General features: G+C 40.0%; 4 protein-coding genes and 1 pseudogene across 10 annotated transcripts; 1 reads left to right on the forward strand and 4 right to left on the reverse strand.

Moving 5' to 3' along the window:
* The first annotated feature begins 9,611 nt into the window (after window positions 1-9,611).
* On the forward strand, window positions 9,612-16,370 carry LOC137194435 (uncharacterized). 2 transcript variants are annotated; one of them, XM_067606323.1, is made up of 3 exons: window positions 9,612-11,423; window positions 12,474-13,114; window positions 15,925-16,370. In XM_067606323.1, the coding sequence occupies exons 1-2, from the start codon at window positions 10,407-10,409 to the stop codon at window positions 13,011-13,013; spliced, it is 1,557 nt and encodes a 518-aa protein (XP_067462424.1). In that variant the 5' UTR covers window positions 9,612-10,406; the 3' UTR covers window positions 13,014-13,114; window positions 15,925-16,370. The 2 variants fall into 2 exon arrangements, with proteins under 2 accessions (XP_067462424.1, XP_067462425.1); XM_067606324.1 differs by having other exon boundaries at window positions 15,928-16,370.
* Window positions 16,371-24,781: 8,411 nt separating this feature from the next.
* Window positions 24,782-29,980, reverse strand: loxl5b (lysyl oxidase-like 5b). 2 transcript variants are annotated; one of them, XM_067606326.1, is made up of 8 exons: window positions 29,773-29,978; window positions 28,819-29,655; window positions 28,310-28,418; window positions 27,734-27,871; window positions 27,377-27,533; window positions 26,227-26,322; window positions 25,970-26,085; window positions 24,782-25,790 (listed from the first exon to the last, which is right to left on the reverse strand). In XM_067606326.1, exons 2-8 carry the CDS (start codon window positions 29,501-29,503, stop codon window positions 25,784-25,786), a joined length of 1,308 nt encoding a protein of 435 aa, XP_067462427.1. In that variant the 5' UTR covers window positions 29,504-29,655; window positions 29,773-29,978; the 3' UTR covers window positions 24,782-25,783. The 2 variants fall into 2 exon arrangements, with proteins under 2 accessions (XP_067462427.1, XP_067462426.1); XM_067606325.1 differs by having other exon boundaries at window positions 28,819-29,980.
* Window positions 29,981-36,074: 6,094 nt separating this feature from the next.
* LOC137194438 (nicotinamide riboside kinase 2-like) lies at window positions 36,075-38,810 on the reverse strand. 3 transcript variants are annotated; one of them, XM_067606332.1, is made up of 8 exons: window positions 38,655-38,810; window positions 38,459-38,549; window positions 37,549-37,597; window positions 37,175-37,340; window positions 36,986-37,057; window positions 36,779-36,885; window positions 36,520-36,605; window positions 36,075-36,401 (listed from the first exon to the last, which is right to left on the reverse strand). In XM_067606332.1, the coding sequence occupies exons 1-7, from the start codon at window positions 38,678-38,680 to the stop codon at window positions 36,520-36,522; spliced, it is 597 nt and encodes a 198-aa protein (XP_067462433.1). In that variant the 5' UTR covers window positions 38,681-38,810; the 3' UTR covers window positions 36,075-36,401. The 3 variants fall into 3 exon arrangements, with proteins under 3 accessions (XP_067462433.1, XP_067462432.1, XP_067462434.1); XM_067606331.1 differs by having other exon boundaries at window positions 36,075-36,404; XM_067606333.1 differs by lacking the exon at window positions 37,549-37,597 and having other exon boundaries at window positions 36,075-36,404; window positions 38,655-38,706.
* LOC137194437 (caytaxin-like) lies at window positions 38,668-52,071 on the reverse strand. 3 transcript variants are annotated; one of them, XM_067606327.1, is made up of 14 exons: window positions 51,742-52,071; window positions 51,180-51,405; window positions 48,940-49,046; window positions 47,495-47,553; window positions 47,184-47,411; window positions 46,320-46,478; window positions 45,588-45,690; window positions 45,105-45,236; window positions 44,868-44,954; window positions 44,201-44,299; window positions 43,785-43,820; window positions 43,644-43,691; window positions 43,209-43,255; window positions 38,668-42,007 (listed from the first exon to the last, which is right to left on the reverse strand). In XM_067606327.1, the coding sequence occupies exons 3-13, from the start codon at window positions 49,014-49,016 to the stop codon at window positions 43,216-43,218; spliced, it is 1,068 nt and encodes a 355-aa protein (XP_067462428.1). In that variant the 5' UTR covers window positions 49,017-49,046; window positions 51,180-51,405; window positions 51,742-52,071; the 3' UTR covers window positions 38,668-42,007; window positions 43,209-43,215. The 3 variants fall into 3 exon arrangements, with proteins under 3 accessions (XP_067462428.1, XP_067462429.1, XP_067462430.1); XM_067606328.1 differs by lacking the exon at window positions 51,742-52,071 and having other exon boundaries at window positions 51,184-51,604; XM_067606329.1 differs by lacking the exons at window positions 38,668-42,007; window positions 43,209-43,255; window positions 43,644-43,691; window positions 43,785-43,820; window positions 51,742-52,071 and having other exon boundaries at window positions 44,197-44,299; window positions 51,180-51,604.
* Window positions 52,072-53,458: 1,387 nt separating this feature from the next.
* Window positions 53,459-57,803, reverse strand: LOC137193513 (excitatory amino acid transporter 1-like; annotated as a pseudogene).
* Window positions 57,804-60,948: the final 3,145 nt, after the last annotated feature.

Consider the following 60,948-nt stretch of genomic DNA (forward strand, 5'->3'; position numbering starts at 1 on the left):
TTGTTTGGTCTGTCCCGGTGAAACCAAATGTTAAAACTGCAGGAAGCTGCAAAGAAATAGAAACAAGAATTGAACTGAATATTTTCTGCTTAATATATACACAGCAAAGACGTTTGGAGTAATTACACGTCGTCTGCATCTGAGAATTACTTAATCAAGTCTGAATAATGAAGGTGTAATGTGTTAAATGAACTGAGCCTCTAATTCCCCAAATCTTACGTGATCTGTTTTAAATATCTGCATAACTTACCCTGTAATTTAAATATGTGGATACCTTTCAACATTGGTCTCCATATTCTTTTGGCTTGTAACTCCTGAAAATGAAGAAATGTCCACTTGTGACCTCTCGTCAAAGAGATTTTTAGGTGCCTGAAGAGGTGAAATTATCCAGCAATTCACAATACAAGCAAAGAGTAATTCATTAATTCATCATAGCATAAAGGTTTTTTCTGCTTTAATTGCCTCTTGACCCCTCAGATTTATTTCGTGCCCCCATTGAGGATTATCAATCCCCGTGTTGGGAACCACTGGGAAGCACAGGCAACACTAGGGATGCTGATTGATTTGATACATTCTTTATTATTTTGGTATATTTCGTCATGAAATAAAGGGACAGGTTGACACATGCACTGTACTGCACTGAAAAGCCCACTGATTTGATACATTCTCAACATTCTTTTTTTTTTACTGTTCTGCATTAAAAATTAATGATTTATTGCTTTATTATCTATTATTAACTGTTCATAAGTGTCTAAAATCGCTCAAGGAGAAGAGCACAAACTACGTGAGCTTACTGTAACATGCAGCAACCATGTACTGTACTACCTTTCTTTAACATTTTGAAAGGTCTTTGTTAAGGCTTTTTTTGTGAAACAGCTGGATCCTTGAGAGCCTCTGTGTAAGACGCTGACCTTCACGGTGCTTCCTCAAAAGGAGCCCTTCTCTAAATATCAAAGGGGAAATTGCTCTATTCAGTCTTTTTTTTTTGAGAGATGAATAGAAGTACAGATGTTACAGTGAATACATTCAAAATTGGCTAATAATTGCTATATTTAAACAGAAATTGTCTATTGTGTATAGCTGAAATATATTGTGCACTTATGAAAGTGTAAGTATGAATCATCGACATATAAACACTTGACATGCTTGACAGGTGTGATATTATGTTTATAATTTTGATGTAATCTTGAAACTGAACATATATTTAAGCAATTATTGCTTCATAACTCATATTAGAAGTAGATAAATGCTTTTTCTGCCTTTATTGGACAAAGGATAGTGAGGAGGAAGACAGGAAACAAGGAGAGAAAGAGAGAGAGATGGGTAAGACGTGCAACAAAGGTCAACAAAGGTCCCTGGCTGATATCGAACCAGCAACGTTGCAGTTGTGTGGCATGAGAAATATGAGAAATGCCTCTTAATTCAATTCAATATTTTGTTTTTCAGTCATCTGTTTGTCAAAGATGTCAAAACTATAGTGTTGTACATTTACTCAAACATTGTACTTAAGTACAATTTTTAGCTAGTTGCACTTTACTTGAGTATTTCCATTTTATGCTACTTTATACTTCTGTGTCACTACCTTTTGGAGACACATCTTCTACGCATCTTTATTTTTCTGATAAAGTTTTCACATACAAAACATTCAATCAGCTTTAAAAAATACTGTATGATGCATTGTTAAAATATCCAGTAAGTATAGTAGCTAAAATGAGCTCCACTAACTTACACATCAATGCAACAATCCTACTAATAATAAACATAATGTATAATAATATGACACTCACAGGGCTTTACACTTTGCTGATAATACTTATATATTTTTACTGAGTAAAAGTCAGATTTGAATGCAGTATTTTTACTAGAAATGAAGTATTTTTAATTGGCTCCATCGGTGCTTTTACTCAAGTAAAATATCTGAATACTTCCTCCTCCATGGCATAAAGTCAATGAACTTTGGCAGTGGTCACTTCAATTTTTCAGCCCTGGACTTATCACCAAAGGGCTTGGCGTCGTGCTGTTTAATGAACAATGTGATGTGGGCTTATCTGGGTCAGTGCATGTTACTGCTGCAGGTCAGATCTGAGTGAAAAGAAGCCTGACTGTCTGTTCCTGTTTTAGCCGCAGTGTCCCGCGCTGTGACGCCAGGCCAGGCCAGACTTTCATGTCCCAGACTGTGTTGTGTGTTCATGGTGCCACACTGCTTAGTTCTCAGATAAAACAAAATGTAAGAGCCATTTCGGTTCATCCTTGAAAACTTGTTTTTATTTTTAGCAATGCAGCCTAGCAGCATGGCCCGAGGGAAGGCAATGTCAGACTGATGGTCTGCCCAACACTTTGATCCAGTCTGAAAAATCTCAACAATTATCAGATGTATTGCCATCAAGACTTTCATGATCCCCAGAGGATGAATCCTAATGACTTTAATGATCTTCCAACTTTTAATTTAGAGCCACCATTAGGTTGACATTTGTTGTTTTGAATGAAACATCTCAACAACTATTAAATGGATTTGAATGTTCTCCTCAATGTTTTAAGGAAAGTGGAAATTATTTATGTTAAATATATCTGACATTAACATAGTTTCTACCTGCTGCAAAGCCCCACATGTAACTGAATGAAAATGACAATACAGTAGATGATTAAAATGTGTTTATTGCTGAAAGACTCTGAATATATAAATGAATATATAACTGCATCCATGATACAGATTAATAGGTAAAATAACAGATCATGAAGAAAAATCTTTCTCATGAATGAAGAAAGTTGTTAATTGTTCTTTTGTTAATCAGACTGATAATTAAAAGTTAAACAGTTAAAAGATTCCAACTTATATAAAGCATTCATGTTCCTTAAAGTCAAGCAAATATGGATGTCTCACTTCGGCTGAAGTCTGTTATTCAAGGTGATTAGAGTTGCCTTAAAGCTGCAGTTATACCAGAATTTACCTCGTTAAACTTACTCCTGTGTTGTGGCCAAAAGCAGGCGGGACAGGAAGTAGCATAGACTGTATATGAAGATGGATGAGGTGTGACACCTTTTAGTTTAGTGTCACCTTTTAGTTTGCATTGGAGCTGGTTTGAAGCTCAGAGTTGCTGTCTATGGTCGGCACCATCTTTATCGTTTGGAGCCAGGACCTTCCAAATAAGGACTGCGGGGTGTTGCCTTTCACGCTCTGGAAACACGCCCCGCTACCTCGGACCGAAGCGAACGCTAGCTTACTGGGAACACTGAGTGCTGCACACTATGGCTAATGTTGGCAATGTTTTTTAGCAACAGTTAAATAGTGTTAGCATGGCAGGTATCATAATAAAGTAACATTAAACTTAAAGAGTTATTGTGTGACAGCATAATGTAAGGTGTTTTGTTAAGTGTAACTTCTGAACCACAAAGACAATAGACCTGCATGTCTGGAGAAAAATAACTGTTGATTCTTTAAACAGAAGCTAAGATAGTCCGACTCAGAGTCCCGGAGCTGCAGAGAGCAGCAGACGAATGAAGAGTCAATCGACGTCCACACGGCAGACATCAAAGCTACTATTAATTGTATTAACGGAGTAATAATTTCCAAAATGATCACCAGCAAACTTATTGGAAGCCCTGGACTTGGATAAAAAAAATTATTGACTTTGTATTTCTAGAGACAATTTGAAGCTTTTTGAATGGGAGTCTATTGGAGCCAGGGATGTTTTCGAGTGGCGGTCAGTGGCATTGCACTTTAAGGTACTTCCACATTGGCTTCAGCCTCAAACTGTGGTAGTTGGTGATTGGTGTAGGGTTGTAAACATCAACTGCTGACGCTAGCATGGATAACTGCAGCGGTCCACAAAGTTGTAAATTATACAGCTTCTTATCAAACATTTCACTGTCATTAATCTCCGTCACTGTCCGTGCACTCTCTGCAGTCAAACGACATCCTTTCTTTTCTGCTGCTTGTACTATTTTGTAATAAAACAAGGATGTAAACAATCAATATTTCTTGAATGAGGGATCAATCCCCCCCTCCCCCATTTCTCTCACACCCTCAAACCGGCTGGACATCAGAGAGCCTCGTGAATTTGTGAGTCAAAATTCAATCAGCAGGCGAGTAAATTTCAGCGGGCGAATTTTGGTGTCATTGCAGCTTAAAGGGGTCTTAACTACAAACATGCCCTTGCATTCACTGTGACGTGTCCTTTTGTGCTGTCAGTGCAGAGATGATAAAACTCCCCTCTCATGGCCGCCATCTATCTCTCCTTCCCCTTGTCACCATTCAAGAGCCAAACTAGGTAAATATAAGTCTTTTTTCTCTCTGCACTTTGTCCCCGTGTCCCCGCAGCAAGCGCAATCACACACCAGCAGGGCAAAATGAATCATTTCGTTCCCATTTTCTTATTGTCAGCCATGGCAACAACTGTCTGCGAGCCATCTCAGCTGTGCTTCTCAAGGCAGCACTCGCTCTCCCCCGTCATTATCCTGTCCATTAGTGCTTTTTGCCATTGTCATTTGGATGTCAGACCTTTTTTAACAGCTGACTCCAGTGTGGTGTCCTTGATGCTCAGCACATAAAGACAAATTAGCAACAGCAGCCTGAGGTCTTTTACACTCTGTACAGATTCATATTCTGTACAATATATATAAACAGTACAATAAATAGTCTCAAGGACCTCAAGCTGTAAATTTCAATAATAAAGATGAAACTGTATTAGTTCTCTCTTTTGGCAAGATTTTTTTCCAACCTTGGACAATGGAAGGGAAAAAAAGCTTGATAGTGTATTTTTTATGTCCTTTACAGCAATACATTGTGTCTCTGAAGTTGTGCACATTCCCAACGTCACACCATTTTCCTCTCCCGCAAAACTCAAAGAATAACTTATCTTATGAATTGCATGAGGCAGCACATTTTAGCCATGATGCAATTGGGTTTCCTGGCTTGGAAATAGGAATTCTTTTATAATCCTCTTTGGAACAACGTAACCATTGTGTTCCTAAGAGCAGGACGTGCACCGACACACCGAACACTGATATAAGATATGACCTCACTGTGTGTTAGATCCAACGAAGACTTCTGCAAAATAGGTTCGACACTGTCACTAGTTACTATCCCGCAGTGGAGAAATCACTTCTGACTGCAGTTTTTGTGAGCACTTTTTCTTTTCTCAGGGAGCCAAGTCTTGCTTCAAAGGTTTTTGGACATTTAAACACCTCAAAGAAGCAATATGAGGGGGGTTTCTGTGATTTTTCCCCATTTTTGATATTTTAAATACACCACTGGTCAGATATTACTTTATTTCTGGCCATAAACAAAATATCATCTCATTTCTAGGTAAGAGGGAAATTTTCCCTGCTATTTTATGATGATAGCTCCTCGGGAACTGTAATAATCTACTCACAATAGGAGATCATTTGGGAGTGAAATTAGATTGACCTCATCTAGAGATGCAGGAACGATTCATCCTCATTAAAAGCACTCAGTCAGCACTGAATGCACAAAATAGCACCCTGGGCTTCTTATTCTTTTCACATATTTGACAAATAACATGAAGACAGGTAAAAGCCATCATCTGTCATTGATTTCTTTCATTAAATTTATAGCAGGTCCTAAGGAGAGGGTGTAGATAAAGAGGAGAAGATGAGTGTAACGAAGATGCCCTTAATATTTAATACATTCAGTGTACATTAAAGCATTGATGTGAGCAGCTGCATGAATGATTCAAGTATGTGATTTTCTCAAGACTCTGAAACAGTCAAATAGAGCACAGTGCTGAGTCTGTTTTTGGAGGTGGGAGTCACTGTTCTCTGCTGCTCTTTTTAGCTTAATCATGCACAGTTATAATTATAATGTACGTGATGGTGATTTTAAAATACTCATGAGAACACCATGTTGCACACCCCTGCAAATAACAAAGAATATTCATATATGATCACCGCATTTTTGGCTCTGAAGTTAGTTAAACACAATGGTCACAGAAATACACCCTGTTATCTGTATTGTACAGAATTTAATATACAGTATCAGTGTGCTGGTTCAGTTACACCAGTCTGATACGGGGCTCACATTTTCATATCAGATAATGGCACAAACATCACTATCAACACGTCACAACTCCTGTTTATGACTGAGCAAAGTTGACAGTGTTAAATCTAAAAACTGTCCCTCATACTCCCTGAGAAATGTATTTTTGGAGATACTGTACCAGGTTTTCATTAAATGACAATCAGGGCTTAGTTTGAACATTTTTTGACCAAAATGTTGCACCAAGTATAAGCCAACATCAACATCATACCCAGGCCTAGTAATCATATGTAATATGTGTACATTTTTAGGATGCCAATACCCTAGAAGGTAAAAATACTACAGAGCAGTAATTCCCAACCAACCTTTGCAAGGCGTATGACCATAAAGCTTTATCTATGTAAATGCATGTAATATATGTGTAATTTTAATACTTTTGCATGAATCCATTAATTCACCACCAAAAAAAAGACTTTAAAAAAAAGCCATTTTATTTTCTGCTTTCTAATCCATCTTGTGACCCCCTGGGAGATCCTGATCCCCAGGTTGGAAACCAGTGCTATAAAGGTATGCAGAAAGTTTAAAAAAAGAAGTCAAAACAAAGGTGCACATATAGAAATATTAGACAGAATTATTTATTTTAACTCTTTAAGTTTAGTATACATAATAAAATAAGATCGAAGAGGCAATAACTACAGATCAAGACTAAATGCTCAGCCATGAAATTATAATATGGTAAGCTAGTCCAGAGATTAGGTGCCAAAATTGCAAAAGCTTTGTCTTCACGTGCTTAGACCTTAATGGACTTTAATGACCAAATGACTGCAGACGTTGAGAGAGTCAGTATGTCTATAAAAGTTCAGTAATGCACTCTGGGGCTTTTCCACAAAGTGCCTTTTAGGTGATTAAAATTATTTTAAATCAATATAATGAACTGGGACTCTGTTTAATGAGGCAGAACCTGGCCTATACGGTGATATCACCGAGATAACATTAATCATATCATATATAGTGTCTCTTCCACACTAGTGCATCACAAATAATCTGCATATTGTGTGATATGGGACAGTTGAGTCTGCATCAGTAGGTATCTGGGCCTGTGCATCTGCAGGAGGGTAAATAGGCCATCTGACACATCCCCGACACCATATTGTGTTCTTGCTATAGACTAATTTAGAAATATCCATATGTGCTAATTAGGTCGTTTTGACGCCAGTAAGGACATAAGTGCGAACAGAGTGGCAGAATGGTGAAGTGTGGCTCCAGTTCTCTACTTCACTGTTGCCCTGCAGTCGTGCAGCCAAGCAGGAGGTGGGCAGACCAACACAAAACAGTGTGATGTAAGAGCTGCACAAGCAGGGAACTTTCTGAGGCAACACACGCACATACTTCACCCATATATATGTATGGGTGCAGACAGTATGACAACTGCAACCTTTGATATTCCTTTTGTAGCTCGTAGACAAGGATCTGACCGAGGGACCCCTACCGAGAAACAGTGAGATTAAGTTGACAGGTTGAGGTGTTGCTGTGTCTGGTCTTATCGACTTTCTAGTCTTTCTGTCTGGATTGTGTGTATGCATATGTATGAGACAGATAAAGTTGGAATGCAGTGCTTGTATTTAGGATGGGAAATGTACCAAAACCCCCCACTCAGGTGGAAATATCGCTACTTTGCTAACATTCAGGTCTCAAGTCAAGGTATGTAAAAAAGGTCTGAGAGAAAAATTCACAGAGTTGGTTTTCAAAAGTGAACAATGATGCAATTAGAGTGGCTGAAAGGACACAGTTGAGTTAAAAGAAAAAGTAAAGCCAGATTGCTCCTCTCTCTCGGTCGACTAACTCTTCGCTGTGGGTGGCTCCACCTTTGGCAATTTTACAAAGGGCCAGTTTCTGATTCTGTGCTTATTGAGCGACTACAGAGTTGTGTAATAGGAGTCAAAATGCACTGAGATGGTATTCAAAAATCACAATTTTACATTATACATTGTACATTGTTAACAAATCTCATGTGCAGAGCCAAAACCAACAATGAATTGTTCCTACTATTGTGCGTGTATCCAAAGCCTGATATATCTTATCCCTCTGTGCCGTAGATTATTGTCCAAGAACTATTAAAAACACATCAATGAGTCACACCGTTGGATGTAGGTTGGCCCTGAAGAGTATGGGCAAGTTAGTCTGTTTAGAAACAGCTCCAAAGACTAATAACCTCTTGACTTTGTTCAACATTGTACATTGTAGTAGTTGAAATTGTTCCTGAAGCCACTACCCTGCTTCTACATTATACATTTCTCAAAGAACTTTAGTACAACAACTGATTTATGAAGATATTGGATTTATTTAGCTATTACTCCATGGATGGCAATGTTAGGTCTATCTACCAATTTGACTGAGAGGTCTCAACAACTATCAGATGGATTCAGACTTTCATGGTCCACAGATGATGAATCCTTATGACTTGACTGATTGGTTGATCTCCTGATTTTTCCTTCTAGCACCACCGGCAGGTTGACATTTGTGGTTTGGAGTGAAATGTCTCAACAACAACTGAATGAATTACCATGAAATTTGACATTCATGATCCCGTCAAGATCAATTGTGATTGTAGATTTGGTGATCCTTTAAATGTCCATTTAGCATCATTGTTGGGTCAAAATTTAAAATTGCCCAATTCTTTTGTTTCAATCAATTTTCACAAAAATGTACTATATAAAGTTATATAAAATTATCTATGCAGTATAGGGTGTTATCCATACGTCCACTCCTAGTACATCAAAGTAGCTACTCAATTATACAGTAGGTGCAACCCTTTGAATGTGAGTGTGCATACAGATGTGGTTATCGCTTCCTTCCTGTGAATCTATATATAAGGTAAAGTCACTCCAGTTGTGTTTCATCTACAACGACGTTTCTCAGCAGCTGGGACCGGACTGCTCATCCTCCTGCTGGGACGAATGAAACCCCTTCATCCTCCTCTGCTGTTGTTCCCAGTAGTTCTTTTTTACAACCCATTGTTTTCAAAGCTCCAGTTATTTTCTTTGAAAATAAACGCCTAGCTGTCCTCCGTCGCTGTGGACAAAGAGCCACAACACAGGCATGTTGTGCTATTTTGGAGAGAGAGATCGTGATTGCTCATCCCGCTTTTCTATTTTTATATGAAGGACTTTTTTTTATGTGTGTTGTGGAGATTACGGAAGAGAGTTTGATTTATAATGAATACGACGATAAATTTAACTTGGGTTGAGCACATGATGAGACTCTTCTGACAGGGATGTGGCATTTTAAAGCTATTGTATGGATTTGAGTGGAAGAAGGGTGCATACATTCCTATGCAGAGCCACTACAGTGCAGAGTGAAGTTTTGTTCAACTGTTGAGGTGAAATCACTTTAACTGAGACAATCACAGAGTGGGAATGACAGTTGTGGCAAAGGACCAAAAGGGAAAGGAACTGGAAGGGAAAGGAGGTAGGAAAAAAGAAGATACAGAAAGAATCTATGGTGAAAAGGCAGTGGCTGTCTCTCCTTGAGTCAGAGTGCTGTCTACTCCTTCGTCTGTGTATGTTAGAAACCCCACCTCCCCCAGAGCTTCTCTCCTCCCCTCCCCTCCCCTCTTCTCTCAGTCTCTGGCCGAGGAATCCCAGGCAGCATTTAATTGCAGAGTGCAAAGGCTTTAGTTGGGCTAATGAGCTCAGCACCGGAGCTGGGACTCTTTCACGCACTCTCTGAGAGACAGAAACCCATATGGAGTCCTTTACCGGAGGAGCCTCACGGGGCGGCTGGATTTCAGGTGGAGAGGAAAGAAGGATTTCACAAATTCAGGTACAGTCGACTATGTGAGAGAATATACCAGAGGCGAGAGACGGAGTAAGAGGTGGAGAGAGAGAGAGAGAGAGGAGAGCGGGAGAGGGGAGGGGAGGAAACGGGAAATACACAGCCAGAGAGAGAGAAAGAGAGAGAGAGAGAGAGAGAGAGAGACTGGAAGCCTGCAGCAGCAAATGAGACAGAACAACGAGGCGGGAGAGGTAGAAAGAGAGACAGAGAGGGAGGGAGGAGGAGAGGGGCCCCGTGTAGGAGAGAGGGCTACAGGGTGAGGAAGCAGAAGGAGTAAGAAAAAGTTAGGAGAAGTACATGTTGGAGAAAGGGGGTCCTGGGAAAGAAAAGAACGGGCACAGAGATTAACAACTACAGGAGAGAAGAAGAAGAAGGGAAACAACGGACAGGAAGGAAGGGGAGGGAGAAGTCTTGGGCAGAGGAGAAAAAAAAAAGAGCTGAAGAAAAGTTTTCTTGTGGGAAGACGCAGATGAGGAAAACAGAGCGAGTGAATGACTGGGCTGGAGAGAGCTGGGAGGGGAGGAAACCAGTTGTTTTCTAAGGCGTTTTCCCCACAAGCCTCTGGACTTCTTTGGACATGTACACAGAAGGCGCACAAACAACGGGACACCACCGATTCCTTCAGCACAACAATACCCCTACCCCCTGCCCCTGCCAGCACTGCGTCCACCATGAGCCACCGTACGGCCATCACGGTGGGCTGGGATACCAACCGGCATCAGCCAGACAGACAGACCACCCATTGCTGGACTGCAGGAGAGACATCCAGGCTCCTCGGGTTAAAGACGTAGGAGGGAGAGCTTTCGTAGTGGACAGAGTTGAGAGAAGCGGTCATCGCAGCCCACAGAGGAGGCCTGTGTTCGCAGGGCCCGGCCCTTACAGCCAGTCAGATGACTCGAGCCAAGTTTGCCCCTGGGAGTTGAACCCTGCCCAGTGGAGCTACCCGCCGGAGTCTGGGGTGAGACACTACCCGTCTGTCAGAGAACAGTGTGGCTGTGTGGTGCGCAACAACACCCGGGCACACCCCTTTAACACTGTAATACCACATCCACTCCCTCATCTTCAGGTCAAAGGTCAAGGGTATGTGCACCGGAGGTCTGTCAGGTACGTATCAGTGGACAAGGAACAGGAAGGCTACGAATGCGCCTCTGAGAACTGTCATTTGGAGCTGCACGCCCCCCAGCCTGGTCATTTGCACATGCCAAATGGCCACTTTGGACCGAAGTCTGTGTTCTTTGAGGGAGGGGAGGAAAGAGATATCCATCAGGACCGGAGCAGACTGAAGGGTGGATCAGAGGAGAGCTGTAATGGACGCGGTGGCTCTCATAAAGGTTTTTTTCCCACCGAAGTCCCACAAAAACACTTGAACCAAAGCAGACGGAAGGGGCCCTGTGTCCCTCCCTCTGGCATCATCAGTCCAGAAACCTCAAAATCGAGCAACACAACAACCAACCACGACCACCAGCGCCAGTGTTCGGAAGTGGTGAAGCAAAAGAGGAGGCAGGATTTGGTGAGGGATCAAATACGACAAGTGGTGACAGACCTGGAAGACGTGTTGGGGGGTTTGAAGCAAGTACACGTGGAGATGAAAGAGGTAGGAGAGTCTCATATTATAGATGTTTACTCTGTGTGTACATCAGGTATCTTAGCATGAAGGTCTGCGTCAGGTGCGGATGCCCTAGCCTTTCATCGATGCTCCCCTGGATATCGTGACATTTAAAACTATTAACGCAGGCTCAGATACCGACAAAATGAATCACAGGGCAGATCAGTTTGACACAGGTCGCTATCTGCCTGTCTGTCAATGCATGTTCATGAGTGTGTGCGCACGCTGACTGCATTGTTTGTGACTCACTCATCATCTCTTACCGAAGCGGTGATTGAGAACAATTTGCACTGACCTTTTGCAGAACGCTGGAGAAATTGGCAGTGTTCCGGCCAACACATTAAAAAGCCTGGCGCGAGACTGTTACTAACTAAATTATGCCTTGCTTTTACTGTATCCATTTTGCATGCAGCTGTAAAACAGCAGTGATTCACAGCTGAATGCATCTCTTGAAGGCTCAGCATTGTATTGAAGCAACATTATGAATAAAAAAAATCTACATGATTGTGCACTGAGACAGTTGGAGTCTATATATATCTTGATACACCAGCTTTGATTTGAATGATTAGTTCAATGACTGATTACTGTGTCAGAGTTTTAGCACAGTCAGTGATTATAAATACAGTTTAGCAGTGATGGAAGATCCTACCAACACCACAATGTAAAAATACTAAAAAAGTAAAAGATAATTAGAAAGGAAAAGTATATATATCACATTATTAGATTGTTAATTGTTGTAATTGGTTTAGGAGAAGCTAATTTTGCTATTAACTACTTCATTAACTGTATGTTAGGTAGTTTAATCCAGTGAATTCCAACCTGAAGGGTCTTTATATCTGAAAAGTAACGAGTCATGGCAGCAGTAAATGTAGTGGAGTAAACAAAGTATAATATATTTAGGAATATAAAGCAGCATGAAATAGAAATACTCAAGTAAAGTACAAGTACCTCGAATGTTTTACCTGTGTACAGTACTTGAGTAAATGTGCAGTTGTGCAGTGCAGTTTGGACAAGTATTGACTCTTTATTGTCCCTCAGGTCGTCAACCAGATTGATCGTCTCACAGCCAATATCGACCTCAGTGAGGAGGCGCTCAGCATCACTCAGGGGTCGTCCAATAACTTTCACAACTCAGCTCATCCAGGTGACCTCAGGGTGGCCCCACTGTCCAATCATAAGCCTGCATCAGCGCAGGTGTCGCAGCACTTCGACGAAGACCGCATCATCTTACGAACTAACTCTCCGTCCCCTGTGCACATGGCGTCGGTTGTCAAAACTAGCTGCTTCACCCCACCCAGCCACAGTAAGGACATCAACCACGAAAGGCCGGGCGTAAACGGACACCCGCCTCACCTGTACCCCCACAGAGACTCCAACCACATCGGCCATCTAGAGCCTCATCCACAGAGCTTAGACCCTAAGGTCATCATTGGGAACAGCACCTCCAGTTCAAGGACTCAGAAGCCTCCGCCGTACCCCCAAAACGGGCGGTGTGGGAAGGGCTCGTACCCGCCTCCCAAGCCTGTAAGGACCCCTGCGTACCCAGGCAGAGGCCGCCAGAGCACCAGCATGGTGTGAAGGAGGGGGCGGTCTGCCCCAGTGCCATGGGGGCCTGAAACATGAGACCCTGCTACAGCGAGTGGAGGTCAGAGTGGGACCAGGCAGGGGAACAACTCATGGTAAGTTCAGATACAAGAGGACTTCTCTTTCTCCTCTTTTACAGTGTTGATATTTCCATCAGCACTCACAGCTGATGACGTTGGCTGTGTTTACTGGCAGCATAGTTTTCAAAGTCAGTAAATGAATTGCAGTGTTCCTCCCCTCTTACAAAAAAGGGTTTATGTGTGTGTTTGATGTATGTGAGTGTGGTGTCTGTGTGTGGGCGGCGGGGGGAGTAATGTGTCTGCTTTTGTTGATGTCACATGGTTTCCCAGTCTTCACCACACTGCAAAATGTGTCTGCCTCGGCAACGGACATAAATCAGTGTTTTGTTAAATCCCTAAAATCTCTAGTTTGGTTACACAAGCAGTCAAAATTAGTCGGATGTGTGAGCCTATTTCACTTCCTGAAGTAAAATTCTACATTTTTGAGGAGATTTGAGGATTTTAAACACTTGATTTGCAAACAAAGTGGTGCCATCAGCTGCTGATTTATACACATTTTAAAAGCTCAGGTCTTAAAACAAGGTATGTTGTATTACAGGAGGCAAAATATAAACCATCCTCATATACATTTTTCTCACTTCAGTAACACAATCTGAAGGCAGGAAGGAAGATAAAATCTTAAGACAGACCTTTTCTTTTGCAGTGGTACTTAGTCATAACTTCGAGGGAACTGAGAGTTGGCAGGAGCTCAGTCGTTTTTGGCAAAGGAAGACCCCACAGCCGCTTGCCTCAAATCATGTGACACAAAGGAGGTATCATATTTACAGGATGATCTGACTCAGAAGTGGCATAATTTACTGTTAGGGGTTGATGAGGAATTAAGCCTTTCTTCTCATGCCACAGTCAGATGTATTATTACTGACTGTGAACTAGAAGTGCACTTAAGATGACATGTGTGAAAAAGTCCCCCTGAGCAGAAGAGGAAAATTAAACAGCAGATACACACAGTTCAGCCCTCCCCTAAAAAAAAAAATCCACCTTTGCAGATGCTGAAGAGGCAGACATGCATGTTTCTGTACTTCCCTCTTGTGCAGACTATGTGTAACTGCAATCTATTTTTCTAGCCTCTCCGAGTTGGGCAAGCACAATCTGGTTTTAATCATAAAACCCCCTGGCCACATGCCAGAACGGAGTGAGGCAAACTCTTGGTATATTTGTGACGTCCATATAAACACGAGCACCGCTACATAGCAAAGCAGCTCTCCTCACATTATACTGCAGGGAGAGACGCACTCACAAGGCTGCAGCTTCAGGTCGAGGCTGTCAGCCAGAGAGACGGATCCAAAACTGTGCGTCCTTGAGCTTTCATTTATTTAGTGAGATGAGAGTTTATTTCGTTATAAATGTGATGTAGCTTTTCAGTTCAATGCTGTCCTTTCTTTTCATTTTCAAAGTCTTTCAAAGCGATGATGCTGTTGCCATTTTAAAGGCCTGAATCATCTGAATTAGTCACCCAGAGCAGGTTCAATGTTAAAATATCGAGCACAATAGATCTTGCGCAACTCAGCCAAGCACACACACACACACACACACACACACACACACACACACACACACACACAATCTTTATACTTATATACTTGTAAGGACCCTCAATGACATGATGCATTCCCTGCAATCTGTCCTCAACTCTAAAAGTTAAAATCTTCTCTCCAACAGTCTTTTTCTTTATCGATCATAGTTTTACCTTTAACTTCTGATAATGTGGTCTCTGGTCTTCTTGATCCAAAAGAAAACAAAAGACAGGAATGAAAAGTGGAATATTTATTAGAAGAAGTTAGTCTATTAATTGATTGGTGAATTGGAATACAATTAATGTGTAATGGTTGAGGTAATAGATCAATGGTTTCAGCCATTTTTTAAGGCAAAAAGCCAACTGAGTATATTTTGGTTTTGATCTGTTGGAATTGTTGGTTTGTGTCACTACTTGAGGAAAAATGATTGATTGATTAATGGAGGAAATAATCTGCAGACGAATTGATAATTAACTGATCATTTGAGAGGTCCTGTATCAAAATCAAATTTGAAAAATTTCAGTTGATGCTTTTCATGATGCATATGCCTAAATAAATTTGTGTTAATCAAAGTACCACAAACTATATTGAAACTGAAGCAAAGAACAAGAACATATCTATAGTACTGTATAGATATGTAACATTAAAAAAACTAGAACTATTCTACTACTATATACTTTATGAAGATCTATTACACACAATATGAAGCATGGACGACAAAAATAAAATTTACTAAATGCCATATACACAAATATTTGACCTAAAAAGATACTGAGACAAAAATATCACAAATACGCGACAAAATGAGGCTCTGGACATAATTTAACTGTTGATAACTAGTTGATGGGTACGTAAAGGAAATATATTTGATACACAATGCAGTGGGAAGAACAGGGGAGTCCATAAGGGTCCCCTACCAGGTCAGACCACATTTCCTGTAGTATATTTAACTTGCATAAAGTGAAGAGATGTAAAAATGTCCTTACTCTCAAGGTCTAAAATTTCTTGAGTAAACACCTCTTGAGACATGAAAACTTGGTTTACTGTGCTCCTCCGCAAGAGAGGACACATGACTCACAAGGACACCCCTACACACACACACACACACACACACACACGCACTGCCTCACTTTCAGTACAGTAGAGATTAGCACTCTGTTTCTGGGGCTCTGCCAATGAATGATTTTACAAGAAAAATCCCTGAGAATAGCAGTATTTGATTGGGGGACAGAATTGAGTCTGAGCTCACTGAGGTGCTGAGGTCTGAATCTAAATAATTTTTTTCCTCCTTCTTTGTTATAATATTTCCAGCAGGAGCTGATGCCACTTAGACAAGCTGTCAGCCGGTGGAAACAGAGCACGGCCTGAAGGTGGGGATATTTCCAAGGGAAAACTCCCCCCAAGAGTCCACCGGCAACTGTATGTCAAGCAAGCACAGAAGCGTGGAGAGAGGACCTGAAGAGTGGCAGTCAAACCTTGACGAGAATTTATGCTTTTTTGGTGATACAGTGGCAAATAATGAGAAGGATAAACTGTGAACTGCTACTGAACGACCACCAATAGAAACATAAAGGTATCTTTCCATGACAGTCTTAATTTATTGTTACTATTTTAGTTTTTTATTGCAAAAATATATATTTTCAGGCAGCTTACACCAGTCTGGATACTACCTAACCTACTGTATGTTATATTGAGATTTACAACACTTAAACCATTGTACAGACATTTTACAAATAAAGAGTTTAGTCTGTCTTTTCCTCTGTTACATGGTTGTTCTAGTATGTAAGAAGAAAAGCCAGCAGGGAGGTAGGAAAGTTGGAAAAGCGGGGTGAAGATTAAATTGCAATACAATGGATTCTTATGCAATTTCTCACACAAATCAGTCTGACATCTCAATTATCTAGCTCAAGCGATGATCCACTGAGAGCTGAATGTCCCGCATTTGAACATGAAATAAAAGAAATGACGCCAGCATTTCATTGCCCTTGACTCTGAGAAATGATTTATGCATTCAGCGAGCCTAATAGAGGTATTCCAGATGGTTGTTGAAGTTGTAAGGATACTTCTCGAGCTGATCTGGAGATGGCAGTGTGTGATCTCTCATGGCCTTATTCTGTCAGTGCGCTGGCTTCTGGGCCAGCCAGGCCAGCGTCTGTGTCTCTGTTTGTTTAACTCTTGTCTGAGACTTTCACCACGCCGCTCCCACAAGCTCCTGCTGCTATCAGAGCACACCGCCGCCTCCCTCTGAGAGCTAGTATAATCCATCCACCTCACAACACATCCCTCCATCTGTCTCTCTTTCTGTCTGTGTCACTGATGGAAAGCTATGGTGACAGATGGAGGAAGGATGACACATGCAAACTTTTAACTTACAACTGTCCCGGCCACTTTGTCACTACCTGTCCGTGTCTGCGGACCTACAGCAGTTTGAGTAATTGAGTTATAATGGCAAGTGAGAGGTGAGGCTATAAACAGTCGATAAGCCATTGAAGGTTAGAGTGATGGGTGAGGTCATGTGCCAGAGGCTATTATTACTTGTCGAGATCACCAATCAAAATGAAAAATGAAAATGAAAAAAAAAAAAAATTGGCTCCTCAAGCATCCTGGGGATTGAGTTCACACAGTGGTGAACAAAACTGGCTTCTCATTTCTGGCCAACCACTGTTGAATTCGTTGGAAATAACAACCGTTGCTGACAGATCGCTCATTAACGCTAAAAACCTGGGTTGTCTGAAAACGTGTCCAGCTGACTTTTTAAGATAAAATCTCTGGGGCTAAAACTACATGTTCCAGTAAATGTGACACTCACATAGTTGTAGAAGACATGTAAATAAAGACATTGATCTTATGTTGCAGTGAAGAAGGTGCTTTAGTCATTCTGGGAGAAAAACATACCCAGACTAGCAACGCAGAGATTATTATGCTTTATTTTTCCACTACATGAGGAAATGATTTGAAGATGAGGCTAATGCTGCACTCAATTTACCTCGGAAGTCGGAGCTGGGAATGATGTCACACCCGAGTTGATGCGTTCCAGTACAAGAAGTCAGACAACCAGCTCTAGCCATTGTTTAAGCCATTGTTTAAGCCATTGTCTAGCCATTGTTAGCAATATCAGTTGATAGTAACGCATTACGCGGTGTTTTGCGCATACAAACACCATAGCAACATGTCCACAGATAGAAGTTGGACAGTACTGTGTGTACGACTGATTTAATGAGACACAAATAAGACAGATGTGCTAATAAATAGTATGTTACTATAGCTGTCACACTGTTGATACGTGGAGCAGCCATCTTGGATTTTGAGGTCGGGGTCGGTGAGGTTCTTCCGACTTTCCAAATCAGAAATCCAACTTCACGGGGTGAACTGGGAAATTTCGGCTTCCAGGACCGGCTCCAGCTCTCAAACAGTGGATTCATCATTCTTCAACAGGGATTTTTCAAAAATAATGTAGTTTGCTAATAAAACGCTCCAGCTTGGCTTTGGATGTAATGCTGCGTTAGGTTACTACTACTGTAAAGGTAATAAGGTTGCATGATATCAGACAGAACTGTCAACTCGTTACACTCCGTTTCCATCTTCATTCTGACATGGCCTCCACTCTAACCAGTTTCCGTAGGGGAGGGGGATTCGATTCAATGACCACTAAATGCTGGTGGTGATGTGGTGGGTGACATACTGCGAGTTGGGTGGTACTTGGTTTTTGCTCTGCCATTTTCAACATTGTGGCCACATTACAAACAATCTCATTTTACAGCTAAACTACATCTGAAGTATGTTTATGAAAACATTTGAGGTGAGAAATAGGCAATACAGTAACAGAATCTTGATTCATATTTGATCAGCACTGCTTAGTTTTACTTCTCCTCGGTTCAGAATCAGTCAACTCGAATCGGTGGAGCAGGCGGATTCAAAAGTCTGGACCCAGGCAAGGTATTAAGCTTGTTAGACAGATATGCTAACATTTGCAGTTTACAATAGAGCAGATAAACACATGGTTTAATCCATTCCTTATATTTGTCCTCTGTTGTTTTTGGTCTTGAAAAGTTTTTAAATCTTCTGAACTATATTTATATCAAGTTTCACTTTTACTGTACTACAGTCTCACAAATGCCGCTTCAGCATGTTGGGAAATCCAAAGCTTGAGACTGTGCTCGGTAACGGTTGCTAAGTTGATTGGACAACTTTTAAATTCGGCTGTTTTACTTTTGGTCAGAAACATAAATTAAAGAGATGTCGTATTTTTCCACCAGGATGATGCTCCGGTATCGTGGGGACGGCTTTGAATAGCATCTAGACGAACGTTAAAGAGATTAAATTTAAAGAATACAACAAAAGTAATATGAAAATGCGGAACAGTCAAACATTATAAGTGGCTGGGTCATTGGGGTACTTTGGACTCTTGACCTCAGTATTTCTTCTCTTCTGCTGCGGCTCAAAACTATTTACTTTTTATAAAATAGAGAAAAGCAACCAATTAACATTTGAAAAGCTGTAATCAGAGAATGTTAAGCAGCGCTGTTTGATAAATGACTCAAAGGATTCATTTGATTTTCTGTTGATTGACGAATCGAATACCCAACTGATCGTTTTAGCGCCACAGACTAATGAATTATAATGGATCTCCTGAATTCAGTGTTTTCTTGCAGGAACAAAGGCAAAAATATTTGTGTAGCTCAGTAATGAACTATGTCAGAATATTTTACTTATTCCAGACTCAACATCACTCTGCCTGCTATTCATAAGAGAGGCCTGTTTTGGCAGAGAGATAAAAATGTTTTTAAAAAAAAGACCTTTCTTTCAACTATTCTATGACTAAAATCTACCTCTTTAAACAAATATCTCATGATAAGATATGCCAGAAGGCTGGATGAATACCAAGAAACTGCAAATTAACATCCATCCTCATTCACTTTAGAGTCTGCAGGCCTGGATCGGATCATGTCTGCGGCATAAAGCTTGATGAGCTTTGTGAAAGGCCGTGTCTTGGCTTTCTGTCCAAGTCTACGCCTTTCCGCATACTCTGTCTATGAATCTTGTCAGACAGAAGGCACACCGACTGAACCGTTGGCCGTGCCGCCTTTGTAAATACTGGAGTGACTCCGGAATTTCAGACAGAGATTCAAACCAAGAACAACACTTAGTGCTGCCACCCCTCGTTAGTCTCATCCGCCCAAAAATAATACACAAGAAGGATGCTGTTAATACTGCAGGTGTGCAATTGTTTCCTGGTCTGAACAGACGGGGTACAGTACACTGAACAACCACAGTCTTTGTTTTAGAGGCTGTGGCCTGATCCTGAACAACAGCTAGGTGCTAATTGATCCAAAACAGCCTCCTGAAACACAGAGTGAGGCAGAGAGAGACAGCAGCAGCTTTCGGATAATAACGTGATTCTAACTGATTACATAAAAAATGACTACTGTAGTCTATCTTGAGGCTGGAAAAATCTGATTTTGCTTACAAATAAAGTTAATTAGGTGCATCTCTATTAATATTATGCTGTATTATGATTTTTTGAATGGATTTTTGAATGATGTTAATTAGAGCCCCACTGATAAAACAGCCAGGCATGTATGTGGGCCGATAAGTAACCAGAAATCACAAAAATAGGTTATAGCAATAAATAATTTTATATTTATTTTTATTTATTACATTTGCCCACAAGAGAACAACTGTAAAATTATTTAAGAAACAAAATTGGCTGATTTACTGCAACAGCTTTAAAACTCCTATAATAGCATTAGTGTAGTGTAGTCTAATGTTAATTTAGTAATACATTACCTTATGGATGATGTACTTCACAACAGAAAGGATATAAGTATAATGAATATAATAGTATAATAAGTATATTTGAAATTAAATAAGACAGTAACAAAATAAATACATATAAGACTGACAATTATGTATCAAGATAAGATAACAGTAAAATGCAAAGAAAATCGAAAAGTCACTGCTGTCTATGATGACAATGATTTTATATATATTATTGTCTACAAACTTCAAAAAGTTTTCTAACTTCATACATTATTTTTTTAATTGTAAAAGAATCTGTAGAGGAACTGAGAAGAAGTCTGAATCAAAGTAATTCAAGTGCACTTCACAGTTTATGATCAATTAGGGATTTTCAGTTTCCTTTCTTAAGTCAACAAAACACCAATTTTTCAAAGGCATTAAAACAAAAAAATTCATTTTATAGAAATCCTTGTGTCTCGCAGTTTTTGATGCCACAAAATGAGAAACTCACTGTCAAAACAAAGTTTTGTCATTTCCATCATGGCTGGGTTCTTCCTTTGGGCAAATCAAAATGAACAAAACAGATTGGTTTTTAGAAAAATTAATACAAGTGTTTGAAGTAGGAGATGAAAAGCTTACAGACAGACAGTACAGTGGATCAACAATCAAAGAACAGCAAATCCTTTGAGCCATCCCTCCGAATACCACCCAAGTCTCAATACCACCCAGCTTGAAAGAAAATTCATCATCAATCCCACTCAAAGACGACTGTTTTGTTTCAGCGGACGATGTAGTTTTTCGCTCCAGATTTACACTTTACGCTGTGTGCTGTGTGTAAGTGACCCCGGGTGAGGAAGTTGCCCAGTGTGTCTGCCCTACACGCCCTCGCTGGTCTTCGGCTGACCTCAGCGCTGTTCTTAATCTCAACGGGATGACAGAACTGCTGAGGAATTTCTCTGCTCTGTGCCTAAACCAACCTGTCAAGACGCTCTCTTTAGGCTGAGCACGTTCCACTGTTGCGTCCCCGTCGGCTCTCACGTGGCCCCGCTTTGTTGAAATATGACCTGCAAATACCAAACCCTGGCCTTAGTAACCCCTCCAAACACTGCCCACCTACGTGCAGATGCATCCGGAAAATGTCTCTCTTTGCCACAGTATTTTCAGTGTCGGCCGCAGGCAGACGGCAAAACACTAACCCGTCCCTCCTCACCTTACCTACCTGTACGTTGGATCGTGTCTTCTGAGGCCAAATGAAAGGTGCCAACCTGCCTTTTCCTTCCTTGCTCTGTGCTTGTGTAAGGCTAACGAGAGTCTCTGTCCAGATGTTGGTGTGAAGTTCCACAGCTGAGCAAACAGCCACTGTCTTTCTCTACAGCATGACATGTTTAAAATGACATGCCGGTCCAAAAAGGAGCTGAGACCAGCTGAGATGTGAGGAGCACATCTGATTGCCTGGTTGCAACAGGTTAAACTTCAGCATCTCTTGTGGGTTGAATTTTTAGAAACAATTGTGAAAAACAAAAGATTAAAGGATATGGCTAGTGTTTTTTTTAATATTTTTCTTCTCAATAAATCTCTTGTGCAGAGCCAAAGCAACAATGAAGTCATCCCACTTACAAGTATTATGTGTATCCAAAGTATGATATCCCTCTGTTGCTCTGGACCTCTGTTGCTGTCCAAAAACTATAAAAAACATGTCAATGAGTCACTCCGCTGCACTGGTTGACACGTTCCTTCGTCCCTGGAAAGTGCGGTTACTATGGCTTGTTTAGAAACAGCTCCAAAAGTAAAAACAGAGATAAGATTGTAACTCTCCGTAGTGAGGTTCCTTGTACGGCCGACACCACTGTGCATGCTCTATATCACAACCTCTTGACTTACGTAGGCTGAAATTCTTTGAGGAATGTATAATGTAGTACACTAGCAGAGTGTCTTTAGGCATGGGAATCATCTGTTTGCCAGTTGGATCCGTCCAATGCTTTCAGAGGAATTACTATGAAACTTTGTACAGATATTCATGTTTCCCAGAAGATGAATCATACTGACTTCCATGATCCTTTCACTTTTCCTTTAGCAGCACCAGAAGGTCTAATTTTCCACTTTTCAGGTGAAATATCTCAACATCTACTTGTTGGATTGACACAAAATTTTGTAACGATGTTCATCGTTCCCAGACGATGTATCCTATGGACTTTAGCGATCCCCTGACTTTTTCTCTGACGCCACAATGAGTTTTACATTTGTGTTTTTGAGTGAGGTGAGTAAAGTCTCGACAACTATTGGATGGATTGCTATAAATATGGCACAATCATTCCCCCCTCAGGATGAATTATTAACTTAGTGACCCTTTTACTTTTCATCTAGTGCCATCAGGTCAAAATGGTGCAAAATTTGTCTAATACTTTGGTTTATGGCAAAATACTCAGATACTTTGTGCTTTGCGCTAATCAGCAAACATGGTATACCCACTAATAATTAGCATATTAGCATTGTCATTGTGAACATGTTGGTATTCTGATGTTAGCTTTTAGCTCAAAGGACCGCTGTGCCGTAGTACAGCCTGTTGTGGAGGAACGCTGATCAGTGGTCGACTCATCAGGTAGAGGAAAGTGTCCAGAAGCCTTGATGTCTTATGCTGAGAATATTTATTGAACAGAAACAATAAACATCAAGGTGTTCTGCACTTCGATGTCGTCTCTTCCCGTTCTGCAGATGAATGTCTGACTTTTGGTCTTTAACCCCAACAGATCACCCCACAATATGAAAAATTAGTTTATTGGTTCATCAGTTTCTAAACAAGGAACTGTGCTTTACCCATGTTAGTTCAGGTCACGTTGCATGGAGCTTCAGGTCACTGTCAGCACAGTCTGGTTATGCCAATGAAAATCTGCGCAATCATCTATCTCTGGTGTCTGGGGGTCTGGGGCCATCTCCTGACCTTGGTTACTAGGACAACGCTGTTCAGTCTTTATCAGAGTGGCTCCTGCTTTCCCCAAACATCTGGACAGCTGTACACCCAAGGAGAGAAACAGTGTCTCTCTCTGTAAAAACTGGTATTGATTACTCTGTGACCTCAAGGTCCATGAGGACCCAGTGTAACCCAATTTGTAACCCCTAAAGTTAGAATTTTCCATAACACAGGATCAGAGAAACAGATTTATGTTGAAAACTAGCATGGCTGTAAACTCTTAGTCTTGTTTTATGTCTGTTGAGGACCAGATTTAGACTTGAACCTTACAGTACCAAGATCCTTTGCTGAAATAGTCCCTGTCTGTAATTATTCTCCTGAAAACTCCTAGACAGACAGGAATGGAGTCGACTAAATAGGAGTCGGAGGGATTTTCCAGACACTTTCAATAACACAGACAATCTATTCTGGCAGGGAAGCACCTTGGCAACTTCCAACGTAAACCATTTCAATTGCGCTTAATCTCCCCAGTTTGCAGCTTTTTTTGAGCTGCAGAACTCTGATTTATTGTAAATACTCAACATCTGTGCATTTAACAGTGCATACATTGTCTGTAACCTGCATGTTTTCCAGTACATCTTTCAAATCTGCTTCATGATATGTAATGCCTGTTTGAGAGAGTGATTGCTAAAACATCTTTGAATCAGGTGAAGCACTACCGACTCTAGAGTGCTCTCAGTAGTCTCTAAGCAGGTTCACTGGGTTTTTTTCTGTTGTTCTTTTGCTGTTTGAAACAGTCTAGCGCTTGCTGCAAAAACACATTTGTCTTTGGTAAAAACTTTGAGTGATTCGCTGGAGATACTCTCTGGCGGTTTGTGTCAGTCCTCCCACTCAGACAAAATATGCCAGTGCTATTAAAACGCTTGTTGTCCCAAACACTCCCCTAAGGAGGTGAATGAAGCCATGATGCAATGAATTCTGGGCCAGGAAGCAGTCTTTTACAGCAGCTGAGAGACACTCCTTTTTACATGCACCGAGGAGGGACAGAGAGCGAGAAAAGGCCTCCATTCATCCTGCTCTGGCTGTGTTTTAGTAGGTATTGCACAGCTGTATAAGATCCTGACTTCACAGAGGCCTGTCAGCAAACATGCCGCCAGCGTCTGCCTGCAGGCCTGTTTGTCTCTGAGGCCACGATCTGCACGCATCACTCAAAGTAAAACTCCTCCATTCAGCAGTACGAGGATGAAATACTGATTCAGTCCTGCAGAGTGCTGAACTACTTAGGTATGAACAAGCCGCTTTTGTCCTCCTGGGACACTGGGTTTGGAACTATTGAAGGAATCTATTTTATAATTGTCCTTAATATCGACATGCAGCTACAATCCAGGGGAAATCTTAAGAAATCAATGGATAAAGTGGAATAATTTTCATAGCCTGGTATTTTACAAGATTAAACTGATGGTTGTGGTTGACTATTATTTTAAAAGGAAAGTAAGGAATTGTTATAATGATAAACTCCTCACATCTCAATCTTTATTGCATTAAATCCAACATACAGTAATAACAGAATATAATAAAGTTTTCAACAAACATGTTTGAGCAATATTAACAGTTTCCACATTTTACATTCACTCAGTTACACACAAGCACATATTCACGTAAACATACTCCAACATACTAACCTTTAACATAAAAAGAGATAATTGCAGTTTTTGCTAATGTGACCACCAAGCGATTAAAGGTAAGTCTGCTGATATTCTGTATTTTTTTAATTGTCAACAAATCCCAAAAGCAGCAATCAACTGATCTTAGTAAGTTCTGTGTGTGTATCCAAAGCCTGATACGGCTTATTCCTCTGTGCCGTAGACCTTCACTGATGTCCAAAAATGATTATGAGTCATACTATTGCACCGGATGACCTCTTCCATCATCATCATGAACACCTTTACTCTAGGTTACTCTAGGTGCTTCCATAAATACCCACTTGTGTATCCAAATCTGCAGCTGAAATAGTCCTTAAATGATGCACTATTTACTCTTTTTGAGTAATGTTTGCTAAAACCTGCAGCTCCCTGCTGTTTTAGGAAATGAACACATTGTTGGTTTTGTTTTTTAATGAGATTTGTTGATAATAACAAAAATATAGAACATTGTATCCTTTCAATAAAACTGTAACAAGTAATGATGTGCAACATAACAACACAAGGCAGAAAAATCAAGACAATATGCGGCGAGATAATCCTTTTCGTAATGAATTGTGGCACATTTGTAGAAATACTCAAGTAAATCTGATGATATCACTGGTTTCATACACAGAATGGGTGTAAACTGGTTTTGCATTTATTACAAATAAATGCACTTCAAGACTCTATAGCAGGAATGTAGCACAAAAATACACATGAAGTAAAAAAAAAAACTGTTACCAATTGCACCATTTGTTAGTCAGAGTGTTGATGTTGCTGTACAGTACATGCAGAGATGTTTGCTGGGAAATTCCCCTTAACAGTACAGGAAACGAAGAATTCAACCCCTGAAAATAGGAAGAGAAAGATATTAAGATACAAATATCCAACATGAACATAACAAAAAGGATTGACTCAATGTCACTTGACTGTTTAGCACTTTTTAAGAAACATATTAATAATCTAAATATATGAATTTTAGGTTTATTTGGATAAAAGGTGTAAAACAGAAACACTCTTTCAGTACCTTGTTATTCGACAGTTGCGTGTCTGGACATAAGTTCCTGTGTATGTGATATCACATCTCACTACGTTGTTGTTGAAGTCTGACTCCATGACGTGGAAATTGGGATTGACCATAACCTGAAAAAAATTGTAAATAAAACAGTTTGAGCAGCTCTGCAGGCAGGTTACTAAAAACGCAACGACCACGCTGTGAATTAAAATCCATATATAGCGGATGTAATGCAGGCGAACAGCTGATCTAAACTTAAGACATTTTACCTTTAAGATATAGTTTCCTGGAGGTACATCAGTGATGTCAATCCACTGACAGTCGATGTTGGCAGCATAGACGTCATGGCATCCTGGACTCAGACCCTGAAAATAAAAACCCAAACACCCCGTCAGACTCAGGCTCTTCAGACGACTTTGACTACTATTTTCCTACAAGTGCTGCAAATGAGAAAGATTTGAGTTTTAGTTATACAAACAGTTCTTGGCAGCAAAGCTGTTACAAGAAACCGGCACTAAAGAGCACAAAGCCAGAATCACAGAGTCCAGACAACAGATATAATAAATATTCCCATGTCCTCAGGATGTTTTTTTTCCTTCACTGGCATAAACTGGAGTTTTAGTTATGAAAACATTTCTCAGAAGAGGATCTGCAGGATTTGCAAAAAAAATACAAAAACAAACAACTACAGGAACTTTGAACTCCACAACAAATGGGGAAGATGCTATTATGGTACATAACATGTTAAAAAAAGATCTCTTGTCTTAATAGATTTTACATTTTTCTTGTTTAAATTCCATTGTATGACTTAAATTCTGCATCACCATCTAACAACTTACAGTAAAAGGTGGGAAAAAACAACAAAAGGTGAGTAAAGAGTAACAAAAAACAATGATTTACTCTTTACAGGCCTCTTCCATTAAAGTCAGTACAAACATGTAGGATCAAATATGTTTTTTGCTACTTTGCACTCATCTGATGTTGTTTTCCCACCTTAAGTTACTAAGAAGATTTCCTACCACCTGGGGGAATATGTAATTTCATTATTTATCCTCGTTTATGAGCTGCTGAATGACTGAAAAGTCCAGTTCCCGTGTGATAGCTGTTTACGGCTGTTTGAACCGGTTCTGGATTTGAACCAGATATTACACATGTAATACTGCACTTGGGAAGACTGACTTCCAGTATGAATTACAAAGTAATTTAAAACTTGAGTCACACTCAGTGATTTTGAACTTTCCACATATTTAGAGATGTTTCTGATTTGGTTTGTGGTTGAGCTTATGTGTGAATGACTGTGTTGTCTTCTCTCCGCACGTGTCCTCAGGCCTCTCTTGCTAAAAAAAAATCTTGATCTTGGTGAGATTATCTGATTAAAGGAAGGTTATATAATCTTTATGGTGTGTAAGGATATATTACCTGTGTATGAGCCGTGCATGCGTAACGCCGCCTGAAACCCGGGTCACAGCCTGTATCCTCCAGACAGAAACTGGCCTTGTGTCCTTCTGCGACTTTACGCCCAGTGACGACGTCCAGCAGGTCGTAGTTACTGAAGGCATCCATGCTGTGGTAATGTCTGAGGGTGGAGAGCACAATAGAATTTAATAGAACAGGGAAATTTATACTTGTGGAATGGCTCAAACAGGGTTCAGCAATGCCTTTCAGACCACAGCTTCAGATGAATTTTAAGGAGGTGGTGTGTTTCTGGTTACATCAGAGCTGAATGGAGCCATGCTAATTTTTAAAATGAAGAAAGATCATTTTATGTAAACTCACTGGTGACAGCTGTGCCACTCCCACTGATGTCTCGGCTTGACAGGAAGGAAGTCAGTGGTGCCTTGATTCTTCACTTTCTGTGGGAACCGCAGGAGGACTCTGAAGTCGATGTCTCGCACGGCGGGTCCGTAAGCTGACCTTGGATAGATCACAGAGAAATGGGCACAAACTGAGTTGGAAAGTGATCCTGGCTGAGCTCCCAGGGCTAGTTTTCTTAAAAGTAACCGAGCGCAGAGGGTTTGTTCCATTGTACTGAATGCTTTTGGGAAAACCAACCCAGAACATTTATGTCTTGGCAGGACACGATGTTGATGAGAATCATTCCTCCATATTATGATTAAACAGTTACTGTATCTTTATCAAAAGACAGGTTATCCTAACACATCGAAAAATTAAACTGACATGAGTGTATTATAAATTATCTTAAAACAGCCAAACGTTCTGCTCAAACATGTAAAATTAACATGAACAATGAGCAAAGAAAACACAGGAAATACCTGTGTGTGGGGGTGCGTGTGTCTACGTGCTGTTGTGTGGATACTGAAGAAGTGAATCATTTTTGGCACCACAGGTTACCTGGCTAGACAGTTCTCCTCAGCTGCACAGCGGAGCGCATACATCTGCATGCGCTGGATATAAGCACCTGCTTGGATGGCATATGGGTCTGGCACCAGGTCTGGCAGTCCTGGGAGAGGAGATTAAAAGAACAATGTCTTATGAGAGAAGTTAGTGTCTTAGTCTAGGTATGCTGAGAATAATCCACTGAAAAAAAAAAACGGTGTCCAGGCTGAAAATCAGAGCAGCTGTTTGTGTTTGTTGGCATAATTTTAAATGTTTTACATTCCTGCGCTGTCAGTCTAGGATCCAAAGCCAGAATAAGTTATTTTCCTCTCTTGTCATGCAGAGTTTTCTTGCAAAAAACAACTGATTTAATTAAAGTGTACTTTTTATGGATGGTTATTAATCTGAGTAGGTTTTATCCTAATTAAGGCATCCACTGGACCATCATGTTGTCTAAAATCATTTAAATCCAGTTCAATTAAGCAGCCTGAGCTAATTACATATGATCGAGACACTGAACTTACCATTTTGGAAATATCTTGTTCCATGTCCTGTGCCAGGCGGACGGGGCTGTGTGCGAGCCGCTGACCTCCCTCTCGTGGGATACATGTTGTAGAGAACTGAATTCCTGTGGTTTTTTAACGGGTTTCGAGGGTCATCGTTAACCATGTCCTCTCCATAACTGGTTGCCCGGTTTGCAACATCCTCACTAAGTGCAGGGAAAGGAGCAGGGGCCTCAGACTCCCTCCCAAAAGTTGAGGGATTTCCCGGGATTGGATGGTTCGTCTGCACGGGTTGCCTGGAGACAGGCATCGCCTCTGGCACCGTGCGTAACGGCTGGTATTGCGCACCGGGCCCCGGTTGCAGTGCAGTAGCATCCACGCGGGAAACACCTCCTCTTCTGCCCTGGAAATCTGTAAAACTCCCCGCAGAAGAGGTGTTCATGCTGTTTTCATGGTTGAATCGTCGTGCGCCTGGATAACCTGCAGATCTTGCTCTGTGAGGGCGCTCAGGTGGCTGCTGTCTGGCCCCTGATGCGCGACCGTTAACGGGCACATACTGTCTGCTATCGTATCCAGGTGCAATAGATCCTGGTTCTACCACCTGGTCATACCTGTACTGTCTGGACTCAGAGTGTCCGGTTCTTACACGGGTAGCTCCTCTGCGCGCTCCCGACACCTGGCTCCTCATGCCATCACTGCTGCTCATATAAACCCTCGACTGGCTTCTGGACCGAACCGGAGACTGATACTCTGACCCAGTGCTCACTAAACTATATACCTGCCCGTTGTTCTCCCACTGAATCCGTTGCCGCCAAGGCCCGGTGCGCTGCTGCTGTCCAGTGATGAGTGGAAGTAGTCCTTGGGAAAAGTATAAGAATAAAAGAGACAATTTTGCCATCGCAATAAAACTTTTAAAAAATGAAACCCCTCCTGTAAATCAATGATAAGTTAGTTAATGGCATTAATTTCACGCACAGATGTTGCTTTGTGGTAACTGGATGAAAAGCAGGCGCGCGCTCTCGGTTCCAGCTCATGAGCAGCACAGCATATCAGTTCTCAGGAGGACTGACAACTGGTGAGGAGAGGAGAGGAGAGGAGAGGAGGGCTGGAGCTTTTTTTTCTGGTCATTTATCGAATTCAGCCCAGTTACTTACGCATGCACAGAAAGTCAAACTTTCTAGCAAGAGAATTTAACCCATTCCTCTCCGTGGTGAAGTTCTGTTACACAAGACTTACACAAGGACGTTTGCTGAGTAAACTTTACGCACGGGTGTTAACTGAAGTCTAAATGTTACCTCTCAATCTGGTTATTTTCCCGGGACCAGTTCGCCCAGTGGGGGGAGTAATTGAACAATTGAATAAAAATGTGAGATAAAGCCACTTTTACATTGACTTTCACTGAATACTGAATATATAAACTGCTGAAGACAAATATGTAAACTCCTCAGCGAGAACTGTTGCCGTATTAAAATGTCATTATAAAAACCTAAAATGATATAAATATTTAGTTTAGTTTAGTTCCACGTCGTTTAAATTCAATACACAGTCATTCATCAGGATTAATAAACAAATATCAGATGGTAGTTTGAATGTTCCAACATTGTGCAACAATCCTGGAACAGCACTGAGCTGGAAGGCTTCATGGCCTCATGCAGGCCTAAAACTTCTCCACAAGGCGGCGGACTGTATCTGTGTTACCTCTTTATACATCCATGATGTTACCATGCTGAACACTTGAAGATCCTTTTATCCTCTAGTCTCCCTCTGGGCAAATCTGTCAGTTCAGGTCTATAAAAAACGTCCATTTTCATCCAGTGTTCCTCTTTCATGAGTGTAGGTGCAGTTTGGGTTCAGAGTTCAACAATTTTTAAATATTAGTAATACGTGTCTAAAGCATCATCGACATCTTTGTTACGCGACACAATAAACGTACAACACACAATAAAATAAACTCAGTGATTCATTTTACGCACCAGTTGTTGCTCAGAGCAGTTTGGTGATTTGAACATGTGACCTCGCTTAGATTATTCATCAATTTCATGCAATTTCATGAACAAAATGCCCAATAATGTTGTGAGATACATTTTTTGATAGGTCTTACAAATGAGTTTGAAAGCTGAAGGTGAATATTTTCATGTGGAGATCTTGAAAAAAAGATGTGCAACAGTGCGTAATGGCCAACAAAAAGTTATGATACTAAACATTTTTTAAAAGGCAGTGGTTCAATGTAACTAAGTACATGTGTTCAAGTACAATTTTGAGGTACTTGTACTTTACTTGAGTATTTCCTTTTTTATGCTACTTCTACTCCACTACAGTTCAGACGGAAATATTCTACTTTTTACTCCACTCTACATTTATTTCACAGCTGTATTTACTGGCTACAATGACAACATTAAAATGATCCTTACATGTACATGTCAATGAATCAGTATTCATTTTCTAATCATATACACTGTATATACAGTACTGTGCAAAAGTTTTAGGCACTAAAAGTAAAAAATAATGCCATGAATAGTTTTTATTTATCAATTAACTTCATACAAACTTCAGTAAAGAGACGAAACCTAAAAGTAAACTCAGTACACCTGCACACAGTTTTACAAGGTACTTGGCAGGTTGGTTGTTCCGAGTATCTTGGAGAACTTTCCACAGTTCTGTGGATTCAGGCGTCTCAGCTGCTTCTGTCTCTTCATGTAATATCAGACTGACTCCATGATGTTGAGATCATGTGGAGGCCGAACCAACCGTTACAGGACTGCTTGCTCTTCTTGTTGATGAAGATACATCTTTACGACTCTGGCTGTATGTTTGCCTTCCTCATGGTATTGCATCATAGATAAGAATGTAAACATCTTAAGTGCCTAAAACCTTTTCCCAGTACTATATATCACAAATATAACACTATAAATGGAGCCACTGAAAATAGCCTTACAGTCAGTTCTTAGTACTAAACAACATTTTACAAGCTGTGACCTATAAAGTTGCTGTGAAGTCATTATAGAGCCCCACAAACATGAATACTTTATGTATGACACATTGAAACTCTTAATATTATAAATTAATGGCGACAAGATATAGATTAACATAGTCATAAACACACTGTGAGCAGCACCCTCATGAGACTATTATTTATATTTTTAAATATTCTGCTCAGCTGCTTGATGTGGGTCACAAATACACACACAGTGATGTACAGTCACACACAGCTCAGTATTCATCACCTCTCAGATGAAGCGCTGTGGTGTGCGTTTCTTCGGCCAAATAGGGCATCAAGATGGTGAAGCTATTCATAGCAAAAGAGACCTTTTCCCTGTTCCAAAGTCTGGGACCGCCCTGCAGTCCAGATTTATAAGAGAGACAGATCCTCGGCACTGGTTTGGCACAAGACCTCCCGAGCAGGACATGTAACCCACAAAATGTAGCCAGTAAGTATTGACGTTGAATTGAGTCTTTCTTGTGTGCCTGAAAGTAAACAAATCACAACATAATGTTGCCACAAAAACTAATCTGTACTGTAAATTAGGAGTGTTTGGAAATAAAAGAAACAGTTTCTGGTTGTTTTCATGGTACGCCTACAGCAGCAGCAGCAGCAGCAGCAGCAGCAGCAGCAGACGTTCCCCGTGTGAAAGACTAATTCTTTTACGCTTTGAATATATCTTATCCCATGAATCTAGGTTTCCAGGGCTGCTCACAGCTTTGCTTCTTGTGAGATTTAACGAAGATGATGGTCTTAAAATGGTTTTACCACAAGAAACTCTCCCACAAGGAATATACCTGTGGTCTTCCCCCTGAGGCCTCACACTGCCATTCTGAGGAGTATACACCTAAATGATAGATCCAGAGGGTTTACCACAGATCATGGGGAAGACAATACAGGTGAGACACTGATGAAACAATGTTTGAAATACATGAAAATTATTAACATCTGTTTGTGGGTAAAACCCCCCCATTATGTGGACCTTTGGGTCCTCCTGAAAGTAAAAACTGTAACCTCTTAAATAAAAGTACGCTGGTTTTGCAGTCGAACACGAGTTAAAATAGAAATGCCTGATCAGATATATAGGTCATCTCAGACCATCGGGTTTCTTGTGACACATGTCTTGCTTATCTTTGATGTCAGAATCAGCGTGGTCAGCTCTCCTCACGTTTCAGCTTTGAGCAACATGCTGGCGTTTCTTCATGTTTTGGTATCAACATGTGACAAATTTGTTGAGAGCTCTTAATGTGTGAGCTCTTCAAACTCTTTTAATGTTAAATATTTATACAGTTTGATCTCAAGCTTAAAAATCTGCTTTTTGAGGGATTACTTTGGCCTCAAGGGTTATGATATAAGTGGTTGTTGGCTACCACTGTTATTACACTTAGATATATTTATCTATCATTAAAGTTTATAGAGCACTAAATCAACTAAATCAAAAACACAAGCAAAAGGCGCCAGGGCAACAAGTTTAATTTTATTTCTCTTTTTTATTCCTTAAGTGGACACTAAGACTCGATAGGTCAAACTTATATATAGTTTGTTCACACTGGTTAACATGACCTGACCCAATCTGAATCATAGGTTGTTTTTATTTTGTTTTTTATTTTACCATGATTTTTTATGAATGAATTTCACTGTATTTATTCATTTATCAGTGAAAGCACACATTAATTAACATCAGTGTAATGTAAATAAGCCAGAGGGTTGATATCACAAGACAAAAAGCATAAAAAAAACATCAAAGCACCTGTAGATGAAGAATAAATGGAAAGAAACCTGGGAATAGATCAGTATAGTATCAGTTCAGTGCTGGACTACAATTAGCAGTTTTAAAATTGGTCATATAGTGCTAAATGTGTGTTGTATATTTAGACTTGTTTTACGTTGGTTAAAGCGGTGTATCTGCTCCTCAGTTGGTGAACACACTATTATTGCATGATCATCCTGCTTCTGGGAAAATATTTATGTTCAATATAAACGTGGAGAATAACTGACAAACTGAGCCTCATAACCTGTAGAAAAACATCACTGCACAGTAGAAACATTAATATTAATATAAGACATCAACGTATACTGGCAGAGGAGTTGTGAAAAATCAATTGAAATAAGTGACATTACTTTGGTGGAGGCTTGCTCCTCTTTTCTTCATCATTATTGAAGCATTACATTTCAATTATTTGATATTTTTTAGGTTGAGCTTTAGGATTAGAGTAGTAGAGTAATAAAATAAATAAAGATATGTTTCCTCTGATGGGCTTAAAAGCACCAGATGCCATTTTTTTCTGTTATGGGTTTTAAGTCATTGTGAAACCACTAAGTGCCACTTACCAAATCACTTCATGGTCTTTAAAAAACTAAAATCAATGACGAACACAAGGCCAACCTGTTCTTTTATAACAGAAATGAATTCACTTGTTCACATATGTCTGACGCAGGAAGGCAGCTGTAAATATTCCTGCTATTAAGTGGCAAAACCACAACTGTTCACTGCCTCAGGGGTCCTCACTGACTCACACGGGGGGGGTCTGCGGAGCATATGACAGCTGCTCATCTCCTGTGTCCCTGCCTCTCAGACCAAACATAGAGAACCTGCACTTTGCAGGTCGTCATGGCAGCGGGTGACGTGGGAGCAAATGCCACCCAACAAGGTTCTCACCTTACCCGCCCCCGTGGTGGTGCGTTGGGACTGGCCCGACTCGAGTCAGACCAGCGGAGTGGGTGTGTGGTAATCAGTAATTGGCTGTACAGTCGTTAAATATATTCCCCTGACACCTCAGGCACTTAGCCTAAATATAAACTGACAGACCAGCTCCCCTCTACTCCAGGCCAACTGCTGGCATGCAAAGACTCCCAGAAACGTATCACAAGACCCTGAAACCCCCCTTCCCCACCACCCCCACATACACACCCTGCACTGCTCTGCCAGGGTCAGAGCCGGCTGGTCTTTTCTCAAATTAATGTACAGTGTGAAGTGATCTGTGGTCAGAAGAAGAAAAAGGAGAAATTCAGCAAGTCTTATGGATGTGTTTTCTGATAGGTGGTGAATCCATTATTTTATGCTTTGGGTATAAATCCTCATATCCTAGTCATTACTTCCCGTCAGACACAAGTTTTTTGCTTCAAAATGATGTTGTACAGTCAGCAGCAGATAGAAAACACAACCTTCAAAGTCACTATATAACTCACTGGGTTTTTGATATTGAAATATCAATAAATGTGAAATATACTGCTCATGTTTCCCCTCCTTTCTGTGCAGATAGTGTTAGCTGAGGGTAGAGAGCACGCCACTTTCACTACATGTCTTAATTAAAATAAAATAAAATAAAATAAAATAAAATAAATGTGTCCTTTACTCCACATGGCTACAGGCAAGAATAAAGAAACTTCAGGTGTTGTAAGGGCTGTAGTATTATCATAGCTGACGTGTCCTTGAGCAAGACAATATATTCTGTAGCGGACTCTGAGCTCCTTGTTCAGGGAGCAAATGAAAAGAGGGCTTCATTAAATATAATAATAATTACTTTCAAGTGCTTCTAAAGATTTTCTTTCTTAGTTTTTGTACCCAGTGTTATTAGTTTAGTTTAATCATTCTCACAAAGCCTAAAATAAATTCAGGATCTCTAAAGAGTCAATAATTATGTAATTTCTTTCATGTTTAAGATATAGGTAAAATAATTATTTTTCCAATTTTATATAACAAAAGCAAAAACAGTGGTGATATTTAAAGGCATAGATGCTACAACATCATTTCACATTTGTGTATCCAGATCTTTAAAATGGAAACTCTTTAGAAACTTCATTTAATCAGAAAGTCTCATTGAGGTCAAGATCTCTTTTTCAAGAGTGACATAAAAACAAGAAACATTCGTTGTCAAACAACCAAACTACCTGCATACAAGAGCAAGATGTACAAAACCAGATAATCAAGATATAATATAAAATTAATAAAGACAGTTGTAAATGCAGTAAAACAATGTAGCTGTAGTAATGGTGGCAGTAAAATCATTGTATTTGTACTTTTGTACTTTCCCTTCCTGTGGACTACAATAGCCTGTTCGAGGGAATTGTCTTTTCGAGGAAATGATTAGCCAACCAGCCGCTTTCACTATGACACTAAATCTAATCTGGGCTATAACGAGGCTCATTCAAGAGCTGCAGGATGTTATCAGTCATCCTCAATATATGTAAATGTTTGAGCTGTCAAACGTGAGGTTTATGAGTCAGAACAGGACTTTTCTTGGGAACTATACGGGTTTGTTTGAAGTGAGTCAGGAATAAAAACAGGAGACTTAAAGTGGATTCAGTCATTTCTTTATGTTGTGAGACAAAAATCCTTCCTCCCAGTGGGTATTTCACTTTGATGTATAATACAACAAGATCAGAGTTTAGATCTGTCCCTGATGTTCAACACTGGGTAATCCAGAGGTGGCTTATCTTTTAGAAAAAAAAGTTACACAGGATTATACAAAACACAACGCTTCTGCCGTTAGTTCTTAATAAGTTACATGATTAACTATTTACAAATCAGAAATCATATAGGCTAGAAGTACAGAATTGATGTTGCACATCTACTCAAAATTATATTTACAAGTCTATACACAAGTCCTCTGTCATCCCCGTCCTGCTGTAGAGAGAGAGAGAGAGAGAGAGAAGAAGAGCAGTTACTCACACTGACGAAAACAGCGATGAATCAAGATGAGATAATGTTCAAGCTAATCGATGTTTAAAAGTTTATTTACCTATAAGTTGTTCAGCAGGGAGTTCTGAATGCTTTCATATACTTTGTTGTACATATCTTCCTTTGATGTCATCCCGTCAAGGTACTCTGTGCAGAAAGAGACAAATCAGTTGCGAATGAGATTCATTTATAAAGTGAAAAGAGGGGAATATTTTGTTTGGCTTTAGTCAGTAAGGTTGGAAATAGGGAGTCAGAGCAGTGCAGAAACATGAGGGATCGTTGATATTTAGTTCCAGATGTGAGGAATTATCTTAACATACCTATTCTGTCGCATTTGCTCTCCATCTCTTTCCTGTGTTTCAAGTACATGGGCCAGACATGGCCGTCGAAGAGGCCGGGGGGATCGGGGACTGTGTATGTCCTTGTACTGCAAGACACATAATCAATCAAGTCATATATATAGCCAACACCTGTAATACTGTGTCACTCAAGTGCAATCTGTCAGCATTACTCCACAAGGCTGTTACCTTCTCCTCCTTTTGCACTCCTCATAAGGAACGGAAATGTAGAAACATTTGTCATAGACGTCAAGAAGAGGCCTGCAGAGGGGAGGCAAGGCTCTGATTAGTGAAAAGATTTAGTGTTCCAGAGGCCTGTAGCTTCAATTTTATAGAAAACGAGGCCAGAAGTGAAGCTGAAATCGGCAAGAGACCCACTTGTAGTTGTAGATGAGGAATCCCTCCACGATGAGAAAATGGATCCCATTCTCCGAGTCGGATTCAGGTGCCAGGCTGACGCCATGGGAGCGGGCAAACTTGACCGGGTTCTCTTGCCAGCCTTTCACAGTGTTGACCATAGCCTCCATGTCCAGAGCCGTGATCACTGATAAAGAACAAGGAGGAAAGAAAGAACAGCGGGCTTCACCACACATGCAAACGACAGTCCTCACCAATGTGCTTGAACACACATTAGTCACGGTTAGTGAATGTCTGTAGCATTCACAGAATTGATTTGTTACCAAACTACAGAAATGTGCAGGAAAGAAAAAGTACATTACTGCATGGTTTTCCTAAGGGAAATCCATTCTTACCATCCCACTGTCTAAAGCCGTCCTCCCCGACTTCTATTTGATCGGGTTTCTGAAATAACAGTCACCAATAAAACATTGCTGCAACCTAGTAATCAGTCGGAGCTGATCACACCTGGACAGGACAAGTCAGGGACTCGTCTCCACCAAAAGTAGCACACGGTGAAATTTTTTTTGGTGCGCTTTAAAAATTATTTTTTCTCAATGTTGCAATTGCGATAGGACAGCGCTTTTCTCTTCTTAAGGTCTTTGGGTGATAACGCTCGCTGTTGCCTCACTTTGACGAAAAGAAGGATGCTTTTAGGGATGGAACTTCTAGCATGTTTATTTCTCGAGAGCCTCGGACTCTTGCGATTTGGAACTTGCGATTTAGATTTTTTTTCTTAGTAACGCGGCCTTAAACGACACCCTTGTCTTGCTATAGTGGCATGACATATGAGATAAGATAAAAAAGTGACATCAAGTCACTGATGTTTTAAAAAACATGAGTGGTGGTCAATCAACCTTTGCTGACCCTGAATGCAACACGCAAAGACGATGGATGTGGTAGAAATAAAATGGCTTCTTTTATGCCAAATGAGGTTAATAATATTAACAGTCAGGTTGCAAATAAGTTAGTTGCAGAACTTGCAACATGTTTGGACAAAGTCTGACTTTAAGTGGGGACGCTCAACCCTTTCATTGGCTGTCCAGGAGACAATCAGCCAGATGTATTACTAGGCTACTGCGATGACAGGACATCTGCAGGTCAGACTGGCGGGTTATTTCTGAGCATAAAATGTAGTCAAGAACATATTATAAGTAATACTTTTATTAACTTAGCATTAATGCATTCAAATTATATGTATTGTAGCTTTAAATTTAATATACAAACCTCAAAGCTTAGAAAAATGGTGACTTTAATTTTTCTTACCTTGAAAAAATCATCCTGATGCACCACACAACAGTTGGGTAATGTCTTTAGTAGCCTATTTGTCAAAGTGGTCTTCCCACCGTTGGTCACTCTGAAATTAAGATGAATTTCATGCCACGCAAATATGATTTACACTCTAAGTTTTGGCAAATTTTCATTTATAGACACATAGGAAAATACAATAAACAATACTTACCCTCCAATGCCAATTATTAACTTCATTTTCCTATTTTAGATATTGGTCAACTCTTGAATTCGGTAAATAAAAGAAGGGAACCCAACCAAAGCAAACGCTCACTCAAAGGCTCAAAACCTTTCCTTCTCTTCTGCCACAGATGTTCCCCCCTTTTACTACTTCATTGATAGACAATCTCCCTGCCGGGCATATAAAGGATTTGGCTGCAGCGTCACAGCCTCTCAAACCAATCAGCTTCTTTTTCCTGCAGCCAATAAGCCACCACTTTACAACACACAACACCAATGGGAGGAGGACTTAGGAGCGTCACATTTACATGAAAGTAGACCCCAAATTTTCCACCTGCTGTGAGGGAGCCTGTGAACACTGGCCAACCAAATACCTGACAAATACCACACACCTAACAGAGTTCTTAGAAGATAGTAGAGAAATTCAAGCAGGAAGCCCATTTAGACTGGTGATGATCAGTTTGGTTTCAAATACTCAGACATGTACTTTAAGTGGAGATTAAATTCATCCTAAGGGAGTATTGGCACTGTATATATAGGAGGCAAGTGCTAAGCATACAATAATTTTAATTTACTGTAATACATGCCAGAGTAAATAAATCACGTCCTGTTTCTGAAACATCTGTCACAGCATAGAGTAAAACCTCATTATTTGGGTTTTTCGAGGGAAACTTTTCCATGCTTAGACAGCTCTGGGTGGGTGAAGACCAGAAGCACTATATTTAGTCGGCTTTTGTGTGTCAGCCTGCTGTGTCACGCATATTTCTGATGCAACCAGCCGGAGTACATGTCCACCAGCCATGTGACCAGAGGGTCTCGAGTAACTATAGCACAGGTCTATCTCATTGAACTTACAGTACACTGCTTATCAGCCTCAGTTATTACACGCCTCTGTGTGCAGCAGTCTAACCTTTTGTTTGTGGAGTATTTGAAGAAATTAATTTACAACTGGTCTTATCTCTTTAAGTGTAAGTGTGAGAGAGGTGAACTTTGAGTTCCAGCTATCGGAGCACATGGTGTCATGTTTCACTGCTGGCACCATGTGATGATAATATTTTTTCATCTCTTACATCGAAATAACTGGCAGAGCCTTGATGTATTGTAGTAGTCGGATGTTAGTAAACAGAAAATGTTATATACAGTATATAGTTAAAAAAAGAAAGGGAAAAAAGATTGGGGGTTACAAAACTGTCCCATATGGCTCTGCTCCGACATACGCACCAAGCCATGTGGTCCACTGTGTGAGGCATGTGGTGCACATACTTTTTCCTTCTGTAGACTGAGAGGACAGACAGACCTTTAGATGACTATTTTGTTATATATATTATTTTTACAGTTAGAATGAGGCTAAACCAAATGTAAAATTACCTACATTTCAAGGATAAAAAGGAATAATTTGACTGAGTTTGGGAAATACACTTGTTTGCTTTCATGCCGAGTCCAAGATGAGATGATCGTTATGTCTCATGTCTGAAGGTGGTTAGCCTAGCATAGCATAAAGACTGGAGTCTGTGGTAAACAGCTAGCAAGGGTCTGTTCGAAGTTCAAAAAATCCCAAAAGCTCACTAATTAACACAAGGTATATATTATGTGTTTTAGCCGTAAAAAAACTGAACCGTAAAAACAATTTGTGGTTTTAGAGGGTGTTACAAAGTGTGACTGCTTCCTGAAGACATGATGGTGACGACAAGACTGTGTACCTGGCCGTTGTTCGTCAAGAAGTAGTTATACCACATAAATCCTTGTAAAACCACAAACTGTCATAAGATTAAACAAAATATGTCATTAATGAGCTTTAGAGGTGCTGTAGGTGTATTTTCGAACTTTGGAGGGGGCACGGTTAACGGTTTCCTTCTAGTTGCAGTTTGCTAAGCTAAGCTAATCACCTGCTAGCTTCATACTGAGTGCACAGACTTCAGAGTGGCGTCAACATTGTCATCTAAGTCTCAGAAAGAAAGCAAATAAGTGTTTTTCACTAAATGTAGTTTCTGTTTCATCATATTTTTGCCGATGCCGATATCGATTAATCATAAACACAAGTTCAGCAAACAGACCATGTTTTTTCATTTATTGTTGAAATACTAATTGTATATTATTATAGGTCAAGAGACATATGAAGTAATGTAATTTAATTTTCTTTTATAGCTGAATCAATTAATCAGATTAGACTGATTGATTTTGCATAATAGACTTTAGTTAATGGTAAAAATGTAAAAGAACATGCAGGATAAAGGCAAAAATCTCTTCTGCTGCTCACAGATGGCAGCGACAATACAGTTATATATCGTCCTTATACCTTGTGAACACAGTAACCTTGCATATAAAAATAAAGAGGGGTCTGAATGATCCCTATGAAGAGCAGCACAGGACTGTCAGGTGACATGAAGAACATCAACCAACTTGGCCAACACGGTCTTCTCATAAATCAAAACGATGCCCTTTAATAACTCACCGGGAAATGTCACAAACATTCTGGACCAAACTGGAACACATTTAGAGGCAATAAAAAAGATGAAAATATAAGTTGTGATGTACTTGTTGTGTTGCAGGAGTCAAGGTTGGATACGGGGAGTATAATCACGACATGACAAAAGCTTGTTTTAGTTCACTCATTTATTTTTTTACAAACAGTAAATGGCACATTTTCATAAATAACACTTTTAATAATTTGACTCTCTCTTTAAATATATTTCATTTGTAGCAATGTATGATTTTCTTTCTTCTTGTAAAAGTATTTCTTAAAACATCATTTCAAATGACTTAAAAACTGACAAAAACAAATGTAACAGAGACAGAAGGATATAAACAAGCATGCCACCTGCATATCAAACTCTGGAAAACCTGAAACTGTAACACACGTTTGCATCAGTAACATCGACTGTAGGTCTAAGAAGAACAATATCATTGCACGTTATTTGTCGGTAAACGATCATGAAACCAAACGATACCCATAACGTTCATAACAAAACCAAATATCTGTGCAAACACCTTTCTCAAAAATATATTACAAGTATGAACAAACGCCTGACATTTCCGGCTCCGTCGGGAGATGCTTGAGAGTTCATCCAAGTCCTCACGATTTCATTCATATGGTTGAATTCATGCTATGGTTAGAGCTCAGGTCGACATGCAGGGAGCAGATATATTTTTATTTAGCTTGTAACTTGTAAAGCTTTGGTGTAAATGAACTTTCAGTTGTTTGAAGCAAGGATTTTATTGAAAATAATGTTTTGAGAAATGATTGTCTTGCATGTAATCCAGTCAGTCCGGTGCAACAAGCGATGGTCTTGGCTGGCTCCCATTTTAATGAATGGATGTTCCCCATAGGCCTTTTGATTCAAAGCTCTGTAATGCAAATACAGAAAGTTAAGTTCTCTCTCTGTCTGACCTTTGGTCCTGACAGTCTGAACGATAATTTGATAATGATTCATCGACATTTTGCACCTGCATAAATATAATGTTCCTGATACAATTTCAAGATCTGCTGTATGTCAGTACGCATGAACTATTCTCCCCCGTCAAACACGACACATATCAGGTTTGCCTATATATTTTTCTCCTGCTTCCTCCCCTGGCATTTGGTTAGGAGATGGTGTCTGTGTCCATTCCTGGGATGTCGGCCAGTCCTCCGGGTGATATATGGAGGCTCATAGGAGTGGTCAGTAGCACAGCACACACAGGGGTGGGGGGTGGGGACTTCCAAAATAACCCATCCTAACTAACCCCGACTTGCTGCGGCCTGCTGCTGCCTGCTGTGGTGGGTATTTCCTCTGATTTCAGGACAGGGTACGCAGCTGTGCTTTATGTAACACGGGGTAAGGGGAATACAGCGTTTGAGGGTCAGGTAACATTTTTTGGACTGTTATGCAGTCTGAGCTGAAACATGACTTGGCAAACGTGGAAATAAGCTGCACTTGATGAGTTACAGTAGTCAATATATTTTGCAGTATATCTTCAGCAACATATTTTGTACTTTAGCCTTTGGCCTGGTGCCCTTAGAGAAGGACCAGAGCTCAGGAGGAATCAAAAAGTTGACATTTGAAGTTGACAGTTAACACTTTGATGCGATTTGCAATTTCATTAAAATGAAATAAAAATAGAATAAAAGAAACAGTGGTGTGCTTCAGTCTCCTTCATCTACCCATAAACAGAGATGACTTTAAGTTTGATTTATTTTCTAAAACTACAGATTTGATTTCAATTTTTCACTGTTTTAAAAGAAAATTTGACTTTTAAGATCTGAGTCAACCCATCACTCTTTCTGGTTTGACTGGACTTGATATGATACTGTAAATTGGATCTCAGAGCTCTTGAACTGAGAGCTGACCCTTTGGACTTTCGGTTGGTGACCCTCCACACTCCGAACAGGCCATCGTCCAGCATTTCAGTGATTTACTGTATCGTGTCTCTTTTGCAGACATAAGCATGCGTGTGTGCGCAAAAGACAACATTTCTATGTATGTCAGAGGTTAGTCACAGTGGGCTGACATTACAAACCAGCCTGCAAAGTCGATGGAGGGGCAGTTAAGTCAATGAGAACACTTACCTTAATGTCAGATGTCACTGCCCACCTCTGCTATCATTGACTTCGGCCTGGACGTGACAGATTAGAGTTAAGCCATAAGTAAATATGTAAATATTTTACTAGCTCATGTTATGTTGATAATTCTGCTGCTAAAATACATCCAAGTGGCTGCAATAGTTGTTCAAACAAGTTGATTTACTATTCAGTCTTTTGCATGACATTTTCTTGACATTAATGAAGGAAGCTGCCTTATTTCAGACTCTTAATGGATGGAATTAAATAACTGAAACTGTAAGTGAAAGTGATTTTTTTCAGACTTATAGTAACCACCACCAGTTTTAAATAAAAGAATAAAATGTCTGAACAGTTTCCATGTTGTAGTGCCGTCGTTCTGTAGCAGAAAAAAACATTAAATTCATCCAGAAATGGCTTCGGACTGTATGTAAATGAGTTCACCTTTCTTTAGGCAGTGTCGAGTTGGTCTGCTGCTGCTCTTGCTCAAGTCTGTAAGTCAGACAGACAGATATCAAAACTACATCAAGAGCATGAACTTAAAATCCTCTTTAATGTGAAATCACATTAAAATCCGTTGCTCACCTTTCCCTTTGTGCTCTTAGCTTCTCGTCATCATACCTTAGAAAAAACAGAGTAGAAATCTTTGACTGATGTGTCACACAGATGTAGAAAGAAGGTAATGATATATTGCTGTACACTATTACAAATCATATGTAGAAGATGAGCCAAAGATTATTTACCTTGCCAGTATACTACACACTATATTGACCATCTAGTGTTTCAGCTAAGTACATTAAAATAAATGGCAACAACTATACATTTAAATACATGCAAACAATTACACATCACTAAATCTTGTTTGTTTGGCTCAGATTTGGTTTGATTGCTGTACTATAAGCATTCTTTCATGGTTATTGTAAGCATGCAACACACTAGTTCAGCTTTCACAGACACATGTAGTGTCTCAGTAGTGACCCTTGGTGGTTGAGAGTACTTACTGCAGCACACACTCAGGGATCTGCACATGCTCCATGGGGATGATCTGACTGAGTTCCTCCAGGGTGTGAACGTATCGGATCTTATCCATGAACTTCACACTGCAGAGAACAACAAAGGTTTAAAAATGAAATATGTAAAAAACAGAACAATACAAATAAACATATGAGGTAGAAAGACGTCCAGATGCTAATAGGAGGGTCGTAGTCGAGAGGCAAACAACAGCAAAGGCACAAGAGACTCAAGCAGTGAAGACATCTGAGATAGACGCCAACACATTACAACTGAGACAGATGTTTGCAACAGTTACGGAGTGACTTTTTCTTTTCTAAAGTATTTTTTGTGCCTTTTTGACGACAGCAGAGAGGAGACAGAACGTGAGGGGAGAGAGAGAGAAGGGGGATGACATGCAACAAAGGTTTCAGACAAGACTAAAACCATGGACATTGTAATTACACAGTCAGCGTTTTAAGTGTCTTGGCCACCAGGACGCGCCGAATTATAATACTTTTATGTTTTGTCACGGTCTGAATAAACACACAGGCGTGTTATGGCATGATGTAGTCATCTTCTTTCTTCTCTCTGTTTTTTAGATATGCTGAGACAAGTTGTTTCTCAGCCAATAAATCGCTCCAGGGATAGACTGATGGATTATAAACATGTCCTCACCTGATGAAAGGTCTTGAGATGGCCAGGACCGTCCGGATGAACCATGTTGGGTGAGCAATGATGAGACACTTTAGATTCTTCCTCAGTCTGCAGTAGACATTCAGAGCAAAAGTATTTGAGATGCCGTCATATTTCTAATCATCATTTTTAACATCATGACTCAATAGTTTCACATTCTTGACCACAGTTTCATCATGTTAGCCCAAACAATGCTTTTGTTTTTTTTTTCTGTCTTACTTCCTGTCAATCATCTGGTAGCATCTCTTCAGCCAGCTGATGCCGGGCATCTTCCTGCGAGGAGTTGCTCCATTCAGGTAAACAATCATGTAATCTTCTGCCACCAGCAGCTCCAGGCTGCTCACAACGTACCTGATGACAGAACAAACAAGCTCAGATCTTCTGATGATATGGCGGCATATGAGATTAAAGCATCAATTACACAGAATTCCTATGTTTAAATGGTGATTTGGAGTGGATCCAGTTCAGATATGTGCTTTACAAAGGAAAGTTCTTGAAGCCAAAATGAGGGCTGTTAAAATGATTCATCTTTCATTTTGAGCATTTAATGTTAATGATCATTTCAAACATGATTTGACATGTGCATTTCATGGACAAATCATCCCCAGTCATATTCTTTGATCAATTATACAGTGAAAACAGAGTAAAGTAAAAGAATAACATCATAAAAAGATTCATAATAACTGTGAAAGAGTCCCTTACAGGAAGAGATTCTCCATGATGTATGTGTAGTCCTCACAGCTGCTGTCAGGAAGGTGGCAGGCTGCAAACACGATGATGGCATTTAGACCTTCACCATAATAACCTGAGAGACGAGAGAGACACATTCAGCATGATGACAGTGACATTAGCAATGATGTGAGCAGTGACATTTTACTCAAAAATCAATATTGATATCAGCTGTATCATAATTTGACATGACTATGGAGGTCTAAAAAATAACTATCTGTAAAGATTACTGTATTTATTCATAAATTGCTCACTTATGATTTATTTATTTTCAAAGCAGCTTCACAGCTTTTCTATTTTCTGTTGTCTTGCTTCAACAAGTGCTGCATTCTGCTAATTTAAATCGCTGTATGTACTTGTTTTGAGTCAGTAGTTGCGGCTTAATCCCATTATGCTAACATGTATTTTTAATATGAAGCACATGAGTTTCCCTTGTGCATAAAATGTACCATATAAATAGTTTGCTTTGCTCTGCCTTTTTGCCTTTATGTCTCTTTACATCCCTTGAAGGTCTAAATGCTGTTTCAGAGGCTTTTCCACCCTGACAACATGATTATATTCTGGGGGAAATACATTGTAACTTAACAGTACTTATCTTTCACGACCCACTTTGAATGAACCTTAACATACATATATGCACGCAGGCACATAAACCCTCTGGTATGTTTATAAAAGAACATACACACATTTGTGACCTGAACTTACCTCCATGTGTGACCACCCTCAGGTACTGCCTGATGACCTGCATGTCAATCCGTTGCTCCTGGTCACCGATGATCACTGTTCGCCAGAGACGACCGGATGAGTCTCTCTCTTCCTCACTTTCACCTGGAAGACGTTTAGCGGAGGCCACAGGAGTGTCATCTAGGAACAAGGTGACACCAGAAAGTTGTTGGTCAGACTGTTTAACCATCCTCTCTGCTTGTCTTAATATTTATGACGTGATATCATATGGTCAACATGAGATAGATCAGGGTCACGGAGTTAAAGATTTTCATATCTGTTCACTATCAAACTTCAACGTGACTCACGGCTTGAGACAAACTACATAATGTGGAAACACTGTCAAATTAAAAAGTTGTGAAAATTCAACTTTACATAATTATTCTCAGATTTGAAAAGACACTTGGCAAAAAGCTTAAATCTAATTTATAAAAGTCCAGCAATGAATACTTATGGTTGGGACTGTGTGAGAAAGGTATTTATTCAACTCTATGGAAGGAAATGAGTGTTGTCAGTAGTACTATTGTACTGGATCTACGATGGAAACAAGAATTAAAGACCCTAAAGGGAGCAAACTTTGGGGAATTAAGTAAACATCCAATGATTTTTGGCTTGACTGCACTTCTGAGGGCATCCACTGTGTCTTTTCATTTGGAAAAGTGAAAAGCAGTAACTAAAAGCCAAAGGAAGATGACATGTGATGTCTGAGACAGGGTTGTCTTTGCTCTGTGATAATGTGATTTGCTTTAACATGCATCCTTTGATCTGAAAAAATTCAGTGTCTCCATTAATCCTGAACATTTAAATGTTTCTAAAATTATCATTATTATGTGACCTCTGTCTGACCTTCCCATTCCAGCTCGTTGCCATTGTTGATGAACTCCAGCGAGTCGGTCTCATCCGGAGTCTCGATGTCGTCAACGTTGATATCCAGGTCGTCAGGCGTTTCCAGGAAGTCATCAGACAGCACCGACCCCTCGCTCTGATCCAGGGACAGGTTCATGTCGGGGGCGACCAGGGTGCGGCGTTTACGCTGGGCCATGGACTCTCCCACATTCAGAGAGCTGGGGGGATCTAAAAAAGCAAGTCAGGGAAGTTTAGATAATGTATATAGTAACAACAATATATATTTAATGCTGTTTATTTATTTCACGTACTGGTTCTGGTGTCAGTGAGGCCACATGAAGAATCAACATCTCCATCTTCTGGTAGTGGCCTGAAGATAAATATATTTATGTATAAATACAGTGATAATAGAAACAGTGCAAATTAGAAAACAGATTGACTTCTGGAGGAATTATAGTTTCTCTTATTTTTCTTCTTCTACCAAGATAATGATTGTTTTGGTCTTTTTATAATTGTCAGTTATAAGCATTTGAAATAAACTCCTATGATAAAAAAGCAAAACAAAAATAAACTATAAAGAAAAATATGAGAAGCAGTTTCTTTGCTCTTAGCCTTTTTTTTTTTTGGAGACGCTCTATTGTGATATAAGTACAGTGTGTCCTTGGAAACAATACGTGTTGTTCGAGAAAGCAACACCAGTAATTCTCAACTCCCCTCTGACATTATAATAAGACAGACGAACCCTGAGCGCTGGGGGAGAGGAGAGCAAGATTACAGTAGATTGCACTCATACAGACACACAGACAGAAAGAAAGACACAGACATTAACGCAGACATGCAAGCATAGACTAACACACCCTAAAAACACCACAAGTATGGACTAGCTGATGGAGCTGCTGAGATAATTGCTGTTATTATGTTGTCAGTAGCTTTGTAGAGGCAAGTTAAAGACAGCTCCAACAGATATTCAAGAGTGGATTAAACAGTAGGGAAGAGAAAAACAATTTGCAGTGTGAAAGCAATATTATAATATAACTGCTTGAAGGTACGTTTATCATATTACATAAAGAAACAGCCATAAGAAACAATACAAAGTTGAGATCAAGGTGAAATACAGGAGAAAAATGTAATTTGACATGAAACTTTGCCTTATTTCCCAGCAGCATTTTACATAATTCCACCACATTTGATTTTTTTGAGATATTTCTGACCTTGTTAGCTAGTTCACAGTCAGAGATAGAGATGAAACGTGTCAATGATTCTGGACTGCATCTGAAGACACCATATTGCAGTAACCTTGTATGTCCTTTAGCCATCTGAGCCACCAGGATATCGTGTGAATACCAAGATGACTTGCAGGAGATGGACGACATTATTGTACGTAATAAAACATATGTAAAGCTGTTGAGGATAGAATTGATATCCTGGAATAATCTGTTTCCTCTGCTCATTTTTGTCAAGCACATTTCTTCTGCTTTAGAAATGAGTCTTGCCAGTAAAAGAGTGTGGGTGGCCAACTATTTATTCATTGTGTTGCCTTCTGTCTTTTCTCTCTGTGCAAGCTGCTATTTTGCTCGCTGACATGACAACACCCTCATCACGCATCACATAACGACCGCATCACGGAAAGAACACACCTGCTGCCTCTCAGCTTTCAACACACGTGACTGACTTTCCATTATTTCAGAGGCTGTCAAAGAAATAGACAAAATGCACACCCACAGACACTCTCGCTTTCATACGTATGTAGGGATACCTGGGGAAATCCTCGTCCTGCCACTCGTCTTTAACCTCCATGCTATCCATGCGTAAAGTGGCTTCTGCTGTACCCATCCTCAGCCAGGGAGGACGGGATTCAGCTCTCTGTGGTTGACAAACAGGAAAAAACACAATATCATTCAGGATACAATGCCATGAACACTGTTAAAAGATATGTATATATCTTATATAGTGTATAAGAGTTTTAACAAAACTTAATTGTGATTAAGTGTTCTTGAGAGCAGAAATGCTCATGTGAAGAATCCAACAATAAGTTCTGTCATATCTGCAACTTTTATCCTTCTGACTTACATGAAAAATATCAAAAATGCAGCCAAAAAATTGCAAAATTTGCAATTTCTACAACCCACATGCAGTGAAGTCAGTGTAAGTAAAAAAAACTGGCAAAACTAAGTCCCATTTGGTTTTCTTCCTCTGCATCTCTGGGCGAAGAGACAAAAATAAAACACCACATTGCTCATCATGCTAACCCTAACCCCTGAGGGTGATCCAAGCAAATAATATCTGCCACTTTAGAGCAGAGACTGACCTGTACTTCCATATTTTACATAACCAAGTCAGAAATGACAGAAGTGTCCATCCAGCACCGCCTGTCCTTTTCTTGCTATATGACGTAAAGCTTTACATACGCAGCGTCTCGTGTTTAGGTCAGTTATTGCAGGCTGTCATACAAGGATCAGTCACGCACAGAATAAACATCATGTGTGAGTCTTGTGTCAGAAATGTGTATGTGGGGTTGGGGGGGGGGGGAGGGGGAGGAGTGTCCTTCCTACATCACTGTCCCAGCCATTGATCATGCTGCAGCAGACGTTACCAAAGTCCATTTGTCCACTGGAATGGCACTGATGAGCTATAGTGAGACACATCAGAGCCCATATGAAGGAAAAAAAAGTGGGCTAAAAGGCCTTCAGGCTACATGATGCTTGTGCTGTTGTGATTGGATTCTAAATGGTGGAGGAAAGTCTGTTTATCAGTCCCACGAAGAAGTTGTGGTGTTTGATGTGAGCTTGATGGGGGAATTCCTTAAAAGCCACTTTAATAAAGATCCTTCAGGGTAAATTATACTTCAAGTCGCCTTCCTTTGTTCTCACACTCAGATTTTAAAAAAAAGCCTCCTGAAACGGATTGATCATTTTCACAGCTAAGAGGGGTGTGACAAGCTGAGGAAAAAAACAGGGAAATTCACACGGAAACAGCAGATCAGTGCGTGTGGATTGTTCAAATGCGTGTGCAGATGTCTCTTACCCGGGTTAAACTGCTCATACAGTCAACCGCTGATTGATGGACACAAAGTAATGTTGCAGCAGCACGTGCTCGGTAGGGATTTGAGTCCAGATGGCAGGGCAGCCTTTATTTTCCAAACACTATCTCGAGAGCTATTGACTGTGCTCAGTGCACCAAAACCTAATCTTCTGTCTCAGAGATGGAAATAAAACGTATGCAAACGCTGAACAATGCTTTAATAATAAAATGATATTCTTGACAAGTACTTTTCCTCTAACATGAGTAAAATTTGTAAGTGAAATGTTATACTAATACTCCTCCTCTGACCTGTTAAATCATTTACATGGCTCGCAGCTTGAAGATAAGTATCAATAGGGCGACGGATGATAAAAGGCAACAGAGACAAGATGAGTGGAGCCTTCCTCAACTTGTCTGATTGCAATCTACAGGCAATGATGGAAAAAGCCTCTGAAAACTTGGCTTCAAATCTCTTTGACATTAAATAATCATGATTAAATAAGCATCAATCAACATCAAAAACATCTTTACATATTATTTTATTAAGAGTTTGACACTCAAAAACTGTAATCTGCTTTATTAGTACGGTGTGGTTAAGGCTTGAACAGATTTGATTGACGGGGACCAGACAACCTGCCAGGTGTCCTCTTTGAACCAGTGAGAAGAGCAGAAGAAGAAACACATAAATTGGCAGCATATAGTGTGTTTCGTGTACAGTAGGATCCCATTACTCATAGGTTTTCAGGGCTAATAAGTGTGTGAGCAGCTATTCAGTCACGACTGCCGCCCTTTCCTTATCTGACAAATGAAAACAGACACTGTCTCGCTAATTTGAATCACACATATTAGCAGAATGAAACGGAGCATTGATTAAGTCTGTGCCCTCTGTGAATAACATTCTGTGTAAAAAAAAAAAGCACTTTATCCAGCTGTGATCAGAAAACACAACGGTTCATGTAAAAGCAGGTTACTCACATACTGTAATTAAGGAGATTTCCTCGTCACTGTTTTGAAAGCTTCTCTGTTTTGCTTTCAGACGCTCCTCTTTCCCCTTCCTCCTTAAAGCCGCTCGAGCAGAGTGAGGTTCATTACTGTTTATGTCTGCAGGTGGGACACTTGTGTGCTCAGGAGAGGTGCTGTTGGACCACTCCTGCTGTTTGTCGATGCTTCTAATGGAGGCTGAGAGAGAAATCGAGTCCTCCTGTAAAGGGGAGAACGGTTAGGAGAGTCAGGGTCATCATCACACAGCAGACACCATCCTGCTCTCATCTTTTCAGTCTCCTCTGTCAGATCCCATGCTGCTTTTTGGACAAAAGATAATCCTCAGCCTGCGCTTTCAGCTCGTCTCATGATGAGCACTCTCTATCTCTCTTCCTCCCATTTACCTCTGCTTGTCTCTGCTGAATCCCCCCCCCTCCCCTCTCTACCCTCCTCCTCCCTCCACCAACACTAAAGCCCCCACCCCAGCCTCTAATCCTGCTGTGATGACGTCACTCGCATCGGAGCTGTGTTGTGATAGTTATGTAATCAAACCTGCCTTCCTTCTCTTTGATTTTCTTTTGGCTGAGTGCAATGCCCCGAGTCAGGATCAGCTGTTTTCCTTCCTGTCACGTTCAGTCCATTTTGCATCCATGATTGAACATGTTTTTGTCCTCCTGCGAGCTTGAAAACATGGACGTTTCTAATTCACCGTTGTTCCCTGGCAACAGCATCTTTCTCTCTCTCTCTCTCTCTCTCTCTCTCACACACACACACACACACAGTCTCTCTCGCTTTCTTGCTTTTTCTCACCATCCTTTTTAAGCTCTCTCACTCTTAATGAAACCCCTCCTCCACATGAATTCCCCTCCTTTCACTTGCTCGCTGGCTGTGATGCTTACTCCCCTTTTCTCTCCTCCCTCCCCCCCTCCCTCCCTCCCTCCCTCTCTTTCTCTTGCTCTGTCCTCACAGCTGCACTGAGCTCTGGGCAATGTCAGTGAACACAGAGTGGCATCTCTCTGGCATTGCACTCATCGCCCAGTGGGAGCAGCCACGGTTTTCTATTCTTCTGCTACTGGCTGCATTTCGGGTGTGTTTACAGTTTTCTATTAATAACGCTACTTTGCACAGCACTGAAATACCTCAATATGCCCAGACTTGTTGGTGAAAGCATTTGTTTGCTCACAGATTTTGAGCACTACACACCCTGAATATTAAGTATTTAACTTTAGGTGAGTAAGAACATACCAACATTGCATTCATTTGTTATTATAATAAACAGGCAAAGAAGTTATTGTTTTTTTAATTAAAGGTTTTATTTCCATGAAAAGCTTGCCTAGCTTTAAATTTTCTCTTAACTTTCTCTGAAAACATCCTTTTTAATAGCCAATAGGGTGAAATTTATATTTCAGTGCTGTTGTCCTTTCTGTACCTTCCTGTAGTGTTTTTTTTTCAGAGAAAACATAAAACACAGCCAGTTACAGGCGCACGTTGTGTTTACTGGTGCAGTACCATAAAATATTTAACAGTTCTGTATGTATTTACATGCAAAGCCCATGAGTAACTGGGTCACTGATATATATAGATATTTTTGGCATGTTGACTTTCCTCCCACCAGATGGTGGTAGAGTGATTACTGTGAAAGACGCATCTGCAGTGCTACAACGGGATGAAATAGTGCACTGTTAGATAATTGTCATTTAAAATACAGGGTTGGACTGATCTCTTGATTACCGTTATGTAAAGCCTGTTATAATTTACTATATTTATAGCACAGTAACTTTAACATTATGGATTGCAGGAATAAAATTAGAGATCATGAGAGTTGATGTTATTAACTGTGTTACAGAAATAATTTTCAAAAAATAGAAACACTTACTTATCATAAGGCTTAATGAAAATGTGGCAAATTGCATCAGTCACAATCTATCAAAGACTATGATGTGCCTTTAGTAAGAAATAATTTTTCATGTCATGTAACCATTCTGCTTAATCAGACCAAAAACAAATCTAAACACTAAATAAAGTGGTAAAAACTGACTTAAATAAAATAAATAAATTAATTAATTAAAAAATAATAAATAAAATATGCAATATATAATATATAGCTTTTTCCAAAATTCTGAAGGCATATAGCCTATTAATTATGTCAAATTTTTATATTTAACTTTTTATATCTAACCCCTAGAGCACCACAATTGTATGCTTTTAATGATTTAATCTAAACTAGTATGCAACTTGTCTTGTAGCAATGAGTGTATTTTTGGTTGTGCCTAAACATTTGTCACTCATCCTGATAACCCCCTTTCTTATGGTCTGTTCCACTAGTATCTGTAACTTATTGGGTTTCTCATACAGATCTTTTGATAGTCTTTGTAAAAATCCGAAACACGAGTCTAAGCCAATGACACACGGTCAAATCTCATGGGAGCTGAGCTTTCTTCCTCCAAGCATTCCTCAGCAGGAGCGGAGCTCTGCAGGTCATGTTTGGACAGATGCTGCACCACACCCACACCGATACAGTCACCCAGCACATAGGTGGCAGTCATCAAACGATCCCTGTCGACAAACATATAATTGACTTGACCACAACAATAAAAGTTTAAGAATGCTGTCAACATGTACAGGTACTTTAAGGATGTTATGTTATAGGGCAAATCAATACCATTATTCTGGATTAGTCAAAGTTAGACAAAACTGGAACACCTTTTGTCTGGACCAAAGTGGTGTACCAACAGACCAACAGTCCATCACTAGAGCTATGCTGCTACCGTGGCTAAAATATATCCTCACTCTTAATGTCTGATGTAATGTCGCATAGATTGTTTCTCAGAAAGAGAAAAGTACAAGATCATACATGCAGGCACTTACAGAATCCAATCAACAATCATGAGCATTGATAAGTCATCTGTGGGCAGTCCAGCTGATGACAACACAATCACCATGGATACCATGCCAGCCTGCAGGATGCCTGCCGCACCGGTACTTGCAGCTGTGACAATAAAACTGAACAAAAGCAACAGCGATGGTTATTTAATGCAATATAAGATATAAGCCGTTAATAGTTTACCAATCATGTTTGTGGATTCAAACACTGAAAATCTGCATGTACAAGTTCAACCAATGAGAAGGAGACCACTCAAAACTATGGGAACTGGTCCTCGAGGCCTCTGCTTGTGTTTATAAAAATAGTGTAACAGTGTGTGATCATCACTGTACTTCACACTGGGACCTAACAGCTTCCTGAGGTTAGAGGTATTTTCCCTAAAGCACACAGACACCAATCAAGGTTAAAGTTATAAGCAAATATAACAAAGATTAAGGCTTAGTAAAACTTACAGAACTTTCTTTACATAGCTAAAATCTGAAATAAATTTAATCGTACCTGAGAACAATGATTTGACCCAGTTAAACTCCATATTATTAACCTGGACTATGAATAAAGCAGCTACAGCTTCATAGAGTGCTGCACCATCCATGTTCATTGTGGCTCCTATTGGCAGCATGAAGCATGTCACTTGTTTGTCCATGCTGTGAACCTCCTCCATACAGTGGAAGGTTACAGGAAGGATCGCAGAACTATGAAAGAAACGCATAATGTATTTGAAGGACACTGACACTCTGCCATTCCGAATGTGTTTGTAATGCGTTATGTTTAAAATTAAGATCTTGGCTCACCTGGATGAAGTCCCAAAGGCAGTGGTGAGAGCCTGGAGCAGACCAACCATGAACTTGAAGGGATTTTTTACGTGTGACAATGAAATAGATGAGGGCAAGGGTGAAGAAGCTGTGGATCAGCAGGCCAGTGATCACTGACAGAGTATACATTGCAACTTCATGACCAATCTCTCTCCAGGGTCTCTCATCTTCAATATTTGTCCTGCCAGCAGGAAAAGGATTCCCACTGGAGAATACCTGTGGTAGAGAGGTGAGACAGAGCAGAGGAAATCATCATATCTGACCACACAATGCTCTTGCAAGATTTCCCAGAATGAGTGATAGAGAGCTAACATAGTGGGCAGTGCATATAGATTATCACCTCTGCAAGAAATCTAAAGCAACTGACCTCAGTTGGATACCTCATGGATAGCAAACACTGGGACAATATATATTTCATAGTTTATCCAAAACCTTATCACAAAGACTAGGAGAATGCAGCCTTTGATTAGCTCTTTAATGATATGGCTACTAATATTCCCTCATCCCTGGACAGATAACAGCGATAACAGAAAATTAAAAGCAATTACATACAACACGTAAAACAAAATGCAGATGAACCGGTGCGTTAAAGACAGTATTGACTCAGAGAGTTACAATAATAATGACAATAACAACCAGTTTATCTTCTTGTTGGTTTCCCATTCTTACGAGATGACCATGTTAGCCAGTTGCATGGTAGTTTTATTCAGGCAGTCTAAGAAGTCCTTCAGAGGTTTTCCCTCATTCTCCACACTGCCCAGGATGAGGCCAAAGGCAATGCAGAAGACCAATAAACCCAAAATATCGACCCCATCTGAGGTGCCTGGTGTCGGCACTGTGTCATCTATAGGAGTCCAAATACTGTGACAGAATCGTCGCAACATAAGGGACACAAACAAGTGGTTCCCATCGCAGGAAGACATAAAAACATTAAAAAAAAATCTCACTGATCTCTTTTGATTCAGTCAGATTGATGACACCAAGGTGTTTTCCTGTAGAACCACTCAGGGAATAAACCGTTTTATACTGGACAGGAAGTAGAATCAAATGTTAATGGTTGGTGAGCCAACCAAAGCAGGCAAAGCAGATCTTACCTTTCTGAAACAAGCTTCTACCAGGTTTAAAGGGATCATGTTTCTGTAAGTCAAAAACACATCTTCTGAGTGCCCTAATGCATCATTAAACCTCTAAATTATGTTGAGAACATTTCCTGTATAGTTTTCTTGAGAAGAGTTTGATACATACCTGATTAGATACAGAAAAGCATCCACAGTGTGCACAGCCTCTGCATTACCACCAGAGGTCACTGCTGTATATCTGGATGATTTCCCCGGCTGGATAAGAACAGTTATGACAATACCAGTGAATGCAGCCATAAGTGTGGTGACCATGCAGTAGCTGAAGGCCCTGAACCCAATTTTCCCATAAGTCTTCCTGTCCACAGATGACAAGCCTGAAATTAAAAAGGTGAATCTAAACCTCATGATTAATTAGTACAGCAATTGCTATTGGTGTTTAAGTTCTGTACGTGCACACATTCTCGCTTTATTTTAAGTATACAAATTCATAATTACCACATGTACATAGGCACATTTTGACCTGTATAAAAACATTTGGAATGTTTGTCGAGGCCCTAAATACGTAAACATTTTCAGAGAAAACCTGTAAACATTTTATTATTCTCTACTTGAACAATGTACTTGTGTATAAAATTAAAACTGAGATGAAAGCTTCATGTTAAAAACCTTGTCTACTAGGTAAACTAAACAAAATATTACTAATACACATCAGATGTTTCATAATTGTTTCATTATGTAAAAAGCAAAATAATCAACTATTTTACCGCATACTAATTGAAAAGTACATGTGAAGAATTAAAGGCATTTTCAGTAACAGTAGAAACATAAAATCTTATCTGGGGAAAAAATAAACAAAGCTTCTCAATGGATGAAAAAAAAAGTGTCGACTGTGGTGCCGGAAGGAAAATATTTTTTATGTCTGGTGGAAATTTTAGGACATTTAAAACTGAGCTTTTAAGACTGAGCTCTATGCTGTCAGATTTACTTTTTCTTTCATTAGTCTTAAGACTTGGCCATACTACAGTACAACAGCTACTACTGTAGTGTGTCTAAAAAATTAAGATTATAATCTGGAAGCTATTACCATGTGTAATGTGCATCAAACCACTGACTTTGATTAACTTGATTTCCAGATTTACAAAAGTGTGGATCTAACCTGTAATCACAATGGAAATGATGAGGGGAAGCATCAACATCTGCAGGATTCTCATCAGCAGCTCTCCAGGAAAGCTTAAATATTTATTATCTCTGGCTGTCACACTACTGTGTCGCAAAGCGAAACCCAGGCCGACCCTTATAGACAAATAAACACAGGTCAGCAAGTCAGCAAATTAGCAAGTTAAAAAAAAATCTAATCAGCGAGTTGCAATTTGGACTTTACAATGTTACTGTTGTTTCATGGCAGTTGGAAAGCACATTTTCATTCTTCATTGGAGAATAAAGTGCAATGTGTTTGAAAACCACTTACCTAATGCAAAAGCAGCCGTAGTGAGAAAAACAAAAGCCATAATATTAGATCGACTCTGGGATGAAGATAAATGACCTGAGGACTTAGTACATTTGCAGTATGTCTGCTTTTCCTGTGGTTCTGTTACCTTTACTGAGTCCAACTCGGACAGGTCGTTGGAGCTGGGCAGCATTTCTTTTATAGGCTGCAGAAAAATAGACATGAAGTAAGTGTTTTGATCTAATGCTGGAATTAAGAAAAATTGCAAGAGTAAAGGGCATTAAAACAGGTTCATGTTAAATCCACACATGGTAAAAATATAAAGACCTTAAAAGTGACAAATCAATAACATTACATAACAACACGTCAGTAGATGTAAATATAAAGTATTATGAGAGATGAACGGCCTTAAAGTATGATCTCCAGTTACCACAGTTAAGATGAAAAGGTTGGCAAGCATGAAAGTTTGGTCATTTTCCTCTTGGCTATTTGACAAGTTTTACAAAACATTGTCTCTACTATATCAATCATCAACTTTGTGTCTGTGCCTTTCCCTTAAGTCATATGCAACTGCTTTGGTTTCAGAATAAAGGAAGTATCAAGTACTGTTAAATGCTATATTATAAGTGCTAGAACATAGTTTGTTGCTGAGGAATTTATGTATAAGTTCATTCAGAAGGAGTTGTGTACATATCGCTTATTCTGGCTTCACCTTTTCCTCTTGGTTGGTCATGTCCCTGAAAGTCTAGAAATGCAGCTTTAATTCAAGCAAACTAAGATTTCAATTGCCATTTATGTGCACACGATGTGCAATTTAAGTCAATTAGGATTCAAATAACTAATGTGCATGTTTGGAAACGCATCATTACTGTCAAGATTAAAATGATACCTCCATTGACTAGTAATTTTCCGTTGACTGCAAAGTATAACCCTGTCATAATTATAATAAATGTTAAATGTACTTCTTTAAATTAGCAGACTGTGTCAGCTTCAAAAATAAAAAAATGCAAAATGGGGTTTTGAATCATATCACAGTTTAAAGCCACATCAAATGAAAATTTGCACATTAATTTGAAAAAAAACAAAAAACAGTGTTCCCTCTGGCCCAGTGGGCGGCTGGATGAAGCGCACCAATCAGAGAACACCTTTCCAGTGCCTCCCATTGAGCAGGTTTTTGGCCAGTATCAGCAATTTTGGGTTTGTTTTCTGGAAGTTCACTTGAACACAGTGCATTAGTCCAGCTGCAGGTTGGTTTTTATGTGCCCATGCTTTCTTTGTGTTTGCTTGAGTGACAGCCAGTGCACAAACACACCATCCATCACAATTTAAAAATAAATGTTAGTCACTGCACAAAACATGTTCTAAAGTAATTTTCACCAGTCGTTACTTATGACACATGAACATTCTTCACACCCAGAGACAAAGACAAAAGTAGAAACCAACAGTCACATCTCCCAAACCAGCCAGTTCTCTACCAGTCTTTCATGAGCCTACCAAATGGGATGACAATACTGGGACTGTGACTGGCTCTATTTCCATCATAGGTACCGGACTACAATGCCAATCCATGTTGACAGTCTCTCTCATCCCTTCTACATAGACTCAAGGCTGTTATTGCTTGTCAAAGACGGTTCTACTAAACATTAGTGGTATAAATCAATCAATCAATCAATTTTTATTTATATAGCGCCATATCACAACAAAAGTCATCTCAAGACACTTTTCACATAGAGCAGGTCAAGACTGTACTCTTTAATTTACAGAGACCCAACAATTCCCCCATGAGCAAGCACTTGGCGACAGCGGTAAGGAAAAACTCCCCTTAAACGGGTAGAAACCTCAAGCAGAACCCGGCTCTTGGTGGGCGGCCATCTGCTTTGACCGGTTGGGTTGAGAGAGAGAAAGAGAGAGGGAAAGGGGGAGGGGGGACAGAAGAACAACAATCATAACAATAACAATAAGTATAGCAGCAACAGCCAGGGAAGGATGCCATCAGGACTGTGAAGGACCACGAAGGCTCGGCCCAGAACCCAGGGTTTCCTGTGAGATGAGAAAGCACAAAAAACTCCGAGGAAGAAGCAAAGTTATTGACATGCATTGATGTTACATGAATGCATACAGATAGAGAGGAGGAGGAGGAGAGAGGAGCTCAGTGCATCATGGGAAGTCCCCCAGCAGTCTAGGCCTATAGCAGCATAACTAAGGGCTGATCCAAGGCGAGCCTGGTCGGCCCTAACTATAAGCTTTATCAAAAAGGAAAGTTTTAAGCCTACTCTTAAACATAGAGAGGGTGTCTGCACCCCGGACCGAATCTGGTAGATGGTTCCATAGAAGAGGAGCCTGATAGCTGAAGGATCTGCCTCCCATTCTACTTTTAAAGACTGTAGGGACCACCAGTAAGCCTGCATACTGGGAGCGCAGTGTTCTAATGGGATAATACGGTATTATGAGCTCTTCAAGATATGATGGTCTCTGACCATTAAGGGCTTTGTAAGTTAGGAGAAGGATTTTAAATTCTATTCTAGATTTTACAGGAAGCCAATGTAGTGAAGCTAAAATGGGAGAAATGTGATCTTTTTTTCTAGTTTTAGTCAATACACGTGCAGCTGCATTCTGGACCAGCTGGAGAGTCTTTAGAGACTTGTTAGGGCAGCCTGATAATAAGGAATTGCAATAATCCAGCCTAGAAGTAACAAATGCGTGAACTAGTTTTTCTGCATTTTTTAGGGACAGGATGTGCCTGATTTTTGCGATATTACGTAAGTGAAAAAAGGCAGTCCTTGAGATTTGATTTATGTGGGAGTTAAAGGACATATCCTGATCAAAGATAACTCCCAGATTCCTTACGGTGGTGTTGGAGGCCAGGGTAATGCCATCCAGAGTAGCTATATCATTAGATAATGTGTTTCTAAGGTGTTTAGGGCCAAGCACAATAACTTCAGTTTTATCTGAATTTAGTAGTAGAAAATTGCAGGTCATCCAGGTCTTTATGTCCTTAAGGCATGCTTGGAGTTTGTTTAACTGATTGGTTTCATCTGGCTTCATTGATAAATATAATTGGGTATCATCTGCATAAGAATGAAAATTTATGGAGTGTTTCCTAATAATATTACCTAAAGGAAGCATATACAAGGTGAATAGAATTGGTCCAAGTACAGAACCTTGTGGAACTCCGTGTCTAACCCTTGCCTTCATGGAGGATTCATCATTAAAATGTACAAACTGAAATCGGTCTGATAAATAGGACTTAAACCAGCTTAATGCAGTTCCTTTAATGCCAATTATGGCATTGAATGAAAACCTTCTAAATCTACAAGGCTTCAATATTGTAAAATAATAAAACAGAAGGTAAATACAACAGGTCAGAGGTCCAATGTCTACTCTGATCATGGAAAAAAGAATTACAGTAGGCCACCCAAACCTTTTGAGTATAAAATTCACCAATTGTAATAAAGTTCTAAAAAAAAAAATTCACCAATTGTAGACTTGAATGGTTTGTAGTTTTCTTATAGATGGAGCAACTGCAGTCAGCTTGAATTTC

The sequence above is a fragment of the Thunnus thynnus genome, chromosome 12 (assembly GCF_963924715.1).
Source record: "Thunnus thynnus chromosome 12, fThuThy2.1, whole genome shotgun sequence".
Taxonomy (NCBI): Eukaryota; Metazoa; Chordata; class Actinopteri; order Scombriformes; family Scombridae; genus Thunnus; species Thunnus thynnus.

What these genes read in the sequence shown, in the direction of transcription:
- LOC137194435 (XM_067606323.1), top strand. Translation starts at nt 10,407, where the DNA reads ATGTACACAGAAGGCGCACAAACAACGGGACACCACCGATTCCTTCAG. An exon ending in TACACGTGGAGATGAAAGAG is followed by an intron (nt 11,424 to 12,473) that starts GTAGGAGAGTCT and finishes ATTGTCCCTCAG; the next exon opens with GTCGTCAACCAGATTGATCG.
- loxl5b (XM_067606325.1), bottom strand. Translation starts at nt 29,695, where the DNA reads ATGGCAAAATTGTCTCTTTTATTCTTATACTTTTCCCAAGGACTACTT. An exon ending in GAGTGGCACAGCTGTCACCA is followed by an intron (nt 27,534 to 27,733) that starts GTGAGTTTACAT and finishes CTCCACCCTCAG; the next exon opens with ACATTACCACAGCATGGATG. An exon ending in CAGGAAACTATATCTTAAAG is followed by an intron (nt 26,086 to 26,226) that starts GTAAAATGTCTT and finishes AATTTTTTTCAG; the next exon opens with GTTATGGTCAATCCCAATTT.
- LOC137194438 (XM_067606332.1), bottom strand. Translation starts at nt 38,680, where the DNA reads ATGAAGTTAATAATTGGCATTGGAGG. An exon ending in CGGCTTTAGACAGTGGGATG is followed by an intron (nt 37,341 to 37,548) that starts GTAAGAATGGAT and finishes GTTCTTTATCAG; the next exon opens with TGATCACGGCTCTGGACATG. An exon ending in TTCCTCATCTACAACTACAA is followed by an intron (nt 37,058 to 37,174) that starts GTGGGTCTCTTG and finishes TCCCCTCTGCAG; the next exon opens with GCCTCTTCTTGACGTCTATG.
- LOC137194437 (XM_067606327.1), bottom strand. Translation starts at nt 49,016, where the DNA reads ATGGGTACAGCAGAAGCCACTTTACGCATGGATAGCATGGAGGTTAAA. An exon ending in CAGGACGAGGATTTCCCCAG is followed by an intron (nt 47,554 to 48,939) that starts GTATCCCTACAT and finishes ATTTATCTTCAG; the next exon opens with GCCACTACCAGAAGATGGAG. An exon ending in TCGACACTGCCTAAAGAAAG is followed by an intron (nt 43,256 to 43,643) that starts GTGAACTCATTT and finishes TGTCACGTCCAG; the next exon opens with GCCGAAGTCAATGATAGCAG.